This window comes from Andrographis paniculata, unplaced genomic scaffold, assembly GCF_009805555.1.
Source record: "Andrographis paniculata isolate CXL003 unplaced genomic scaffold, ASM980555v1 Contig57END, whole genome shotgun sequence".
In the NCBI taxonomy this organism is placed as follows: domain Eukaryota; kingdom Viridiplantae; phylum Streptophyta; class Magnoliopsida; order Lamiales; family Acanthaceae; genus Andrographis; species Andrographis paniculata.
Window position 1 is genome coordinate 5167504 of NW_026137592.1, and position 72089 is coordinate 5239592.

The 72089-nt window shown below is 32.5% G+C and overlaps 1 protein-coding gene across 5 annotated transcripts; it reads right to left on the reverse strand.

Annotated features, from left to right (window-relative positions):
* Positions 1-21046: 21046 nt before the first annotated feature.
* LOC127257373 (uncharacterized) lies at positions 21047-52918 on the reverse strand. 5 transcript variants are annotated; one of them, XM_051283760.1, is made up of 7 exons: positions 52799-52918; positions 52626-52713; positions 52189-52279; positions 23389-23473; positions 23052-23241; positions 21610-21776; positions 21047-21302 (listed from the first exon to the last, which is right to left on the reverse strand). In XM_051283760.1, the coding sequence occupies exons 1-6, from the start codon at positions 52838-52840 to the stop codon at positions 21661-21663; spliced, it is 612 nt and encodes a 203-aa protein (XP_051139717.1). In that variant the 5' UTR covers positions 52841-52918; the 3' UTR covers positions 21047-21302; positions 21610-21660. The 5 variants fall into 5 exon arrangements, with proteins under 5 accessions (XP_051139717.1, XP_051139720.1, XP_051139719.1 ...); XM_051283763.1 differs by having other exon boundaries at positions 23052-23208; positions 52799-52905; XM_051283762.1 differs by having other exon boundaries at positions 21047-21298; positions 52799-52905.
* Between the last annotated feature and the right edge of the window lie 19171 nt (positions 52919-72089).

Here is a 72089-nt window from a genome sequence, read left to right on the forward strand (position 1 = left end):
AGGAAAACTTGGAGATCGAATTCAATCATCTGGTCATCGCACCTTGTAGGCGATATGGTTACAATAGATGGCTATTGGTATACACAATACTTAACTGGAAAAATTCCACAAGAAATTATGAACACAATAACAATATTGCCTCCCCCAAAGTCTTCGATGGGATCTGATAAACCTTACTAGAGAGGAAAAAAAAGTGTTTTTTTTTTTTATTTTTATTAAATCAGCATACCAGATCATAAATAATGTGGACACACACACCGAATCAAGGAGTGATATAACATGGATGGCAATATGGAACTTGCCTGGACTGGAACGCATTAGGGCTTTCCTCTGGATATATGCTCATGATAAACTTCTCATTAATAACAACCGACTTCATCGTCACTCAACTCAGGATGCATCTTGCTCAGTTTACGGAGAAATAAAACAGTCATTCACATAATAAGAGACTGTCCGAATATGAAGATAGCGTGGAAAACATTTCTTGGACCGAATATCCCGTCGAATTTTTTTATTGTTGAACCAATAGCATGGTGGAAAAAATGTATCACCGGATGGGGGCACAAAGACTTTATTTTAAAAGGCCCAGTCATGGATTGGCTATGTGTGGAAGCAAGAAACCTACGTATTTTCCAAAATAAACACTTGACGACTTAAGTTCTTGTTCAGTAAGTGCATCGACAAGCATATCAAATAAAAACTGTTAAACCACAAGATCTAGAAGACAACACCACCCTTGCAAGGTAATTAAGAAAATATCCTGGAAAAGACCACCCGAAAACATTTTCAAAGGTAACACCGATGGTGCTTTTGTAGACGGAATCGCAACTGGAAAGGGAATCATTCGCGATGCAATAAGTTTGGCTTTGTGGATTCACCTTTAACCTTGGTAATGGAGCTGTATTGGGATCAGAGCTAATGGCTATACTTTATATGCTTTACCTAGCAAGAGATAAACAAATCTATCCGATCATTAGTGAAATAGATAGTCTTATAACCAAGCAAGTGATTGAACAGGGTGATCATCTGGCATGATTCTACAGAAGTATTGTCGCAGAGATTAACTCCTTCATTCGAACCGGGTGGATAGTAGAAATAAAACATACTTACAAAGAAGAAAACATGATTGCAAATCGAATGGCTAAATTAGGTCAGACGCAAGAGATAAGGATAACACGTTTTACTCATATGCCCCCACAAATTGGATATTGGTTATGGCACGATTATCTTGGCATAATGATTTGAGGCTCATGCCTCCCTTTGTGTTTTCAAAAATTATTACTACTTCCGTCCGGCTTTAAGGGTTTCATTTATTTTTTGCGTGTTGATATTTGAATATTAATTATTATATCAAAATTTAGTACAAATTAAGAAAAAATTACAAAATTACTTCTATTAGTGTCTTATAATACTAATAGAAGGACATTTGTAAAAAAAAAATATACAAATATTAAAATATTTTTAATGTTAAATACAATAGCGCAAAAAGGTAAATATGACCATTAAAGACGGATAGAAGGAGTATTATTATTATTATTATTATTATTAGGAATTAAGTATGTAAAAATAATAAAATATTAATTATTATTTGTAAATTTAAAATATTAGATATAATAAAATATAAAAGAGAATATTTTTTTGTCTTGAAAAAATAAAAAATACAATTGAAGCAAATCAAAATAGAGAAATATAATATATCTCTCTTAAAATTACGAGTGACAGACGATTTAAACAAACACAACACACCATAAGATTTTTACCTTCTCATACTATAAAAATCAAACTCAAGCTACAATACAAATTTTATTATTTTATTGTTAAATGTTAACATTTAACAACTATATTAAAAAAATGTCAATAACTCAAAAACTTATCATTTGTAGGGTAAAAAAGAAAAAAACAAAAAAAAACAACCCAAAACTAATCTAAGCAACTCATAATTAAATAATACTATGATTATAACAAAGAAAAGAAGGAAAACAGAACAAAAGAGCAAGTGATCGTGGGTGGACACGTGTGCGATTATAATTGGAGAGAAGAGAAAGTTGGGTGCATAAAGGCGCGGTGCACATGATTGCGCCAGCTGAGGTCGTGGGCACAAGACAGCGGGGACGCACGCAGACGCAGTCATTCTCAATCTCATGCATCTTAAAATGACGGTTATGCCCTCAACACCCGAACCAAATAAAATATTATATATTTATATTTATATCTACCTAGAGAATAATTGGCAGACGGGTTCAGAATTTGATTGATCGTCGTTAGTTGGGATATTCACAAAAAATAAAAATTGCATGGGTGCATGTATGTATTTCAAGTATTAATCAACTAAAATTGAGAATTAATTAGTTAAATAAATAAATAAAATACAATAATCATGGTCAAAATATTCAAACAGGTCAGGTCAGAAATGGTTTGGTCTTATGCACGTTGCACATCCATTTGCTTTGCTTGCAACTCTCCAACACTTAATAATATTATTATTTTATTTTATTTTTTAAAAAAAACAAATCATTGTATATGATATAAAATAAATACATAACTGTCAACAAATCATCAAATATAATATATATATTTATATTGATGCATCTCATCTCCTCTCCGACACTTCTAGGTGTGTTTGTTTGACGGTTTGGATTTTGAGTTGGGATTTGAATAGTAAAAATTTTGAATTTGAATAGTTGTATGATGTGATATAAATAGGTGTTGATGTGATGTTTTAAATGTAAAATTGATTTTTCGTATAATATAAAAAATAAAAATAGGTGTTTGATTTGATGTTTTTGGGGGAAAAAATAGGATGAATAGTTGAAATCTAAACAAATCCCTCAAACAAACACACCCTTATAAAACTATCAATTTAATTAATTTCTTTATATTGTTATTATTAGTATTGTTCTTAGATTTTATAACAGGGTAAATTATTTTTTATTTCCGTGTTTGATATATATATATATTTTATTATTTTAGTACTTTAATTTGATCATGTTTGAAAATAGTTAGACAAGTAAAATTTTTTCTCTAAAATGAGCCTTAGTGTCGCTAGCCCACCGTTGCTGACGCAGTGCTGATGTGATTGACGTATCATCGCCACGTAGATACCACATCAGCGACACATGAACAAATTTATTTATTTTATTTTTTTTATTTTACAAAATATCTTAGTAAACCTTTTTTAATCTCATATCTTAAACTTTAAAATGAAAGATTAAAAAAAGTCCAACAAATAAAAAAATTTCGCTAAGAGCATCCGCATCGACCGTTTCCTCGGAGAAACTCCCTCTTATCTGTAAGTGGCATTATTGAGTTAAAAAAAAAATAAAAAAAGTATTTTGGGTTGCAAGAGCAACTCATAAAAAACTCATCATTTTTTGTTATGTATCTATTTATTATAATAATTTTATTTATTTTTTATATTTTTATATTATATAAATTTTTATTTTGATATGTATATTGATATATTTTTTAAAAAAATTTACTTTTAAAAATAAATCATGTTGATATAAAAATAAATATATACAACCTTTTGTTAAGGTGAAAGAAAGAGATGATGATGCGGAAATAGAGAGAAACTTTTAATCGATTTTTTTGATGCGGATAGTCTAAAATGCTCTTCCGATATATCATAACGTGGTGATGACATATCAGCCACAATAGCGTCACATTAGCAACGGGGGGCCAGCATGACGACTCCGACAGTGAAGAACCATTTTAGCGAAATTTTTTTTATTTGCATAACTATTTTTAAACATAGTTCATTTAAAGTTTAAAATAATAAAGAGGATCAAATATGAAATTAAAACAACAATTTTGCTCACATAAAATGTTCAATTAAATACAATAACATGTAAATTACATTAGTCATAATAATTTACTCTAAAAATGTCATTATTTTAGTATTATAAGAGACTAATAAACATATTATTATCTTTTCTTTTCGATTTGTACTAAGTCTTGATATAATAATTAATATTAAAAAAGATCAACATGCAAAAAGCCAATGACAACATTGCAGCGGGACGGAGGGAGCATATGTAATAGTTGTATTAATTAGGTGACAATGAAGGGCCACAAATCTACTTCTACACCAATTCAGTCATTTGATTTACCTTTGATTTATTTCACACGGTTACTTTCAATTTTAGTTTTACTTTTATATCCTAAAGTTCATCGAAATTGGATTTTATTTACGATTTATAATTTTTTCTCTTTCTTAGTAAATAAATATATTTGTACATATATATTTAAAGTTCTTCATTTAATAAAATAAATTTATCTTAATTATATATAAACATATAATTTTTAATTTTTAATAATACTTATAAAATTTTATTTTCTATAAAATAATATTTATATCCAATATATTTTTATTGAAATATAATATTTAAAATACTTAGATACATATTTTAAATTTATTTTAATTATACATATTATATGATAAATATCAATTAAATAAATATATCTAACCAAGCTAGGTTTGTTTGGTTTTAGTTTGAAATAAGTTTTTTTTTTTTTTTTTTTAAATAATGATTTGTGATAATTAATAATATAATTTTATCAAAAACGGTATAAACCTGAATAATATTAGTTTAAATGTAAAGTAGAAATAAAATACATCCAAACTTGCTACCATTAACTAAACACACGGTGAATAGTTTAACTGCATTCAAAATATAGATATAGACTTTATTTACGCAAACATATTTTGAAATTTTGGAACCATTCTATTTTAAAATAATTATATCAAATAGTAGTATATTTTTTCTCTTACAAAATATCAAATTTAATATTAAATTTTTATTATTTCTAAATTTTAAAAATTTCAAAATTTCTAAAAATCTCTTTTCTGAAGGGAGTGTATAAATTTTGTATATGTCTAATAAACTGTGTGTAAATATATTACTCCAATTGGTTGGCCGTATCAATTATACCAAATTCAAGGTTTCTATGGACATGCAATATATGAATTGGATTTATAAATTATATCCCAAATATTAAAATGAATTAACTGATTTAATATCAATCGATATATATTTTATACATCAAAATAAGTACATTAATTTATTATCATCCCGTAGGGTCAGATTGTGGAGTCCTATGTCCTATGAACAATTGAAATTTGTCTTTTTGTTCTCAAGGAAGCACATAATTTATTGCAAAACTCAACATTTTTTATAAAAAATTTCTATAATATAATATATTATTATATATACATATAAAAATTATTTTAATTTCATCAATATAAATTGTGTATATATAAGTTACATAATATTTGGATTAACAGGATATTGGATACCATCTATATAAATTAGTTAATTATTGTTTTGGGTTAATTTTGATTTCAACAATTTTCTTGAATGAATTAGAGATCAGATATTCGATAAAACGAATTTAGTACATTATAATTTTATATTCATTAATTATATACATTACAGATTGAAGAGGTGGATGAACATTTTCACAAAAAAAACATATAAAGCTTTTTTGTTCGAAGCTTTGATTTTAACTTTTAAGAACTTCACATATGGTTTTATATTTTAATTTTTTTCACTTATACATGTTGAAACTACTTCTATTTAAGATTTAATGTGATAAGAGCATTATGATAGTGTTTCATTCTATATTTTGGCCTTAACCTTTATATATTCAAAATAAAAATTACAACTTTTTGAGTATTTATTATTAACAAAAAAAGACATTTTAAATAGTTTTTTTGGAAATTTTGATACTATTTGAAACAGTCTCGGAAAATTCGAATATAAAAAGTCTCGGATATTTTCAAAACTATTTGATAATCTCGGATATTTCGAAATTAAATTGTCTCGAAATTTCCAATACTTTCTATACTAGTCTCAGAAATTCCGAGCTATCCAAAATAGTGACGAGGTTTCTGTTACGGGGCAGATCCGAGACAATCTCCGAAACCAAGAAGAAATAGGTTCGGAATTGGTTCAATTTTTTATACAATTTTCCGAGGATGTTAACAAAAATTATGGTAGTATAATGGATCTATTGAAAGCAATTTTAATTTATTATAACCTTTCATTTTCATTTTTATTTTTTTTACTTAATCGCAGCCTTATTACAATATTGAATTTAAGACCATTTGATTACGAGTATTAAATTCTTGTTATTGGTGGGACTTACGTGATTTGTTAGCAAACCTACAAGGATTATCACAAGAATTTTCATGTATAATAAATGATTTAGCCCTAAATATTTTTAAAAAGGTGGAGGTATAATAATTCAAATATTCAATATACTTTCTTTTAGTAATATATGTACGTTATTTATATTTCCATATAAAAATTATCATAATATTTAATTTAAGACATATATTATCATTATGTATTATTTGCTATGATCCAAGAAGCCAATGTTGGAATTAACACACAAAAATCATGTAGAACGCAAAGTTAAAAATCTAAAGCAATTATCGGTCTAAGGAATAGCTCACCTAACGAATCCCTCTGTCAAATAATCTATTACCGAATATTATAGTTTATAAGGAGCAAACATGTACCGTTTGAGCAAAATCTTTAATGATCAAAACGAAGGTCGAACATCCTTGAGCAAACATCTAAACAATCATACATATCTACTTAAACTCATGGTGACAAGGATTCCGTCCTTTAGTAAAGTATTTTCCTCCGAACAAAGTTTCTATATACTTAACAAACGTCCTTTAGTAAAGTATTTTCCTCCGAACAAAGTTTCTATATACTTAACAAACAAGAGACATATTTTATAAAAGCAGAGACGCCTCAACCATGATCAAATATTATATTTATTTCATTTTATTTTATCAGAAAGTTAAATATATTTTTAGATATATTTATAGAAGCCTGGGCATGTTTTTACAGAATGAGATGCGCCCCAACCGATTAAAATATTATATTTATCTTATTAGAAGACTGAATATATTTTCAAATATATTTAAAAAGGCCTAAACGTATTTTACAGAAGATCAAATATATTTATAAAGGTCAAAGCGTACTTTACAGAAGATAGATGTCCCCAACATTAAAATAATATATTTATTTTATTTTATAAGATGTATTTTAGAAAATAGTTGCTAAATTTATAAAAATTAAAAAATAATTTAATTGTATTTATTTTTGTACATATAAGTCTCTTCGCATTGTTAATAGAGTAGAAGATTGCGTTGATTCGCACGCATCACTTAGATTTTTATAAATAGGCATTGTAATCATTTTAAAAACTCATATTCAACATCTCAATCAAAATTATTATTTCTTTTTTATTTTCTATAATTTATTTTCAATTTCTCGTATTTTCTTCTTCTTATTCCTCAATTTTTTCACTATCAAACGTTTGAGCACTGCGTTTGATACGAATTAAGAATTTAATCACTTTAATTCCTCCAGAAAAAAACCCTTTGTTATCATCCGGTTGGAAATTTTCAACCCACTGTAACAATAAGTTAAAGTTTGATTTGGATTTATTATTTGATGGTGAATATTTCCATATTTTTTGTTGTGCGCACATATTAAATTTGATTGTACATAATTGATTGAAAGATGTAAATGAAGTTTTTGAGGTAAGGTATCAAATATTGCAAAGGATCTCAATGTAGAAAACAAAGGTTTTTTCATTGTGTTCAACATGTTGGACTTGAATATGTTAGAGGTCTAAGACAAGATGCCCAACACATTGGAATTTCACTTATCAAATGTTAGATAGTGTGTTGTATTACAAGAAAACTTTATACATTTGCATAAGACTGATGCAAATTTTGTTTATTGCCTAAGTGTTGATGAGTAGGTGAGGATTGAAAAAATTTGCAAGTTTCTAAAGATGTTTAATGAAATTACTTGTGTCTTTTCGTGTTCTAAGTATCCAACAATCAATTTGTACTTTCCTAACATAGTAAATGTGAGGCCACTTTTGATCGATCAAATGAAAAGTAAATATACATTTATAAAGAATATGGTTATGAAAATATTTGGAAAGTTTTAGAAGTATTGGACCCAGTTTAGTACTATTATGAGCATTACCATTATTTTTTTATCCTTGGTATAAATTTCAAGTTATTGATTGAGCATTTAAAAAGATCTTTGAAGTGGATTATGTGAGTTGAAATTATTCAAAAATAAACTTTTCAAATTGTTCAATGTATATTCATCTTCTACCTCTTCAACTAGTGACATTCAAAACGCTCACGAGTCTCATTCCGTTGAACAAGTTGTTGATGATGGTTTTATAAAGGTAATTCTATCATATATTTTTTAGTAATTATTTTTGTAGTTATTTACTTTTAATTTCATATTATAGCTCGTCTTTTATAATAATATTTTTTATTTTTGTTGCACGCAGGATTTTGATTCTCTTTATAGCGATGAGTTCACTTCTTTGTGGTAAATCAGAGTAGGAAAAATATTTGAAAAGCCAAGATTAGCTCGTACAAGTGACATAAATGTTCTGAAATATTGGAAAACTTGTCAAATGACCTATCCAATCTTCGTTCGGATGACTAGAGACATTTTGGCTATCTTAATCTCCAATGTGGCTTTGGAATCAACTTTTAGCATTGGTGGGAGGGTACTTGATGCCAGTTCATTAAAACCATCTAAAGTGGAATCATTTATTTGTCTTAGGGATTGACCGTTCGAACAAGGTAACAATTATAAATATAATTTATATAATTAAGTAATTTGTATTTTTATTGAGATATTAAAATTTATTAATTGTTGAATAGCATCATTCGAACCTGATATGAAAGAACTGTGTGGAAAAGTACTTAAAATGAAAGTGAGATTTTGTTGATGATGATGTCTTAGATTTTTTTCGGATGGTAAAAGCAAAGTTTCTAAAATTAGCATTCGAGGTTAGTGAGTTAAGTATATATTAATTCTTCTAAATTTGTATTTTGTATTGATTCTTAGTCATAATTTAATAAAATATATGTTGCTACTTTCAATGCTCATTAATTTATATTTCTTATATTGCATTATAGGAGTTTGACATGCTTTGGGAATGATTTTGGTTTGTGTTTCTACGATAATACATATGGTGAGAATTCTATTTTATGAATTGAATTTCAGTAGCAATTTCGCATTATCGTTAGTGTTTTGTTGAATTGTGGCATATTATGTTCTTAATGTTTATTGAATTGCGGAGCATTTTTCATTGTTCATTTATATCATATTGAATTATCCTTAATTATTTGATTATTATTTTAATTTGTGTAATTTTAATTTTTTTTTAAAAAAAACTGGGTAGACAGGTCGATTTTATATTAAACGGATTAACAAATCATTTTCGGGTTATGTAAGGTCATTTGACCCATTTAGAAATTATTTACCGGGTGGGGTTCGTGTCGTGTGTTAGATCCATTCATATAAACTCCGCTTTTGGGTTGACCTAGTTAAATCGTTTAAAAAGTCGACCCGACCAGACCCATTGCCAACTCTACTGGAAGGTAACCTAGGAACTCTTCTATCTCTATCTCTAATTAATTTATAATTTTATAACTTATTTTGATTATTAATATTAAAATCAGATTTATTTTCATTTTTTTCAAAATTATTATTCTCTTTCAAAAATATTTTCTCCACTCACATTAGAATGCACACAAAAATCAACATTATCTTCTGGATTTTCAACCTCTTCCAGACTAATAATACTATGTTCCACCTCATTTGGAATATTACTAGAGTCTAGATTTTCAATATTAATTTTAGATTTATCCAAAATAGATTTTTCAATATTTAAGTTCCAGAGTATTTGAAAAATCAATTTTCCTACCAGTCAACCTAAATTCATGACAAGCACCCTTCAAAGGAATTGAAAATGATCTATTGACTATATAAGGTTCCGTCATAAAAGTTTCGCCCCAAAAATTATTAGACAAACTAGATGAATCCAAAAAGCTTCGAATCCTCTCCAAGAGGGTCTGGTTCATCTTTTCAGCCACTCTATTCTGCTGGGATGTATAAGGACAATCTTATGCCTATTTATACAATTTCTTGACAAGATTTATCAAATCAGGAGTTACAAAATTCTAAACTGTTATCAGTTCTAAAACATTTAATTTTCTTTTCAGTTTAATTTTTAAATTTAACTTTCCAATTCTTGAAATTTTCAAACATATCGGATTAATTTTTCACAAGAAATACCCAAGTTTTTCTAGAAAAATAATCAATTGTGGATAAAAAATATCTAGAACCATAATGTGTGGGCTCACTAGCTGGGTCCCACATATCAACACACAAATAATCCAAAACTAATTTAGATAAATTTTGTTTTTCACTAGGGGTGGGGACATTGAACCATATGATGTTTATCATATACACAGTTATCACATAAGGACACGAGACTATATTTTACATTACCAAAATACCCATTTTATGTAAAATTTCTAAGTCTTTATTGCTTAGGTGTCATAATCTCTTATGTCACAAGTCACTATTTTCATAAATAAAATTTACAGTATTAACAGACATATTTATCGGTTCAGCATAGGTAACATACGAATTTTCACGAATTTAAGATTTAAACAGGACTAAGGACCCCTTAGTAATTTTCATGCAATCAATTCTTCATTTTCCTCTAAACCTAGATCTGCTAGGGCAGTACAGGATAACAAATTATTTGATAAATCCAGGAACATGTCTCACATTATTTAATCTCAATATAAAACTAGTATTAAATTTTAAATTTATACTATCAATTTCAAGAACATTAGAAACACTATTATCAGCTATGGAAACGGTGCAATTTTCTAAGATTTTGTATTCACAAAAAATCGATTTTAAATTATTCATATGATAAGTACAACCAAAATCTATAAACCATTCATTCACACAAATATTATTCACATTCAAAACATCGGATTTAACAACAAAATATCACCACAATTCTGATCAATTAATGTCACATTGACTAACTTTTAATATGTTGTTTTTTACTACTACTATTACTATTATTAATATTATTATTACAGTTCTTATTATTCTTTTTGGGATCACCACATGTATAATATCTTTTACCATTTTTATTTGGAGTTTTAGATTTATTACTACCTCACTTTTAGATCTATTTTTTTTTTAATTATTATAACTATTTCTAGAATTATTTATATTATTTGATCTTAAAAGAGATCTACTCATAGTATACATGACTTCACCCTTATTAGATTTATGAAAGTAAAAAATCTAATTTTTTAGATTTTAAGATATTAATAATTACATCTAATGTAACAAAATCATGACCATATTTCATAGAAGATTTAACATCAGAATATGTGTTAGGTATGACATTCAACAAAATTATAGTACTATAATCATCAATATTTGTATCACCAAATTTTCATCTATTGATTTTGACAAATCAAATTTATAACTATTTTTTTTTTTTAACAAATACAACCCACTAGAAAGAGATGTTTAAGTGTATAGTTCATCTAATTTATTCCACTACAGATTCTTGTTGCCTATTTTTCTTGAAATCATTTTATTCAACTGAGCTGGAATCTAATTTGTATGATCAAGCTCCACAATCTTTATTAATCTTTTAGTAATTAAAATGCTTCTCATTTTTTGTTTTCAAATTGAAAAATCCATTTTACCATCAAATGGTTGAATACTGTAAACATAATGACCAACCATTTTCCAAAACAATATTTTGTTTTGGGAAAATTGCAAAATATACCCTGTATGTAGGTCCAATTATCATTTTCGAACATTTTTTTTTTCCACTTTCGCAATTTAGGACATTATGTGTACTCCAGACATTATTTTTGCCCTCCGGCGCCGGAAAAACACACGTAACCATCACGTGCACCTTCGTGGCATGACCGGCGCATACGTGGACGCCGCCGTTGCTGTGTTGTCGTCCGCGTGGTCGTCGGACAGATGACGTGGAATTATTGTTCTCTTACTTTCGCAATTTAGGACATTATGTACGTCGGGTATTATTTTTGCCCTTCGGTGCCCAAAAAATAATTTGTTCTAAGTTTTTTATTTCAATTTGGTCCAATCAGGCCAAATTAAAATTTTTAAAAGATACTCTCTCCGTCCCACCTGCCATGTCCACGTTGCCGTTTCTGTCCGTCCCACATCCCATGTCATTTTCCTTTTTTGGAAAATGATTATACACTTTAATCTCATTTTAAAATTTTTAATTTTAATTAAACTAATTAGTTATCTTAATCTTAATCTATAATTATTTATATTATAAGATAATTATTTTCACTAATACATTCTTAATTATCTACTAATTATACTTATCCTAAATTCCTATGTCTACAGTGACCCAGACATCCAATGTAGGACAGAGGGAGTATAATTTTTTTTTTTTTAAAAAATGATAATCTCACATCACCTATACAACAACCCTAGAACATATTATTTTTTCGGAACCAAAGGGCAAAAATAATACTTAGAGTACACATAATGTCCTAATTTGCGAAAGTAAAAAAAAGATAATTCTACCTCATCTGTCTGACGACCATGCGGACGACAACACAGCAACTGCGGTGTCCACGTATGTGTCAGCCACGTCACGAAGGCGCATGTGATGGTCACGTGTGTTTTTCCGGCGCCGAAGGGAAAAATAATGCCCGAAGTATACATAATGTCCTAAATAACGAAAGTAGAAAAAAAAAGTGTTCGAAAATGATAATTAGACCTACGTACAAGACATTTTTTGCAATTTTCTCTTTTGTTTTTAATTTCAGAAAATTATACTGATTAATTTTCACAAAAACAAAGACAATATTGGCAAGCTGTTCACACGAAACAAAAATAGAGCAGATTACCACACAAACGGATAACCATAGCAGACAATTAAATCACAACAATATATCACCTAACTATTACAATATACATTCATGACTATTCAACCGAAGGTACTCGATAATTACTTACGACTGTGAGGATCGGAGTTTAGTAACCTTGATTCTACAATAGTTTTTACAATTATTCGGGCGAGAAAAAAATAAACGCAGAAATTAAACCAAACACACAAAACAGTAACATAAAAGTTAGTTTGGGGTTCACCCTCATAGCACAACAATAATTATTACATTCCTAAAAAACAGTATGAAAGAAAACAAAAACAACCTATTCTCTTTAGAAAATAGGGGTTAGCCAACTATTATAATAAAGAACCGAAATAAAATATTTATTTCTCTTATAACAAAATGTTAGAATCACATACACGGAACAAACAAGAATGACCAAGCATAGATCTGATGAGAGCAAATACAAAACAGAAGAAAACTTAAAGATTTTACAATATTTCAAACGAGGAAGGTTTGAATATTTTAGATCTAAAAAGATATTTACCAAGCTTTCACGATTTCGAAAATTCTTTTAGATTTTGACTCATAAAAAAGAGATTCAAACAGATTTTTAAAGATCTATACCAAAACAGAGACAACTAACCTGATTTACACTTTATTATTAAAGGAAGTTTGAAAACAATAACAGCTTATCAAAAATAGAAATGGTTTTATAACAAACTAACCGAAATAGACTTAAATTTAACCAAACTACACGGCTTTGTAGAGTTTAAGTCTAAATCTACAAAAATGAAACTTGACCGAGGCTAAAAAGCAAAGATCGAGTACGATTTGACCGGTTTTAACACGGATCTAAAAGAAAAAGAATTGAACACTTAAAAATAGTCCGAATCAACTAGATCCTTTTAGATCTAAGATATTTCAACAAAAAACATTACAAAATAAAAAATTAAAATACAATTTCGTAAACAAAAAGTCAAACAACACTTTGATACCACTTGTCATGAAAGAATAAAAACGGATCAAAGATTTTATTAACAAAAATAGAGTAAAAACTTTGAACTAGTTTTGGTTGGTAGACTCAGCCCCAAAACCACTCGAGAACACAAAATCGACACAATACACACCTAAAACATGACGAACACAAAAGAACCGGCCAAAAACCCACAACACACAACAAAAATTACCTTCGTAAAAAGATACAAGACAAAACAGAAACAAATCAGACATTTGGGACATTGAACGAGCCTTGTGCAGCTCGAAACAACCAAAAATAAGAGAAAATCATGCTAAATGAACTCCAAAAAATTACAAGAGGAAAAACACCGCTGTGAACCACCGCCAGAGGGTGAGAAAGTGAAAAAATAAAAAATGCTAGACAAAAGGGTGAAAAATATAGAGAATGATTGAGAGTATAATAATGAGAGCGGCAGCCTTTCACTCTCTATATATATCTAGGTTAAAAGGAGATGGAGATGTGAGATCAAATTCCAAAATCGGACAGCCAACGCTTCACATCAAAGAAGAACGTGGATCTTAAATCGGGTCACGGGTTGCAGTTCGGGTTAGAGGCACAAGACGTGGATTAGGCAAGCGGGAGTGGGTCAGGCGAGCGGATCGTGGATCATGAGCCAGGGCCAAAGTTCTCTTGGGCTGCATAATTAAGTGTGTTTGTGTTTGGGATGTATCCAATTGAACAAAAATCCAACATAGTTCAATATGCAAGATGCGAAGTTATTAAATATTTTTTTAGTGAGTATAATATCATATTTAATAAAGACTCACATAATAATGATTATGAACGTACTCATATGAAAAATAACTCATATTCTTTGGACTATGTGCAATGGAGATTTTTTACCATAAAATAAAAACATCTAACAATAATGTGGCAATGCCACATAGAATATATATATATATAAATTATGCAAAAATTGTTCTCTTCATAAAACCAAGAGAAGATTTTACGAGGGAAAGAAAAAATATTTTATTTTTTAAATAGAATTCTTAATATAATTATATTAAATATTAAATATGGTTATAATTATAATTGTAGTTTATTTTTTTTATTAATAGTATTTGTATATTATAAAAAATTAATATTAAATATTATATTATAAATTAGTTATATTTTTATAAATAATTTTTTAATAAACTATATATTTATTAGTAGTTTAAAAACCAATACATTTAATTATATGAATTAAATATAAAATATTGTAATATACAAGATATATAAATTTATAATAAATAAAATAATAAATTTATTGAAGTGAAAAAAAGAAAAAATTTAAAAATTTTATTTGGGCAATATGATGAAAAAAATATTTAATAAATTTTTTATAAATTTTTAAACTGATGGGACATGATTTGAGAGAGAATATACAAGACTGATTCTTATATTACTTAGATTATACATGATTTGTAGTATCATGTGTGAAATGATATGTACGATACCAAATATTGCACATACAGTGATTTCAACATATTCATTACTAATATTGGTATGAATCATTGTTAAATTGTCTTAAATTTTAGGTTTTTATGAGATACCATGAATATGACTTTGTGCTTTAAAAAAATGGCTTGACATTAATAAAATAATTGATGTTAGCTTTGAAGAAAATAATCTTAACAAGAAGAGAAACAACTTGCTACGTACTTATCTATGTAGGTATTGCAATAGCATGAGCTTTTAAATTACATAGATTATTGTTTTGTATACTCTTGAAGCTTAGCAAGCAATAGTGATTAACACAAATTAAGTCATATTCTTTACTATTACAATTAACATAACATTTATTTGGCTAAGAATTAAACATCATATTAACTGACTATGCGTGCTGAGTTAAAATATTAGTATATATGTCAGCTCATTGAAAACATCACCTTGTAACTTATGAAAATTCAAGAATCTTCCAAAAATGATGACTAAAGATGAAATGTTACAAAAACTAAAGTTGTATATAATTTGAACTAGTTTTATATAAATAGTAAAAGGAAAAAATAAATAAAAACTTTAAAAATATCACCATTGCTATTGAAAGGTAAAAATATGTAACCAATCTTCAAATTAGAAATTAATGGGATGTCATGACTTATTTCATATTGTTGTCATAAAAAATCACTTCGGACAGTTTAACTGAAAAAGCTTGTCAGAATCGATTTGCTCTACGAGTTTTCGGCCTCTTCAAGAAAGGGCCCGAGCTATCTCGTGATATTCAAATAATTGATGTAAACACAAGGTGAAAATAAAGCTAATAAAATAAGAACGAAACTAGAAATAAAGCTGGAATTAATGAAAAGAAAACTGAAAAAATCTTAAAAGAAAAAATATAGGAAAAATAATGCAAAGAAAATTAAAAATAGAAGAGGAAGAAGATGATTCATGTCGTGTAGAATGTTGCTCCTGATCTTGAATCTCGTTGTTATATTTTGAATTTGTTTTGATAAGATCTCATCTCCAAATTCTTTCAACAACTTCAACGGCCCTTTAAACCATTTTTTTATTGGGCTTCATAGCTTTCATCGGGCTGTTTTTACAGCTTGCCCAACTTGATCACTGGATTAGTCAGGTCCGTAGGCCCACTCGCTGATTTGAACCTTTTGTTGGGCCATGAACCTCCTAGAGTGTGGACTGCACTTGTACTGAGCCTGCCATTAATTTTGGGTGTGTACCCATATCATTTTATACTAAAATCCTTTTTGTTCATATCGACAAATCTAACTTGATAGCAAGGGCGATGCAGTATTAGGCAAGGTGGGTCAATTGACCAAAAAAAAAAAATTAAAAATAATACTAATTATCACTAAATTACAAATATATCCTTAAATATTAGTTCTATTTCAATTCCATGAATCAGTTTCGGTATTCGACAAGACCCATCAAAAGAATTATTGATGTCTTGTTGTTTTTCCCTCCATTCGACTTTCCTCTTTTAATGAAAAAAAGATTGCAACTACTTGCATAATTATATTATAGAGAATTGTCAGAAGCAAAATTAATGATTGTTGAATTATTATTAGGTAATTTCATTATTGATGTTTAATGCGATGAAATATTGAGATAAAGAAAAATAGCAACGGCAAACGTGGAAAGATTATTTTCAACTATAACTATCATCAATAAAAACTTACGAAATAGCATGGAAGAGTAATTATTAAATGATTGTTTCGTTACTTTTCTAAAAAGAGATTTGTTTACGAAAGTTAGTATAGATGCTATTGTCAGCCGATACCAAAATATAAGAGATCTCATCGTGAACACTTATAATTATTTTGATGTCTAAGTGATTGTTAATTTGAAATTTCTTATTGTTCTAATGTAAATTTTTGTTAATATATTTATTAATTTTAATTTAATAATATTAATTTATCGACTCACCAAATTCAAAATTCGAGATCCGCCATTGCTGGATAGCATCCTTAGCCGTTGGATAATCAACTAGGTAATTAAGAGTTTGTTCACTTTGTTTTTGGATGGCATGATTTCTTATAAAAAAATATTTAAAAATTACAATATATACACGCATTAACACAATATATATAATTTACTACAAAAATGATACTCCTCTGTCCCACCGAAATTAAACCCTTTGATTAGGGACACGGTATTTAAGATAAAGATGTTTAATTAATTAATAATAATTCTTTTATGATATTATTTTTTATATAATTAATAATATTTATAATTTTAAAGTAAATTTAATATATATGACTAAAAAAATCAAAATATATGTTTAAATATTTAAAAATTATATAGCAATTAAAAAATATATGTAATATGTATATCATTTTGTAGAGAATAAAATTTTCTATAATACAATTAAATAAAAAAATATTTTTGTTTATTTATAATTAACATAAATTAATTTTATAAAATATGTGTAGTTTTAAATATAGATAAAATTATTTATTTTTTTGATGAGATAGATAGAAATAAAGGGGTTTTGAGTGAGTCCTACGTCATTTATGATGTTATATGTTATGTAGTTAATTAAGTTGATTTACGTTTGTTAAATATGTTTTGATTTAATAATTTTTACAAAAAATAGAAATGTGTCAATTATTATGGTACAGACAAAAAGGAAATAGTGTCAATTGTGGTGGGACGGAAGGAGTATATTACAAAAAAAAATAATATATTTATAACGGAATAAGTGAATTTAAGAACGAAATAATTTCATCGCTAATGTCATTAGTAACAAAATAAATAAATTTAAGAACGAAATAATTTTCTTACAATATTATTATTATTATTATTATTATATTAAGGCATGGTTTCTTATTCCTAATATAAAAAATACATTACCCAAAAATACAAAATAAACACACATTATTGTGTTTCTTTTTCTATTTTTATCTATTTTTTATTATTTGAATTTATATGTTTTTGAAAATAATATAATTTTTTAACAAAATTTACATAAAATTTTATTTAAATAAAAATTAAATATCCAAACTCAATAATCACGCCAAAAAGAAATACATGTAAATTGTTAATATGTCATTTCAAATTTAATGATTAATTGAAAAGAACGATATGGTTGCAAGTTAATTTATATGCTCAATAATTGAAATGTTGTTTTGTATAATATAATTATTAAATCACGTGGCATATTTTATATATAAATATAGATGATGTATTTAGTCAGTGATGTTTTAGCTTTTTTAGTTTTATTTATTTATTTATATATATATAAATATGATTTTTATAAGAAAAAATATTATTCCATCCGTACCACTTACCATGTTGATCTTTGTATTTTTATATTTCCCACTTATTTTTTATTTTTCTTAATGAATTATACACTTTAATTTAATTTTAATTTTTTTTTAATTTTTTTAAATTTTAATTAAACTAATTAGTTATCTTAATCTTAATATTTTTTTAGTATAAAATAATTATTTTTACTAATATATTCTTAATTATTTACTAATTATAACTCTCCTAAATTCTAGTGTCTACGGACATAATACCTCGGACGGAGGGAGTATATTTTTATATAAAAAATGTAAAAGAAAATGACAAAAAAAATTGCTAAATAAAAATACACACGATGTCTATAAGCAAATTAATTTACCGAGGAATATATAATATTACCTTCGTCTGGCTCTAAGAGTCTCATCTAGTTTTTGCGTTTTGATTTTTGAATATTAATTATTATATAAAAATGTAGTACAAATTAAGAAAAAATTGCAAAAATACTTCTATTAGTGTCTTATAATACTAATAGAAAAATATTTGCATAAAAAATTATACAAAAATATTTTTAAATATTAAATACAATGACACAAAAGATAAATATGACCTTCAAGGCAGGAGGAAAGAGTAATAGATATTGTCTATTATTATTGAAAAGTAGCTATTATTTTGATTATTTCAAATTGGTGGGGTTACTTCTATTATCCCAAGTCCCAGCCCTATATATATTTCTAAAAATATCCCCATGCATATGACAATATTTAATGATGTTTGGGTATGAAAACAAGGGCGAAAAGGAAGTGGGAGAATGAGGGATAGATACAAGTTAGGAGACATGTAGTAGGCTCCAAAAACAAGAACCATTATTATGTTAGGCATTGGGACAAATAAAATAATCAATAAATAATACACAAAAGCCACTTTGAACGAAACAATTAGATTTAATTAATTACTATACATGGACAAAGACCTAGACATATAGATATATAGTTGCTTTAATTTTGTGAATGTAAAAGCAAAACCTTATCAAACTATCTATTAAGTGATATGATTGGATTGGGTTCAATTGGTTATTGTGTTGCTTTTATTGTCATTTACATGTGCATGTGCATGTGCATGTGCATGTTACCTCAAAAAGTTTGGGTTTGTGAAAATGAACCAATCCCTCCTCAACATTAGTTTCTTATTGGAATTGGACCACTTCCACTCCATGGAAAAAGGGACTCACTATCTCTCTGCTTTCTTAATAATTAATTACAGGAAAATTTATGTTTTTTTAGTTTCATAGGGATCATTCTTATTATATATTTACGACCATATCTAAACCCTTTATTAGATTAGTCGGTTGAAATGATCTTCATATACTGCTCACCTGTCATCTATGTAATTTTTGGTGTTTGAGGACTATTCTTTTTATTATTATTATTTTTTTTACTCGTAGGACTAATTCAATACAAAATTTAATTATAGCTCTATAAGGATAACAGATTGTGTACAAGACTGAAAAATAATTTTCCCTTAATTATATATATATATATATTCTCTTAGTTCCGACATCATCAATATTCATTATTTTCATTTTTCTTTCATGCCTCTTGTTAAGCACATAATTATATTTCATTATTTCTTCCTAGTTTTATTTGTATTTGACATCGGAATTACAATTAGAATTAGACACTAGAGGTAAGATTACAAATGTGTGGACGAATTCATAATCATAATCATCATAAAAAACTTTTATTGAGTTGGGGAAGGAAGAGACCATCATTCGATAGTAATAGTATATATGATGAAGAACATTTCTAAAGTATACAAAGAAAATAAATAAATAAATACATTTTCACTCACAGACAACAAAAAAAAAAAAAAAAAACAGAACTTTAAGAAATAATTTTGTTGTGACTATATTGTTGCAATTTAGGACTAAGTCCATGTGGACATTTGAATGCAATACAAGGAGTATGTTGCTTCGGATTTGTGAGATTTGAATGCAATAAAAAATTGAATTTATATAATATTTGATGGTATATAAATAAATATTTTGAATGAATCATTAATTTTACAATAATATATTAAATGAACAATAAATATTTGATTTTATAATTTTGAAAGAAAATATAATAATAATGCCAAATCAAATTCAGACGTTAAAAGCAAAATCAAACTTCAACAGGATACGGATAGAAGCCATTCTAGACAACCGAATGCATGTGTTTTGATTGAAATTACCAAAACTATCGACCCATAGATTCAAATAGGTTTGTAGTATTGGGGATTCCCATGTCATTAAAAAAAAAAAATTGCACAGAGATGATTGAGTTGACGTGGTACAAGCTACGACTATAAGGTCATCAGTTCAAATTTTGCCTGATATTTTTTTGATCAAACTTACGCTTGCTTAGTGTAGCCTATTCAACTAGCATAGTTTGCTTGATATTGCGCTTTACCCAGAGGTTTATCTAGTGCTCTTTAAAAAATAATAGTTGCAGATCCCAACACATTAAAAAAAAAAGAAAAAAAAATGAAAAAAGAAGGTCCTACTTGAAATCAACCAAACCAATTGGGGTTGAGTCAAGTAGAATCAACATGTTAGAGGTCTCCTAAGTCAAGTTTCATTACTTACACATATACACTTACATTAATCGGGAACTGGAGATATCATTAGCACACAATATGTTCGATCCACATTCAAACATGTGCTACTGAAGAAACATTTGCAGGAGAAGATAGTCGAAAACTTAAAATTATTCCCAACTATCAATCAAACCAGGCTTACTTTCAATATGAGGATGAACATCTCATGTATGTAAACCCATCAGCTTCCCCGGCTACCTTTAAAAAAAACAATTATCCAGCCAAAAAATGCCAGTCAGATATGGCTTACAATGAAAAAATATAAAGTTCTTGGGACTGTGTAGCAGATTGTACTAAATAAAAGCGCATAGCATATAAGAATGAAATAGCAAGCATTCGAGCATGAATAAGCAATGGTGAATCTCTTGACGATCAAGAATTGGAGCACACTATCAAAAAGATTAAAATACAATGGTGTGTGCTTCCATGCCACATGTTTAAGATGAGTAACGGCTGTAGCTTAAAACATCAACAATCATTTGCCCCCAGGATGGATTTGAATTACCTCAACTGCAGTAAGTAGACTAGGTAGAGTATCATCTTCGGTAGGAAGGAGCTAATGATTTCGTAATGAGTCTACCAGCTCAGAGAAGATTTGCTCTCTCATTGCATCTCTGTTGTTGGTGTTGAGTGTATGGATTACAGCGCCCGGATGATTTTTCAACCTTGCGACTGCACAACAATACATTTAGCATATGTAGAACACAACTTGTGGATCAGAGAAATGACAAAACTGTAGTTTGCAGAAGAATTTAGCTTGCATGAAATATTTCAAATTCCCAGTAATGTTATACTCAATCAAATGCAACTACTTAGATCTTTGGTTTTTTAGTAATATCCATAGGTAGTAAAATTCAAAATTTAAAAAATGGATTCAGAAACTCATTCAAAATTTTGAACTCAATCCATGTTTGAATTCTTGGAATTTGTGTCATTCTGATTTAGTATATCTTTCTGAATCAAATATTTTTATTTCGAACTTCACAGGCACACAGACTTATATATATATATATATATATAGATATCATTTTATATACAAAGATGGAATATAATAATGAACTACAAATCCCACGCTCCAATATTTGATGAAACTCCACTCAAAAGATAAAAATTGCCACATAACTGTTTTGACTTGGGCAAAGTCAACGCATTAGCACCAACATTAAGCATAGTATGGAATTATGTCCCAAAATGAAGTTTATTATTCCAAAATTTCTTCAGTATGAAATAGAACTTAGAATTGAGACTAAATTCTAAAGATGGTATTAAGATGAACACAGAAATGGTAGCACTGCCTAATTCAGAAGCTTGCAGTGTGTTAGATATGGAAGTGTATTAGCATTTTGGGTTAGTTTGGAGATAGTAGAAAGTTGAATAGAAAATCGGTGTTTGATGTGATATAAATAGATATTGGTTCTGATGTTTCGAATAGTGAATAATTCTTTATATTGTATTTTTAAATGAAAATTAGGTTTTGAATACAATATTTTTTAGACTGATAAATTTGGATGAACAGTGTGAAAACAGTTTTGAAGATGTAAGTGAACAAAGTGTTTGCGTTTTCATGAGAGGAGGAAGCGTGAAAAAGTACAAAAGACACAACTGGCATCTAAAAGAAGTCTAATAAACGCTAATCCTTTCATATGCATTTAACAATGAGAAAAAAGGATTAAAAACTCAACTAGGAACATATCTATGATTAATGTAATATAAATGGTTACTGCTTGTTATTTAAAAAGTCATAACAAAAAGAACTAATCAAAATTAAAGCAATATGCAAGCTTAATAGAACATTAGACCTAAGTGGATGGAGGCACCCCACAAGATATAAATGCAAATAATTAGGCTCCCTTTTCTTATAAAAAAATAATAATAATAAAATTCTACTACTTGGTATCTAGTTAAATATATTTGTAGTAAGATCAGAACTTGGTTGGAAAAGCATACCTCCAGGTATATCTCTTCCAAATTTTGGAACAGGGACAGATGCTAAAAGAGGGATATTTGATTCCAACACTCTTAGAACAGCAGGGAGAAACAAAGAACTGAACAGCTCCATTTTACCAACTTCATCAATAATGAACAGATCAGTGTCCTCCTTAACCTGGTCATAGATAAACCCCAATCTACATTCAAACTAAAAAGCAACTTTTACCATTAAATTTTTCTTACTGATTTTATCCTAAAAGAGCAAATTTTATAGTACTTAGCTACAAGTCAACGCAAGATTCTGACAGAAATACTTAAAAAAATGATACAGGTAAGCACATCAAGGATTTCTCACCTGCAGCTCAGGTAAAGCTAATGATTCAAATGATGAGACATCTACTTTGTATCGACCCACATTGGGCCATCTTTGGGATTCCCAGCTGCCACAGATAAATTACCAACAGATGTCAAGACATAACTATGAAAATTATAAAAGCAACCAAAATAAATCGAGAGAAATATAGCTTGACATAGCCAAAACAGCCTGCAAATAAGTAGACAAACTTCCCAATATTTCTTTTATTAAGTCTCATATATACAACTGATCTGCTCTCTCCCAAATACAATTATATTCATATTAAAACATTTTTAATCCTCCCATAATTGGATGCAAATAATTTTTGATCCTACAAGGAATCTAGTTTACGAGCAATATAATCACATGTTTTATGTGTATATAACTAAGGATTATAGTGGGATACCACATGTCATCACCAGATGGTCAAGGTCTATATTTCAAGTAAGTTTAAGTTGTGTTTAATTTTTGTATTGCAGATGTTTAAGCCATGGAACCTATTTATACACCTGCTCGACTAAATTCTACAGCATCTATGTACAAAGTGACTTCATACCTCTATGTCTATGCGTGCTATTCTGTAGACTAGAGAGATACATAAGAAACAAACTATAGTTATCCTAATATCATTTTCACTAAAAATAGTTGTTCTCTTTGAATTTTTTTTGTTACTATGCAACCCTCACATTTTCCCATAAAAATCCTCATAGATTTTGAACAGAAGAAAAAACGATAAATAAATGAGAGAAACTCTATCAAAAACTGTATATTTACATACAGAGATAGGCCAGCCTTTTGTACACAAAATCTCTAGTTAAAAAAATAAAAATAAAAATAAAAGGTAAACGATCCTTTGTCATATCTCATGAATTATGGGATCTCTAGTTGTACACTTTAAAAAAACAAGAAAGACCAACAAAATATTTGATTCCTAAAAATAACTCGTTTCATGTACTTTCCCGCACTTGCCCTCAATTTGGTAAAGAGGTATTTACCATGCCATCTTGGATACAATAGTTTGAAAATTGAGTTATTCAATCCTTTTGTTAAAACATCAGCTAGTTGACCAGTTGTTGATACGTAAGGCGTGCAAATCAGTATGTTGTCCAGCTTCCCCTTGATAAAAATGTCTGTCAATCTCGATATATTTTGTTCGGTTGTGTTAGGCCGGATTGTAGGTCATGTTGAATGCACACTTGTTGTCACAGTACAGTCTCGCCCTTCCTAATTAATCTTTAGGTTTTCAAAAGTATATCTTTAACCAGAGTAACTCACAAACAATTTGAACCATTGCTCTAAACTCTGCTTCACATTGGATTGAGCACCACACTTTGTTTCTTGCTCCTCCATGTCCAAAGGTGCAATATCCTTTTTCTACCAATTGAGCCTTATATTATTCAATCATCCCGTCCGCCTCATTTTTTACTGTATACACCCATCTACAACGCACTAGCATTTTTTTCCACTAGGCAACCTTACCAACTCCCAGGTTTTGTTCTTTTTCAATGCCTTCAATTTCTATAACCATGGCTTTCTTTTTTGTTTTTCGTTTCGCATTTGTTGGTTGACTCCCATAAAATATAAATAAATAAATGATGTATATCCCTACAAACTTAAGATTTTAGACAAGACGGTCATTTACATCATCTAATATGGTATCAAAGTCGGAAAGTCCCGTGTTTGATTCCCACCATCCTTATTCGTTGTCGTCCACGTGCAAATTCATATGGTAGCATATATCCCACTTGCATGTTATGGGGCATATTGGTTGACTCCCGTAAAATATAAATAAATAAATGATGCGTATTCCTACAAACTTAATCTTTTAGGTAAGACGATTATTTACATCATCTAACAACATTAAACATAGCTTCAGACACATTAGTAGGGATATTGATAGTGTTCAAGCTAACAAGAAACGTTCTTTAAGATAGTGCAAATTTTTTAAAAATAAGTAGTAAATAGAGTATATAGTGGTTTGTTTATGCACTATCTAGGTTTTTTTTCTAAGAATAATGGGTAAATGCAATTATCACCAACTATGATGTTCCTATATTTCTTAATTCACAAGTTGATGAATCAAGTTCAAGACGACCACAATGTTCCAATTGGACAAGATACTTTTTCGATTACCAAACATTGTTGAAAGAGACAAATCATACCTCTTTCTAGATATGGATAAGATTTTGTGATGGCATATGTATTGTCTATCACAAAAAAATGGGTAATAGTGGTGTACAACCAAACTACAAGAAACTATTTATTGTGTTAAATTTTCTAAATGATCCATGGCGATAGAAGAGGAAATTCAAAATCTCTATAAAAATGAAAGATTGGATTTGTTGAGCTTCAGAAATGTAGAGGATGACAAGATTCCTAAGGCGCGCCAGCATATGGGTTCACACTCAACGATCTAAGATGGATCTAAATTACTCAGCCTAATGGTGGCCCATTATAGTATATTTTTTATTTTAATTCTAATTAGTAAGTCCAATATGTATATAAGGGCATAATAACACAAAAGGGTAGTGGATATTCTCTAATTGTTTTGAGATTATGGCTCTGATTTGGGAGATTGACTTGTTTTTCCTTAATTCTTTTTTATCTATCATTGATCCAATTTGCTGGATCTTTTACTGACCGCCTAATCATGCCGATGTCACAAATAGTGATGGCTAAAATTGTGGCACAGTTTACCGGAGTACAAGAGAACTTTTCTAATGTGGGAAGCCAATTGGAAGCACTGACGTAAACCATTAATGCCCGGACTGCTAGGATGGAAGATTTACGATAATGATGGAATAAAGTTTTGGATGTTATTGGTCAATAGCAGCCTACCCGTCCCGTTGATAACCCTATCCTGAAAACATCGGCTGCAACGGCAGCACCTGCAATCTCAATTGTTTGGGGCGAGGTTACACCTCCAATGGGACAACGCCTAGATGTTTCTCTACCCTTGTTTGATGGGCCTGACCCATTGGGATGGATCATAAGGGCTGAGAGACAATTCTATCTTCAAGGCTTTTCCAAGGAATCTTGGGTGCATCACACAATGGTAATGATGGAAGGATCCAAAGTGTATTGGTATATGATGTTGATTGATCGCCATCCCAGAACCAAATGGTTGATTTTACGCGTGTTAGGTGTAGGCTTCTTTGGAGGTAGTTAGCCATAATGGGCACCCCAAATTCAATTAACCCTAACCTAGTCTATAAATACTATTTCCCCTGCTTGTAGAAGCGTGTGCCTCCTTATATTGCAGTAATAAGAGAGATTCTTAGTTAACCCCGTAAGCATAGGTCGATAACTCTTATTAGCTGAACCATGTAATCCTTTGCGTTTTGTTTTTTTGTTTGTATTGTATGTGTGATTTAATCCTAACAACGCGGGCCTTAACGACTCATTTTTATGAACGATATAAAGAAGGGTCATATGAGAGGCTAGCCTCACTCAAACAATATAAATCAATTGACTCGTATGTTGATGAAGTTTTATAGTTAGTCAAGTGCCGAATCTTTATGATGAACATTATATTAGGTATTTCTTCAGTGGGTTGCATAATCTGATTACAAACCGATTTTGGCTGATGAACCCTTCGGATCGTTGACCTGTGGCATTGAAGTGGATTTACAAGCCACTAGATTGCTGCCGCCTACGCCAATTCCCACACAGAAGATATTAAACTCCAGATCCTTGTCAACCCCCATTCGTGTATCTACATTGTCTCGCCCTTCCATGGCCAATCAGGGAAATTACCGGCAGGGACAGCCCAGAAAGTCAACGGTCCAGCAACCCAGCTGCACAATCTACCGGTCTCAAGCCACTCCATAGCTCGTACACCTTTCTGGCGTTTATCGAAGCAAGAGTTAGATGTATTAAAGGCTAAGAGTTTATGTTTCCATTGTAAATAGATGAACCATCCATTGCACGAATTCCCCTACAAGCAGTTACATGTTATTTCCCTAATGAAATTCTTAGGGGTTGGAACTATATGACAATGAGCGTAAAAAACCTCTTCCGAATACTACGGTTGAGGTTAGACAATTTTATGACCCCGCAAGGTGCCTTGCCATTGTTTTCATTAGCTCGATTGTCAGGGCGAAAGACCATGCAATTAAGGGACAATTGTTTTAATTGACAATGAAGCTAGTCATAATTTTGTATCTCCTCGGATGGTGGAGGACATAGGGTTATCAATTGAGCCTACCGGAAAGTTTGATGTCACATTAGGTGATGGGTGACGATTGGAGTGTCAAGGCATGTCTCGAGGTGTTGGAGTCCGCCTCGGTTGTCATGAGATAAAGCTGATTGCTACTTGTTTCCATTGGGTGGTGTTGACTTGACTTTGGGAGTCCTTTGTTGGAAACATTAGGAGATGTTCAAATTAATTGGAAGACTATGACTAGGAATTTTGTGAATAACAAAGAAAAGGTGAGTCCAAGGTGACAAGTCGTTATCACGGAGTCAAGTGCGATTTTAGGCCCTTCTACGCGTTAAAGAAAAGGTTGTGGATTTTGTTAGTTTGATGAGTATTGTTATGATTAAATCACACACACAAACAAGAAAAACAGAACATAAGGGATTACATGGTTCAACCGATAAGAGTTATCAACTTACGTTTGCGAGGGCAACCAGTAATCTCTTTTATTTCTGCAATATGAGGAGACACCCTCTTTTACAAACATAGATGATAACATTTATAGCCTAGGTTAGGGTTATCAGAATTAGGTCCAAATTCCAATAAGCCCATTAGGATTAATTACCCTTAAAGAAGCCTACACTTAACAATCTCCCACTTGGAGGCTTAGAAAACATCTGCGCTCCATTGTACTACTGTAAAATTCTCAACGTCATTTGATTGCCCCAGTCTTCTCGTCATTTCTCATGATGACCAGCTGAAGTCATGCATAACTTGAGCTTGTCCAATGTCACAGTCTTTGTGGACATATCTTTTGGATTCATAACGCCAGAGATGTTCTTTAACTTCATCGTTCCTTCACTGATCAATCCTCTATTAAAATGATAACTTATCCCAGTATGCATCGTTTTCGCATGATAGACCGGATTATTTACTAGTTTAATTGCACTCTTATTGTCACATTGTAATGAATAGTTTGTTTGTTTTTTATCCAACTCTAGGAGGAAGTTTTTTTTAGTGTTCTCTCCCCAAATTTGACACGTATCGACTAACAACCCCAACTGCATAAGCAATGTCTGATCTTGTTGATAACTCTAAATAATAGCATATTTATCGCTTGATAAAACTATGTATTTCCTGAATTTTTATGTGAAAACCATCACAATACCTTGTTTATGGTATACTTTATTGATTTGTTTTGTTTGATATGATTCAAAGCCCATTTGTGGAGATTATTAATATTTTTAACCTTTTTAAGCGCCGTTCTGGCTTAGAAATGGGCACGTCCAGAAGACGAGCGAGGGTGCAGCCAACTGTGGCAAGCGAAGCTCTTTCCGCTTGCACCCGAGCTAGTCAGCCAGACATTTACCAGCAAAGATCCAAAAGTTCTCAGATTTATCCAAGTGTTAGATCTCCCAGCGGTCAACCATCACTTATCGGCGAACGACCCCGCTTGAGTTGTGCCGATGCTCTCCAGCCAAGCCAAGTCTAGTGAGGCAAGCAAGGAAGATCTGCGCCTAGCCATAACAGTCCCAAAAGTGAGCGAGCAAACTGAGAGTTAGAACAGTTCCAACCGATCAACCAACTAACCGCCTAGCTGTCAGCAGTTGCAACAACACTCAAACCGTTTTTAACTGCTGCTCTGTAACCGCTCAACTGCCGATCCAAAAACTTTATAAATATGACTATATTTTATTGGTAAAGTATATCCACTGAATTATGCAAGTTTACTTGCTTTTACTCTATTCAATTTTTGAGAGTTCCAATCCTGTAAGGGAGTTTTCTTAGTTAGAGGAGGTCGGGGAAGTGGAGATTCTCTCCTCCCCCGACCGCCCAATTTTTAGTTGCTTTTGTAGGCAAATTTACAACTTTGTTACTACATTGTTTATGCTTTCCGTAATGTAGATTTACTATTTTCATAGTTGTTAAATAAATATCATGATTTTTTCATCTGCAATCTTATTCCCAATTTCAAGTTTGTGTTTCAATGTTTAAGTCTATAACAGAAACATCATCACCTACAAAAAGGTTGTAGGAAGAGGGTCAACACCAACGGTTGAGTAAGCGCAATTAATCGAAAATAAATTAATACGGTATAAGTCATGATTCACATGTAAATGCCACAAAATCATTTGATAAAGATAATTTGAATAAAATGTCACATATCACGTAAGGATATTTCACACACACAAGTCTTTTAGTGTCTCCTTTATATCTCCTTTCCATTCTCAAATTATAATGATAAACACATCACGAAGAAAACTCCACTAGGCCTTGGGCCGGCTCTACCCAGTTTTCCAACCTTATTACTTCGTATGATACGTCACATAGCTACACATAACAAGCATAGGGTCACAACCCTCAAGAAAAAACTCCACAATACGTACATAAAGGTTTTTATTTTTTGCAAAAAACACCTCCTACTACTACAACTAATAATAATAATAATAATAGCATAGTCAAATAAATGTATTTATTACACACAAGCAAGTAGAGACAGGATGAATAAGTAAAAAGAAGCTTTGAGAGAGAGACACACAGAGATAAACAAAGACAAACTGTCCTTAGCAGGCAAGGCAGGACAGGCAGAAATAAACAATATGTACATAAGGGTTCGAAGCCCAACGTATACGTAAATCAATTTATTTATTAGTTTGCGAGGGGCGCCAAACGGTCCACAACCCTCTAGTCTCCAATATAATATACCAAGAGGGGATTGTACGCAATCCATCCCTCAATCACGGGTGATGGTCCAAAAACCTTTTCCATCGTGAATAACAGGCACCTCGGAATCACCAAAAAAGGAAACCGCCATCTCGATCCTTTGGCCTAACCCATTCGAGTTCTAGTTCGAGGTTATCTAGTTATCTTAAAATACCAGTATACCCTCACGTGTTTGCAAAGCACAAAGATGGAAGACTATGCCTTATCATCCAAACAATCGACGAGTTGATCGGACTCGACGGGTAGTTTCAATTGCCAATTTGACCCAATACTCAACATGCTATTAGACAAATTTTAGAAAGAACTTTAACCTCCAAGCCTTCAAATGTGAAACATTAAAACCCTAACAAGTTTGTTATAATCTCACTTAATTTTGCCAAATAAACATTCGAATAATATGTCTATCCCAATAGGCTTAAATCTTTTCCCAAAATACCCATAACTAGGTCACGGAAAAACTAGGGTTTCAAACTCATTCCATAAATTCCACGATTTCAATTTAAAATACTATAATAATCTTCATATAAGCCCTAGGGGACATTATAATCAACTTTCTAAAAGAAATTGGCAAATGCATTTAAAAATAATTTTGAAAAATATCAATAGAAGGGACCTAGGGATTAGTACATTTCATCTATTTAAGATTAATCCCACTTACCTTAAGAAAAACTCCAAGAGGAGAAGAGTTTTGGAGAAAAAAGCCTTCAAGGAAAGAGAGGAGGTCGCCGGGCGGCAGCTAGCTGCTGCCTCTCTATTATATTTTATTAAACATAAAAGCTTAGGCCTTTATTATTTATTTTACCTTACTTAAGGCCCAAAATGGTCCAAATTCAATTTTACTCCTAATTTTAACCAAATTCCTTAATTTTTTATACCAAAAGCCCAAAATAACTTAGGCCCTAAATAAAATTTGTCCAACTCCGGCGACTATTTTTACGGGGTATTACATCCTCCCCTTAGGACATTTCGTCATCGAAATCAATTTGTATTCACGAAGCTACCTCAAAAAACTCCGCCAATTTAAGTTTAACAAGTTTAGTAGGAAACTCTACGTCTCCAATCACGACAGACACTCCTAAAAAGACAATGACGAGGCACTAGCTCTCCTAAAGGTAGCCTAATCTCTACCGCAAACTCTACATGAGAATCTAATTCTAACTTCTTAGCACATCTACTCGATATGAAAGAAAAGGATGCACCGGAATCAAAGAGTAACTACAAGCAAAGAATTCACCGGGAACATACCGGTCATGACATCTCCCTAGTTCTCCATAGCTTGACCTCTCGGCATGACATTGATGTGACCTCTCTGGCCACTATTTCCTCCTCCTCTCGCACGCTGATGTGCCATTGGCGGCGTACGACCTTGCTGCTCGGAACCGGAGCCCTCTCAATCGCATTCGGAGCTCCAACCAACTTGGGACAAAACCTCTTGACATGTCCCGGCTCATGGAAGTAATAGCAAGTGACGGGCTGACTGTCACAACGAACTCCCGGATGAGATTTTTTACATCGGCTACAAACAGTCGGACCACCATGATTGCCACTCGAATTCACAGGAGTGAATTTAAGGCGAGATGCATATGGCATACCCGAGAACCTCTCTGATTGATCCTTTCGCTTATGGTCCTTTCAAACCTTCACTCACCTTCCCTTTTCCTCTATTTGCCCTGCGGATTCCCCCCTCCGCTCATCATACGATATCCGATTTGTCTGATAGATATTAGCCGCCTTCTCGTATGCCTCCTGAAGGGTTGACACACTAAAGCCGGCTAAGAGCCGCTGAAGGTCTCGATTCAGCTCACCAACAAATCTCGTCAATTTGCATCGATCATTCACTGCCAAATCCGGAGCGTAGGCAGCCAAGGCGCTAAACTCATTCTCATATTACCTTGCACCAAGGCACTAAACTCATCTCATTTGCTCTCTGAATGTGCCGGGATAAAAGCGCGACCTTATCATCTCTTTAAAGGCCTCCCACGGTAATCCAACCAAGTTGCTCCCGGAAGCCTTCTCATTATTCCACAACTTCCTGGCCTATCCTTCAAAGTAATACGCGACTATTATAGTCTTCTCTCATTTTGGACATCTCACCACCTCAAATATCGTCTCCAAACAATCCAACCATTCTCCCAAAATAGTCGGGTTCGATTGACCAGTGAAAGTCGGAAGACTATGACGTAATATTGCATCCAGAGCACTCCAGGGCTGCTGAGCGAACTGTCCCATAAATTGAGGAAAGATCTCCAATGTCGGGTCTGAAGGTCGAACGGGATTCTGAACTGGAGGCTCGGGGTTTTGGGATTGCCTACTCTCAACCTCTTCATCAGACTCAGGTGCCACAGGAGGCTGACGGGCACGCCTAGGGGGAATCTGCTAATCGAGACTAGATCTAATAAACCTCGCTAATCAAGACTAGGCCTAATAAGCTCTAACTAATCAAATAGCATAACCAATGCACATAAACACGCGTAATAAATATAAAATGCAATGCATGCCATGAATGCACTCAAACCCAACTAAAACCATGATCTAATTGATTTTAGAAATTTCGAAATCTTCAAGTTTTATTAATTAAGAAGCATGAGTCTTTAACCTAGGCTCTGATACCAACTGTAACACCCCAGCCGGCTCAAACCGAAGTGTCACTGCCACACCACACCGGAAGGCTCGTTAATCAACCAATGAGCCCTACGTTGTGCCGCTAAGGCTAAAATAATGAATACAAGTAAGTAATTGGAAATTTAAAATTTAAAGGACACCGACTTATCAATTAAATAAGTAAAGTTCGAGTAAAAAACATAAGTTGGAAATAGTTCAAAAGACATTAGTCCTTAAACACAATTAATGAATTTCAAAAGCATTCTAGAAGATGAAGTAGTTATGGTTCCCCCCGATGGATCATATGACGTTGATGCATCATTTAGCTATAAAAGAAGCACCATCGCCTATAAAAAGGTTGTAAGAAGAGGGTCAACACAACGGTTGAGTAAGCGCAATTAAACGAAGATAAATTAATATGGTATAAGTCATGATTCACGTGTAAATGCCATAAAATCATTTCAAGAAGATAATATGAATAAAATGTCACATATCATATAAGGATATTTCACATACACAAGTCTTTTAGAGCCTCCATCTCCTTTTCATTCTCAAATAATGGTGATGAACACATGACGAAGAAAACTCCACTAGGCCTTAATTAGGGCCAGCTCGACCCGGTTTTGCAACCTTATTACTTCGTATGACACGTCATATAGTTACACATAACAAGTATATGGTCACAACCCTCAAGAAAAACTCCACAATATGTACATAAGGGTTCGAAGTCCAAAGTACATGTAAAATCAATTTATTTATTAGTTTGCAAGGGCGCCAAACGGCCCACAACCCTCTAGTCTCCAATATAACATACCAAGAGGGGATTGTAAGCAATCCATCCCTCTATCATGAATGACGGTCCAAAGACCTTTTTCATCGTAAATGACGGGTACCTCGGAATCACCCAAAAAGGGAACCCGCTATCTCGATCACTCGGCCTAGCCCATTCGGGTTCTAATTCGAGGTTAGCTAGTTATCCTAAAATACCGGTATACCCTCACGTGTTTGCAAGACACAGGGTGGAAGGGTATGCCTTATCATCCAAACAATCGACGAGTTGATCGGACTTGACGAGTAGTTTCAGTTACCAATTTGACCCAATACTCAACATACTATTAGACAAATTTTAAAAAGTACTTTAACCTCAAAGCCTTCAAATGGTCGAACATTTAACAAACCAAAAAGTGAAATATTAAAACCCAACAAGTTCGTATTAATCTCACTTAATTTTGCCAAATAAACATTCGAATAATATGTCTATCCCAATAGGCATAAATCTTTTCCCAAAAAAAAAACCATAACTAGGTTAGGGCAAAACTAGGGTTTCAAACCCATTCCACAAATTCCACGATTTTCAATTTAAAAAACTATAGTAATCTTCACATAAGCCCTAGGGAACATTATAATCAACTTTTAGAATAAATTGCCAAAATCTAACACTTTTAGGGCAAACCAATTTGAAAATAATTTTGAAAAATATCAATATAAGGGACCTAGGGATTAGTACATATCATGTATCTAAGATTAATCCACTTACCTTATGAAAAAATCCAAGAGGAAAAGAGTTTTGGAGAAGAAAACCTCCAAGGAAGAAGGGGAGGGCGCTGGGCAGCGGCTAGCTAGCTGCTGCCTCTCTATTTTATTTCATCTTATATTTTATTAAACATAAAAGACTTGAGTCTTTATTATTTATTTTACCTTACTTGAGCCCAAAATGGTCCAAATTCAATTTTACTCCTAATATTAACCCAATTCCTTAATTTCTTACACCAAAAACCCAAAATAAAAATGTGTCCAACTCCGGCTCGGACTCCGGCAAGTTCCGGCGAACTTCTGACGATTATTTTTTCGGCTTATTACATCTTGATGGCTCCGGCCTGTAGCTCTTTGGCCAGCTAGTCTGATTGGCCGCCATCTTTTCGATTATGGCCCTGGCTTCAGAGGCGTACAAGCTCATCAGCGAGCTACCCGCTGCTGCATCTAGAGACATCTTTAGTTCAAGAGTATTCCCAGAGTAGAATATCAGGAGCTCTATGAAGTCAAGAATATCATGTGAGACCAGTTACGGATCAACTGGTTGAAGCAACTCCAAGCCTTTGGCAAGGTCTCATCAACTGCCATCTTAAAATTCAGAATTTTGTCACTTGGCTGATGGTTTTCGAAATAGGATGGTACTTGCTCACAAAGGATTGAGCCGTTTCCTTGAATGTTGAGGCAGGTGGGCTGAGAGTATCAAACCACTTCCTCGCTTTACCTGTTAAGGAAAAAGGAACAAAAGTAACTTGGCATCATCCTCCAAGATTCCATGTGCCTTTGATGTGGCAGCAATCCTGTTAAAGTTTTGAAGGTGCTCGTACGGGCTTTTATTGAGCAACCCATGGAACTCGTTATGGCTAGCCAGCCCTATCAGCGTTGGTTTCAATTTATAGTTGCTATATCCTCTGGGCGTCGTACTCATGATCAGAGTCACATTAAGCAGGGATTGATAATGAGAGTCTATGGGGACCTTTGCAGTTGGGCAATTACCAGTCCTGTACCCTCGAATTTGCCTCTATTGCAGCTTGACAATAGGCGGAGGTAGAGTGTTTGTGGGATTCGCAGCAGCGTGAGCAGTTTGAGCCGCTTGGGCAACAAGAGCGCAACCTGAGTAGCTTGAGTCTGCTCAACCTGGATGAGGTACTCTTGCAGGTCAGTCATTCCTTGTTGCATGCTAGCCAACGTCCTAACAATATGTCAGTAGTTGTCAGGACATGTGGAATAGTAGTTGTTGGGCCACAATGGGGTTGTTGTGGCAGTGTTATTGGATGTCCCAGTGGCAGTAGGGAGAACAGGGGCAGCGGGAGCATGGGCAGTAGAATTTCCGTTGGTTACCATTATCCTTTCTCTAGTAAGTTCACGAAACAGACGTCTCTGAGTGTCGGAAGATGGAGTAGGACTGGTTTCCTGCTGAAAATGTCTACCCCTGAATTAATGATTGCCACATCAAGCCAACAAGTCAGAAAGAGAATAATAAAATAAAATTGACAGAATTTAACTAAATTATGGCGCAGAGCTCAAATATTCCAGATATTTGATTTCTTAAAGTTAAAATCTCACGGCGTCAAATTATGATCTGTTCAGAATTAGCTTTTTGGCATTAATATGGATTTTTTATGAATTAATATAATATTGGATCATAGATTATGGAAAATGATCAGATATATTATTTATGAAAATGATGTGGTTGTAGACCTTAAAATGTTGTATCATAATTGATTTTATAATATTTAATTGGTGAGTTTTCAGGTCGAATACAAAGATTTTAAGTTATGAAATTAAATCAAGAAATATTAATTGAGTCTGGCTGAATCGGAAAAGCGTTAAAGTAGCTCGCTGGCGAGCAAGCCGAAAGCTATAAATTGTACAAATGTAATTAAAGGTGAGCGGGCAGCGGCAGTGAGCGGAGTGATGGTTTACGAGCGGTGAGTGCGCTTGTGAGTGGAGCGGTAGGGATGGTGATTGAGCGGTATACATATAAGTGAGAGATGGTTGGCGAGCGGCGGAAGATAATGATAGTGTGTAAATGAGCGATATTAAATCAACGATAAGAATGAACATAGATGTTTGTGCGTGATCGGTGCATTCCTTAATGAGTAGATTTTCATGGGTGAAATGAGTGAATGATGAAACAAAGTAGTGGAACATATATATATAACACGAAATGACAGAAGAAATGCATGTAATCATATTTTCATTTAAATCAGATTTTTGAATTGCTGGTACTTGACTTTAAAAGGAATTTACAATAAGACTTCAATGACTCCCAGATTCAGAATATTATAAGTAAAAAAAACTATTGTCGCTAGATATTTCCGAGACTCGATAGACAAGCGTCTATGTCCAATTAATTATTTCAAATTTTGTTTCATTAGTGGCTACCTTTATGATACATCTCTTTAATTAAAATTGAATTCAAATCAGTAATTAAGCAAGTCGACAAGGCTCTCATGTAATTAACTACATTGAGCTACCTAAAATCTGTTAATGAATACGACGCGAAATTAGACTTTGATAATTAATTCTTCTGAAGAACTTTCCACAACGAGGAGTTCCAGAGAAATACATCTACCTCGATCAAACTGTTGGAGATGCAGCTCGGGCAGATAGCTGAGGCACTAAAGCTGAAGCAGAAGGGAACCCTGGCTGGGATAGTCGAAACTATTCAGAATCAAGCAAAGGCTGTGGAAACATGGACAAGGAAACGCACCTCATCACCTCTGCTTCCTAACGGAGGTATTGATCGCTTTCATTCTCTTATTGCTTTAAATACATTACCTAGGATGAGAATAATCAAGCCCCACTTGAGAAAGTTAGTCCAGCTGAGCCACGAGCGACCAAACCCGCTCAAGTAGCAACATAGACAAGGAAGGAGTCATCACAAGAGAGAGCTAGAGCTCCCTTCCCCATGAGGCTCAGAAAGAAAGACAACTCTAAGAGTTTGAAAAGTCTGTGCACACTTCCGTAATCTCAAGACCTATTCCTTTTGTTGATGCTTTGCTACAAATGGCATATTACGCTAACTTTATCAAGGATATCATCAATAAAAGACGTACATTCTTGAAGTTGATGTAGTTGTTCAGCTTGAGGATGTGTACAACGCGATGTTCACAAAAGATCTCCAAAGAAATTAAGCGATCCTGGGAGTTTTATTATTGTTTGTACTATAGGCAATCTGAAGCCGATTAGGATAGTATGTGATTTAGGAGCTAGCATCAATCTTATGTCTTTTACTTTTCAGTAAATTAGGACTTTATGAGCTTGAGCCATGCCGTACTGTAATTCAACTTGCGGAAAAATCAATAAGACTCCCGAAAATGGATTATTTATGATGTACGGGTGCAAGTGAAAAAATTTATCTTCCCTACAGATTTCATCATAATGTAAATGAGCGAAGACCTCAGCATTCCAATTATTGGGAAGACCTTTCCTTGCCACCCTCAAGTTGTTGATATGCCTTGAAGCTAGTTTGTCACTTGTTCATCTGGCATTGTAATGATCCATTTGAAAGTAGGATTCAAATCAAGATGTAGATTTGTTGATATGCCTCTAGGGTTATGATTTGGATATTAGATATTATATCCTAGGTTCAGAGTTATGATTTGGATATCAAGTGTCTCGACTCTGTAATCTGTAACCTAGCCGTCCTCAATAAATATGTTCTCTATTTCTGCTCGTGGATGTAGCCAATATGTTGTTTGTAAATCACGTAAATCTGTGTCTTCTTTACGTTTTCTGTTTGTTATTTGATCACTAACTTTAATCCATCACAACAAACTCGTATTAGAGCCTGGTCGTTTCGATCAGGGTTTTGCTTATTTCCGCTCTGTTAGGGTTTCGTGAGTCGATCAACAATATTTGCTTTCAACGTAAAGGTTGACAAATTCACCAGGAGAAATAGTTTTTATCTTATGGCAAATTAAGATGCGATCTTTGCTAATGCAACAGGGTTTGTGGACGCCGTTATCTGGAAAACCGAGAGGTAAAGACGCAGATGAAAAATAGTGGAAAACCGCAGAGGAGAAGGCCCACTCAAAAATCATTATGTGTCTGTCTGATGATGTAATCATCGAAGTTTCCAATCAGCAAACTGTTGTTGGCCTCTGGAAGAAGTTGGAGAGTTTGTGTGATACCCTGGCCCGCAAACCACGCAAAGCCGAGCATATCAGGATTGTAGACTGCCAGTGATACCACAGCGAGTTTGAGTGACACCCCGGCCTGCAAACCATGCAAAACCGAGCATATCGGGATTGCAGACTGGCAGTGATACCACAGCGAGTTTGAGCGACACCCCGGCCTGCAAACCACGCAAAGCCGAGCATATCGCGATTGCAGACTGGCTGTGATACCCCAACTCACAAGTCACGCAAAGCCGGGTGTGTCGGGATCGTAGACTGGCCCCACAAATCAACACGAGTCCTTCTAGCGCGCTTTGTCCTCACTCATGAGGACCCTGGGAGACTTCTCAGGGGGTCACCCATCGCTCAAATTACTTTAGGGCAAGCAAACTTAACTCTAGAGTTCTTTCGGTAGGACTTCGCAGTTAGGCTTTTACTGGCCAACCCTACAGAAAGATGCAGATGTCTTTGCTAAGGCTTACGACAAATGTTAGAGATTAGGGTCTATCTCGAAGAGAGATGAGGTGCCTCAGAATGGAATCTTGTTCGTTGATATTTTCGATGTTTAGAGAATAGATTGGATGGGACCTTTTCCGAACTCTAATGGAAAGTTGTATATCCTGGTGGCTGTGGATTATGTGAGCAAATGGGTCGAAACGCAAGCGCTCCCTACTAATGATTCTCGCTCAGTCATTCGCTTCTTTAAATATACTCTCATTCCAAGGTTTGGAGTTCCTAGAACTATCATCAACGATGAAGGCAACAAGCTTGCTCTATGTTCAGTGTTAAACCCAAATCTAGAATTGCCTATATAATATTCGCCCCCAAAACTTACTGCATTCTTTATTGCTTTCTAGTTTAGTTTTTTTATTACTTTTCTAGAATAACTTACAACTTTTATAGTCTAGATTATTGCTTCATAGTTAGACCCATCGCTCTTCTACGATGATTTTATTGCTTTTCTAGATTATTTAAGTCTGTTAGAATTAGGTAGAAATCCCGCTCGCCAGCGGACACTTTCTCATTTTCCTCTAGGCTATAGATTTTAATAGATTACCGCTCTAGTAAGACCAATTTATCGCTTTCTTAAATTAGTTTATCGATTTCAATAGATAGAATTTAATCGCTTCATTAGATTAGGTTTTACTGCATTATTGCCGCTTTCGTAGAATAACTTAGTTTTTAACCTCTAAGTCTGAGTCTGACCCAAGCCATCCATCATTCCTGCTCGTTTTATTTTGATATATGCTAGAGGAGCATAGCTCGCTTGTCTAGTACCGTTGTCCATCATTTGTCTGGTCACACTTAGGATTTTTAGGACAGAGGAGTCTGTCCTTACCCGCTCGTCTCGCCCTGATAACCCACCCTTATGCTTTTATAATAATACTAGATTGTCACAAGTAGTGGCCAATCCACTCACCGCTTCAAAGCCCACCCACATAAGCGAGAACTTCTCGCCTATAAATACCCCCTCACCTAGTCATTTCCAGCTTTACCCTAGCAATAACATTCTGAAGAAGCTTTAGAAACCGCCATTTCTCCATATTTCCAAATTCAAAAATCGAAGTTTTCTCCAACAAATTTTAGGAAAATCTGAAATAAGATCTAAGTTCGCCTTGGTCTAATTGTTGTTTTTCTTCCTCGATTCACACTGGCTTCACACTCAATAGCACAAAATAAAAAATTTTATCGTGAAAACTCATTGTTCTTCGGACCTTTGAGAAATTACTAGAACTTGATTTTTTGTGAATCTAAGTATGCTACTTTTTGGATTCAGATATAATAACTGATTTCCGAGCTTTCTACGGTTTAATTTTGCAAAAATCTATGGTCAAAAAGTCGATTTGTTCTTTTCACCTTTTTTACAACGAAGCTCTCTGTGAACTTTTTCACTTTGTTGTGGGACGAGAGAATAGGGTTCTAATCAGCTAATATTAGGAATATATCATTCTGTTTTCTTAAATTGTTTGTCAATTTTGAACTAATATTGCGGGTTTGAGATTTTCTATCTGTGCTCTATTTTAAGAACCGAAGAAAACGCGCTAGGCTGTTTCAAGCACGACCATAGATCCCACAAGGAAGCTAGTGAGCGATAGTGTGACGAGGGATTTCGAAGAGATAAATAAAAAAATTGGAAGGAAAGTTCAGAGGAGGTGGACTTCCACTCAGGAGAACTGGTTGAGCTAGCGCCACCCACAGAGTATTACGAATGAGGAGGTTGTTGGAGTTGACAAGAGAATTGGGTTGAATTGAGGTGGCTGAAATCAGTAGAATTCCACAGTTATATCCCATTGTTTGCAGAGGACTGCCTAAGATTTGAGTATACAGACGAATCTCCTCAGAGGTATTCTGTGGACGACTGGTGGCTGAGCTACTCAAGGTTGAAGGAATTCTGAAAGGGAGAAATCAAAAGAGAGTTTCGAAAAGTTGAGCTCGCAGAAACAAGGATGAAGGCCTTCCTATTGTTGTAAAGAAACCGAAGAGAGAATAGACTTTGAATGAGAAAGCTGGTAGAATTGCCAACTCAAAAGCTATTTACTCAATTTTTAGGGTGCGTTTGACAATTAGCTGATAGCTTTTAGTTGTTAGCTGATTCAATTAGCAGGTTTGGCTAGTTCATTCAATTAGCAGTTTGTATTAAAGTGTTCGGTAAAACAACTGTTTTACATTAGCTGTTTATACATAAAATGACTATTAAGGATATTGATATGTTATTTTTTTAAATATTTAATTTTGCTCATTTTGGTTTAAAATTTATAAGAATTTTTGTTATTAATTATTGAAAATTATAAAAATATTATAAAATATTTATTTTTATTATTTAGATCTGATAAAATTATTTTTACTAAAAAGTAATAATTTTTTATTGAAATTATGTAAAATATAAAATAATAAATCTTTCGTATATATATTTTTATTATGTTAATTATTGTTTTAATATATATAAATAAATTAATAGCCTATGTTTTTTCTATTTGATTTAGTTTTAAAAATTTATATATTTTAAAAATAAAATAATTTATATGTAATAATTAATAATAGTAATTATTTTAAATTTACAAAAATAAAAATATAATTTAATAAATTAAATATATTAAAAATAATTAATAAATACTGCTATACAAATATATTTATATGTATAAAATAAATAATTAAGTTTTAAGGGTAAATAAAGAATAACCAAAATTAAAATGAAGAAACTCTTTCAAAACGCTGGGTAGATGAGCTTTTGAGAAATTAGCGTTTTTGGTCCAAAAAGCTCTTTGAAAAAGCTAATTTACCAAACACCTAAATAACTTTTTGATTGGTCAAACAACTAAAAGCTGTTCAATAAGCTAAAAGCTCTTCAAAACGCTCTTTCCCAAACACCTTCTTAATGTTGTGGATGAAAATCAATCGAAGTTTATATCCAACTATAAGATTGCTAAGGAAGCTTGGGAGATTTTGAAAAATTCATTCGGATGGTCAGTTCAAGTCAAAGAATCGAAGCTGAAGTGTGTTGAAGCAATGTTCGAAGAGCTGAAAATGAATGAAGATGAGACAATTGCAAAATAGTGCAATCGCTTTAAAGATATTGTCAACCAAGCTGAAGCATTGGGAATGCACGTCGAAGAAAGAAGACTGGTGAGAAAGATGTTGAGGACACTTACCAAGAACTTCAAATCAAAGGTTATTATGTTCGATGAACCCCAAAGCTGAAAGATATGGCTTTGGATGACTTGTCTGGTGCATTGGTGAGTTATGAAATGAACTATTTTGAGGATGAAACTCCTAAAAGTATGGCGTTAAGTGCTGAAGACATGGAGCTGATTGAATATGATGAGGAAATGGCTCTGTTGAGTCGAAAACTTTCAATGATGATAAGTGGGAAACGAGTAGCCAAGTTGAAGTATGGAAAGTTCTAGAACAGACCCAAGGTGTGAATACATCAAGTTCACAACGAAATACCCTGAGCAAAAACCATCAACTTACAGCAAGCCCAAAGAAAAGTTCGATGATGGATTTAAGAAGTTTATTGTGTCTGCAAAATAACAAAGAAAATGAAGGTTCTAGTACTAAAACTACTGAGTCAAGGGAACTTGATGATGATGAGTTGGTTGAAGCTTAGAGGAGATGGTAGCCGAACAAAAGAAAATTGTGGTGAAAAACAAAGAGCTATTGGACACAATCTACCGACTGGAAGATCAGAAGAAGGAAAAAAAAAATTGAGGTAAAGATTGAGAAGTTGAGAAAGGATACCAAGAAGGGGACATTTGAAAGAGAAACTTAAATATGAGAATCTAAAGCTGAACGATGAAAATGATCATCTTCGGAAAGGTTAGTGAATCCTCTCTCAAAGTAAACCAACTACATTTGTCTGTGATGGTATGGTAACTAATGTCAAACTTCCAGAGAAGAAATCAGCACCTGCTAAGAAACAGAACACAAAGAAGACCATAAACATAAATTAGAACAGAAACCGAAGAAGAACTCAGAATGACAGATCGATATTATTACGACCTACTTACTGCAAGTACTGCAAGGATTTTAGGAATGGAAGGCACATTCAATGGCCTACTGAAGGATTGAAACAAAACATCAGAGTCAGATTGGTGTGGATGCCTAAGGAAAATCATAAACAGTTGGAATGCAATGTGATCTTGTCAAATCAAGAGTCTACCCGAGCGGATTTATGGTATTTTGATAGTGGATGCTCTCAAAACATGACGAATCAAAAGGAAGTTTTGAAGAATTTGGTTGAACACATAATTGGAGATGTTATCTTTGGTGATTGTGCGAAAGGGAAGATAAGTGGCTATAGTGTTCTTGAAAATGAAGGGATTCCAAGATTGTCGAAAGTCTACTATGTTGAGGGACTTACCACAAACTTGATCAATATTAGTCAACTCATTGATGATGACTTGCATGTGAATTTACAAAAAAAAATGTGTGATGACTTGGTATCTGATCAAAGAACAACTACTACTTGCTTAAGTACCCTAGAATGAAAGCATTGATTTTGAAAGATGATGAGACTATACTTTGGCACACCAGATTGGGTCATGTTAATCTGCAGAACATGTTGAGAATCAGCAAAATTGGAGCTACAAAATCCCAGAAGAAAAAGTAGCTCGAGCCAAAGGCGACAGCGAGGCCCCCCTATCAGAGGATTACCCAGATTTTCGAAAATGCCCAGTACTATCTGTGGTGACTGTGCAAAAGGAAAACAAAAGAGAGTTGTTTATTCGTCTGTAGAACATGTTAGCAACTATTGTCTGGAGCTGTTGTAATTGATGTTTGTAGCCTTGGAGGTAAGAGGTATATTTTAGTCTGTGGTGATAACTTTTTCAGATATACATGGGTTGATTTCTTACATGAAAATAGTGATACCTTTTATGCTTTTGAAAAATTGGATACAAGGCTCATGAATGAGAAGAAATCGAAGATAGATAGGCTAAGAACTGATCATCGAAAGGAGTTCGAAAATCAGAGGTTTGCTGCATTCTTCAATGGACTTAGAATTAAGCACGAACATTCAGCCCTGAAGACTTCACAACAAAATGGAGCGATGGAGAGAAAGAATTGAACTCTACAAGAGATGGCTAGGTCGATTATACATGCCAAGGGAGTTGCTAAATTTATGTGGGCTGAAGTTGTTAACACAACTTGTTATGTGATCAATCGGGTTTATCTCAGGCCTTATACAGAAAAGACACCATATGAAATCTGGACTGGAAAGAAATCAAATGTTTCGTACTCTCATACATTTGGATGCAAGTGCTATATCATAAAGGACACGGATCAATTGCATAAGTTTGACACTCGATCAGATGAAGGTATATTCTTGGGATACTCTCTGAATTCAAGAGCTTACAGAGTCTACAACAATTGAACCAAGAAAGTGATGGAATCAGTAAATGTGATATTTGATTATGCTATTTCGGAGAAGAAATTCGTACACCCAAGTGATGATGATGATGCCACAACTACCAAAGTGATTCAAAATCCTCCAAGTGTTCAGAACATTCCTCAGATTCATAATGATCCACCTCAGACTGGTGACAATGATGCAATTGAAGTTCAATCAGATTTGACTAGTCAAAACTAGAGTGTTCAACAAATGTTACTACAACCAACTAACTGTTGAGACTGAATTTGATGCAGAAGTGAAAAGATATGGTTCGAGAGTTCCACACATTCATCCAATCGATGCAGTTATTGGTGATCCGAAAGGTGGTCGATTAACTCGAGGTAAACAGATTGACTTTAAGGGTCTGTCTAGTATGAATTGCTTTGTTTCAATAGTTGAACCAAAGACAATTGATGAGGCTCTCAAGGATGAATATTGGATTAATGAAATGCAAGACGAATTGGATCCACGGCCGAATCCTTGAAAAATGAATTTGTAAGGTTCATGGAAGCTGAATTTGGGATGAGTGTGATTGATCAACTTAATTACTTTCTGAGATTACATGCTAAGCAGCTAGATGATGGAGTTTTTCATAGTCAGACGAAGTGCGCTTAAAACATGATTGAGAAGTTTGGACTTTAGGATTCGAAGGTTGTTAGAACACCTTTGGGACAACAAGATAAACTGTAAGGATGAAGATAAGAAGCCAGTTGATCAGAAACTTTATAGAAGTATGATTGGAAGTATGCTATACTTGACTGCTAGTCGCCCGGACATCCCTTTTAGTGTTGGCGTGTGCGCGAGATTCCAATCAACACCAAAGGAATCTCATTTGAAGGCTGCAAAGAGAATTCTCAGATATATCAAAGGAACCTCAGAACTTTTGTGATATTCGAACAGGTCTAGCCTTGATCTTATTGGGTTTACAGACTCGGATTGGGTTGGATGTTGTGATGATAGGAAAAGCACAACAAGTGGATGCTTTTATATCGGAGACAATCTTGTGAGTTGGAGTTCAAAGAAACAAAACTCTATGCATTATCCACTGCTGAGGCAGAATACAGTGCGGCGGGAAGTTGTTGTGCCAAACTGTTATGGATCTGTCAAATGTTGCATGAGTATGGGATTATTCAAGATACATTCACCTTATTCAGTGTTAATTCAAGTGCCATCAATATTTCCAAAAACCCGATGCAGCATGTAAGGACAAAGCATATTGATACTAGTTACCATTTCATAAAGGATTTGGTGGAGAATGGTGTATGTGATATGCTAATATGTTAGAACGATTGAACAGAAGGCAAACATACTCACGAAGGCTTTGGATGCAGATCGATTCAAAAAGCTACAAAGAGAATTGGGTATGTATTCATGCCCTTTTTGATGTTGCATGCATGGGTAGAATAATAAATGTCTCCAATTTAGTTTGTTGTTTGATTTTATTGGTGGAAATTATAGATTAAATATTTTGGGGATAAGGAATTTCAGAAAAATGGCAAGAAAATATTTATTGGTGAAAAAGGATTTTATGCCAAAAAGGTTGGTTTGACTGGAAGTTGTCAGGGCCGTCGCAATTACCGCTGTAATCACAGCCTTTTGGGGAATTGATAGTTTTAGAGGGAGAATTTCGAATTTGAAATTCAAATTGGAAGTCATAACTTTCCTCCACTACCTTGGTTATTTATATATTGCATGAATTAGTGGAGATAACCTCCTCCATACAAATTTTCATCCGCGAATTAATATCCTCCATGTGAAAAAGTCATGGCTCGTACACATTTTGGAAGAGATCCAAGAATTGGAACAAAGGTGGTCGACGTGGTCGTGGTCGAGCTCGTGGGAGAGGTCGTAGAGGACGACGTGGTATATTAGTCCTGCCCCGGACTCCGGGATCTCCCTGGACCGGTTTTCCTTGCCGAGCCAATTACTGCAGTTACCTCTATGGAAGAAAGTAGCCAGAATGAGATGGAAGAAGTTGCTGCTGTAACCACCCTGCAATCTCTGAGTGATCAACCCAGTGGTCCAGAAGAGACTGCTCCAGTAGTTCAAGAGGAAAATCAGGAAGATGAAGCCCGTGCTGGTGAGGCTGGAGAGGTTGAGAAGTCTGGAGATACTGCCAAGGAACAACCTGTTGTTGAAGGGCAATCTGTTGAAGATGTTCCTTCCGTTGTTGTTGCTGATGAGAATGTTGACACTACAACCAGGGGTCAACAAACCACTGGTGGAAATACTAATGAGGAACAGAGGAATGAAAGTGATACCATTCCTACTGAAGCTGCAGTAGAGAAAGAAGCTACCAAGGAAACCGATGTTGTTGCTGATCAAGAAGGTACCAATCTCGATCTTAATGAATCTATTGTTGATGACAGTCTTGATGATATCATTGAAAGGGCTATGGAGAATTACCTCTTTAACATGAGGAATCTGTCTAGTCTGCAGGTCATGAGGAAGGTGGTGAGGAAATTGTGGCCACACCTGAAGCACAACAGGTGAGAGTGAGGCTGAGGATACAGAACCTACTCCTCCTTTAGTAAAGAAGGGCCACTACTCCTCCAGTAAAGAAGGGTGGTAAAAAGAAGAAGTCTTCTGCTGTTGCTCTTGGCCAATCTGGAAAGAGGCTTAAAAGCGTTGCTTTTAAGAAAGGATCGAAGCCAAGGAAATCAAAGTCCCGCAAGAAGGATGAGGGATCTCGTCCAATCTCTCATGACCAAGCGATGGACATTACTCACTTTGATGACTTTGCTGAAGCCTTTGAGTATGATGTCCTAGCAAATCGTGGATTTGTAGCTGAGAAGCAATTTACTGACAGTGAGCATGTGGAAGTCGGCTTCTCGGATTATCTTCGAAAGAAAAGCCTATTTCATTGGGTTGTAAACTTTAAAAGGTAAAGTCCAAAGCTTCTCAAATAATTTTATGCTAACTTGTCTGGATGAGGGAACCCCATGGTTCCATGATAAGGACGATTTTTTATTTAAGTACACAGAGTTAATTATGAAAATAGAGTGAAGTATGCAATATTGTGCATGGTTAGATAAGGATTAAGAAATGTAGTTGTAGACCCTGAATCGCTTATCATAATTATTTATACTATTTGATTGGTGAGCTTCCAGGTCAAACATAGGGATTTTAAGTCGAGAAATTTAATCAAGAGGCTGAACCAGTGATATGCATTGGAAAAGCGGGAAAAAGTGGCTCGCTTGCGAGGGAGCCGAATATTAACTGAGGCAAAAAGTAAAGGAAAGCAAGTAAAGCGGAGCAGTTCGAAGCGTAAGCAGTGGATGCAAAGAGCGAGCGATGGATACAACAAGAGCAGTTGTGAGCGGAGGCGAAGGGTAATAGATTATAGTTATATATAATGTATGATAATAGGTGAGCGGTAAGGGCGTTCAGATGATGTTGAGTCTGATCTGTTTGTTAAAAGATGGCTAGATTCTCATGAATGAAATGAGTGAATGAGGATTGTGAGTGAGCGAAACATATATTTATAAAACGTAACGGTAGAAGAAGTGACTATAATTGCATAAAACTATTAAAAATAGAAAACAACTTCGCTGGTACTCGACCTTAAGGGATTTACAACAAGACTTCAATGACGCCTAGAATTAGAATATTATACGCAAGAAAATCTACTGTCGCTAGAAGTTTTGTGGCCTGATAGATCCACGCCTATGCCTAGTAAATTATCCCAATCTATATCCCATTAGTGGTTTTACCCTTGTGTTACCTCTATTAATCAGAATCAAATTCAGAACAGTAGCTAAGCAGTGTCGACAAGGCTCCGCGTACTTAACTACACTGAACTAACTAGAATATGTTAATGAATACTATGCGAAACTAGGCTAAAATAGTCGATTCTTCTTTGTTCTTCCACAGTGAAATAGAATTCTAATCCAAATGTTTAAATGCAAATATGATCCTTGGATAGAGGCGATAGCGGAGAAATCTTGAGATTTCATTACATACTACATGAAACAGAAAGGTTCTACATTATGAAAACAGTAAATCAAAGCAGGAACAAAGCAGTAAAAACTAATCTAAAAAGCAATAAGAGGTGAGCGGCCAGAGGAGGAGAAAATTGAGGTGAGCGGCCAGAGGAGGAGAAAATTCAACTTCTCTGGTCATTACTAACTATAGAACTCCCTTACAGGGTTGGAGCTCTAAAAATCTGCAGAAAAACCTATACTTGAAAGTATGTATATTTTCTTTATAAAAGGTTGTTGTCCCTATTTATAGATCTGTGGAGATAGCATTTGCAAAGCAGTTAAGCGGCAGTTGAAACTGCTTAGGCAGTTAGGCAGTTTGTAGCGGTTAATCTGTTGGAGCAGTTGCACCGGCCGTAACTCCCTGAGTGCCGCTTTGCTCACTTTAGAATATAATGGTGCAAACCTTCCTCTCTTGCCTAGATGGCTTGAGGGCATCAGCTCAGCTTAAGTGATGCTATCGTCACTGGCTGGTATCGGAATGGCTAAACCGCTGAAAGATGAACACTTGGTGAATTTATGGAGTGGTTCACTCTCGCTTCGCTACGGTGGATGTCTGGTCGCTAGCGCTGGCTTGAGCAGAAGGGGCATCGCTTGTCGAGCGAAGACGCCGTCGTTTGACACTTGGCTTTCTAGACTAGAAACATCGCTTAAACAGGCCAAAAACGTTAATAATCTCAACAGACGCGCTCTAGATCATACCAAGCTAAATAATTCAATAAAGTATGTCATGAATCAGATATTGTGATGGTTTTCACATAAAAATTTAAGTAATACACAATTTTGTTAAGCGAAAAATATGCTATTATTTAGAGTTATCATTCCACAGGGCCTATGTTCGAGGAAAAGTATTTAAGTTGAGCCCTCGAGTCATCAACAAGTTGTTAAAACTGGCTCAGGACAACCTGGAGAACTCCCATCTGCATTGATGAAGGAATCAAACAGAGATGTGGCTCTCTATCTGTCTGCTAGAAAATTTGGAGATTTCGGAAGGAAATGACTTGATGCAATAGAATACACACTAAAGTTCCGGTGCCTCTTTAGGTTCTATGCTTTGAATGTGTTCCCAACAAGCAATGTTTCAAGCATTGGTTCTGGGATGGGTAAGTTGATGTACTCCGTTGACAAATTTTGTCCTAACATCAACTTTGGCTTTGTGGTGCTGTCCAAGATGATCAAGTATGCCGGGGTCAGAAGTTTGAAGCCACTAAGCTACTATACCCCGCCTTGATAACCTTTCTGCTGAAAGAGAATGGGATCGTGCTTGATCCAATTGAAGATGTAGTCTAACTCGGTGTATTCAAACTGAAGCCTAACATTTTGCGGCTTCACAATGACATTGTCGAGGACGCCCCACTGGATGTCACTAGTCAACTCTTGGAAGCTCGCCGGCTGCTGCAGGAAGTCATCCAAGAGCAGTTGGCCATCATGGTCGCCTTGGGTGATCACCGCCAAAAATGTCCCGTGCTATCAGTTTACTTCCAAATGTCGTTTTTGCCCTTGATAAGGAAGAGGAAGAGGACTCGAAGTCCTTTTAGATCATCGTGCTGTTTGTTTTTTGGCATCTGCTCCTAGAGAGGGAGAGATGTGCAGGTTAAGGGGAGCTCAGGAAGGAGCTTATGGATTCTGCTGTTGTTCTGCTGATGCTTCTTGAACTAGTGGCAAGTTGTTTTTTATTTTGTGTTTTGACTGTTGTGGTGGTTGTGTGTTGGTTGTAATCACAACCATCCTATTGGGTAAGGCTGCCTATAGCCTTTATATTGTTTTGGCCTGTAACGAAGTGATAAACTTATTTTTCCAATTATTAGATTGTTTGGTAGGGTGTGGGAGTCCTTCTCCTGCACATTGGGCGAAGTCCCATATGCCAAAAAATGGAGAATGCTGGAAGATGAAATTCCCTTGCCCGTTTTGGCATATGGGCACTTCCCTTCGTTCCTGCTGCTGTCGTCGCCAAAATCCATAAACAATAAGTTGACCCAGCCTGTTGTTGCAACTATCAGACTGGAACTCTTGTATGTTCGTGATTTTTTCTTTCTTAGGTTAGATGACACTCAAGACAAAAAGAATGAATTGGGGTGGTCAACTTGGCATCAGAATCATGTAAGAACACACCATTCCATTTATATACGAAGGGATTTAATTGGTTTCGTTTTGCATGCACAACATGGATTTTGGTTTTGTAAACCGGGAAGGGTTTTTGGTTCTTAGTAGGGTTTTGTGAGTTTTGCTTAGAGAGACAAAGAGTTGTTCGATGCTCCCTGCCCCTTCTCTTCTCTATGTTCTGAGTGAGTGTTTATCACTTTAACCCACCAGAGAGTTCACCAAAAGAAAGAGTTATTGAAGTTCCAATTAGAAGAGATGTCCAGATTCTGACCAGCCCTGCTCTATGGTAGTTGTCAATACGAGTTCGTAACAACGTAAGCTTGTAGAGGAGTTTCCAAGGTAACAATTCTAAAAGGAAGAAGTTGTGGTTTGTCTATGTTTTTTAATCAGCACTTATTAGTGGAACTACTGGATTGGTATCCCCAGAATATGGGTTGATTTATAACCGAACCGGGTTAACAAACCCTTGGCTCATTTACTGTTTGTATTTCTACATTCGAACTGTTGGTAGTAGGTTGTTGTAACCATTATATAACTACGCTTTAGGAGTTGACCTTATTTTAGGTGTTCGAAGAAGTTTTGGTGTAGCACCTATTTCTCAAAAAGATGCTTAAGAGCACTGAAGGGTATATCTTTGCTTTGCACTGGGAGGAACTGCATTTAGCTGGATGTCTAAACTTCAGAAAAGTGTGGCGCTTTCGACAACAAGCTGTGTATATGGCAGTTGCTGAGGCTAGCAAAGAGTTAATTTGGTTAAAGAACTTTCTCTTAGAGTTGGATAAAAAAGCAGACAGACTATTCATGACACTGTGACAATGAGAGTGCAATTAACTTGTCAAAAATCCGGTTTATCAAGGGAAAATGAAACATATTGAGATAAGATGTCACTTTATCAGAAGATTGATCAGTGAAGGAACAATAAAGTTAAAGAACATCTCAGGCGCTATGAATCCAACACATTTTTACAAAGATTATGCAGTGTGGGGCAGATGTTTGAAAGCCTCCAAGTGGGAGGTGTAAGCTTCTTTAGGGATAGTTAACGCTAATGGGCTTATTGGAGTTTGGGCCCAATTCAGATTAACCCTAAACATAATCTATAAATACTAACTCCTGAACTTGATTAGTGAAATGGTAATGCTGAAATTGTAAACCCCTACCTCAAACTAAGGAAAACATTATGTTGTTTAGAAACATGTGGTTACAGAAGTTTCAAAGCCTCAAATTACATGAATAATTGAAGAAGGGCATGTAAAACAATTTTCAAAGCACAATCCAAATACAATATACATATATTGTTGGAAACTAAACTTGAATTAGCATGGGATTGGCAAATCAATATATGTGTTTGGTGAATAATTAATATTGCAGTTGGTGAGTTATCAATGTTAGGGATTGGTGTGTTTTGGAAAGTAGATTAGACAACCTATAAACAGGGGACGCCTTGACGAAGATTGTAGTCACAATCAATTAGAAGTACAAGTGAGTGTGCAAGTGTAGAGTACAAGAGAGTTGTGCAGGACAATTAGCCAAATGCATTCTCATGATAAACAAAATCCATCCTTGCTCAACATAGATATATATGTATTACCGTATTCTGATGATGATTCAACACCACATATTCAAAAAGTAGAGACCATTTTAAAGAAAAAAACAGAGTGCACGTAAGCAATTAGACAACAGTGAACACTAGAATACACGAAGCAACAATACCTGGACGCATTGGTTGATGCAAGAGGGACTCTACGACCGTCAATAGTAACCACTTCAAACCCTACACGTTCCGCCCCTTCCCTCACTTCACCTACACCAAGTCAATTAAATCAAATCACACTCAATATTTCACATATAAACAGCAACCAATTTCCAATCAATGATTTTGAAGCGTTGATGGTTTTTCCCCAGACAGTTCGAAAACAATTTGACAAGAGTGTTAGAAGGGTTCCGGGGTTCTGAATATGAAATGGAGTGGAGTACCAAGTATGAAGTGCAGTAGCCCTTCACCCCGTAAGACTCCCAACATTAATTCATACTCTCAACAAACAGTATCACTAAGAATACAAACTTGCTTGCACATAAAAACGGAAATCCCTAACTAAGTATTCATCATAAATAATAATATATCAATAGGAAAATTAATGAAAGCTCACGAGTATAGAAGCCTTGAATCTTTAAGCTGGAATTTGATTGTTTGAGAGCCTCCAGCACTCGGATGATTAAAGTGGTTTTGCCCACCCCCTGCACAATGCACCAGACTCAGAGCTGCCGAAAATTATCATCAGTAAATTTGCTGACGCAAAACTTGTTAGATCGACAACGTTACCGGAGGGCCGGTGACGAGAAAGCATTTTCCGGGAGCCGCCATTCTTGCTTGTTCGAATCCTTAAATTGTGGAGTCTGGAGGTTAATCAAAGTGCGGCACGCATTCAACAGTTACTATTACAGGTTTGAAAAATTAAAAGGTGCGTTATTTTGAGATTTTTATCATTTAGTATTAAATTTTGTAAAGTGGATCAATTATTTATTTATTTTTTTATATTATATTAAAAATTAATTTTACTTCTCAAATTATACAACAAATTTTAATTCAATATATATTCAAATTTCAAACTCAATATCCAAATCTCAAACAAATACATCCAAAAGGTTTGCTTCTCATATTATATAGTGAAATATAATTTTTCATATAAAATATCAAAAATAATACGAATGTTCTTTTTGTTAAAAATACTCAACATATTTTTTTAAAAAAATAATATATTATACATTCATTATTTTTGTATTATTTATACAATTTTATATATTTTATATATAAAAAAATTCCTTCAAAATAAGAGCATAAAACAAAAACAAATTCAAAATGTTTAAACTTAAAAGAGTGATCATTATGTAATTGTAATCTCTTGAGTGTAAAAATATAATTATACAATTTAATCATATTTTAAATTTCATAATTTATAATTTTTAAATTTTAATTATATTATTTAGATATATAAATTTTAATCTATAATTAATTTTAAACAATAATTCTTTTTACTAATATATTTTTTAATTATTTATTATTTATATAGTTAAATTTTCGTATCTAAAAAAAACCAAAAAGTAGAACATAAATAGTATAATTTAAGTATAATATATAAAGAATTGAGTAAAAATTAATACATATATATATATATATAATAATAATAATAATAATTTTTAGAAAGTAAAAAATCAAGAACTTTTATTAAAAATGTATCAAATCATCTATGTCAATTTTTCCTACTCCTATAGCTCTATTACTTACTCATTTTATTTTTATAAAATATAATTTAAAATTATATTTAATCTTAGTTTGTGTTTATTTGGGGATTTGGATTTTGAGTTGAGATTTAAATAATAAAAATTTTGAATTTGAATGGTTGTATGATGTGATATAAATAGGTGTTGATGTGATGTTTTGAATGTAAAATTGATTTTTAAGATAATATAAAAATGAAAAATAAGTGTTTGATTTGATGTTTTTGGGGGAAAAATGGGATGGACAGTGAATTTAAAATCCAATCCCCCAAACAAACACACCCTCAGGGGGCGTTTGGTACAGAAAATAGAATTGCAGAGAAATTAGAGTAGATAATGGAATTTGAGAGAAATGAAATTAGTAGAGAATGAGAATTAATTCTGAATAAAGCAAAGAATTTAGTTGAGAAATATATAAAAAAAAATGCAATATATGAATGATCAAACAATAATAAATGATTAACCGGATAAAAATAGAGTTTTAACGAATGAGAATTTATGAAAAATATTTTTGGTAAATTTTTTTTAAAAAATTATAAATTATACTCCCTCCGTCCCCAATCTATCTATCCATTTTGTTTATCCACGGGATTTTAGGAATATTAATATTATAGTGTGATATAGTAGAAATAAAAATAAAATGACTAAAATGCCCTCAAGTTAAAATTTAATTGTAATGTAATCTAAACCTTAATATCTTCCATAATAATTAGACAATAAAATTAAGGCAAAATTAATTACATGTTAAAAAAAATTACATTCCTAAATAAATAAATTAATTAAGACAAAATTAATTTTACAATATTGTTCAATTTCACAAAATATGGCATAATATCCCCGTTACAATGCAACATTAATTAGTTTAGAACCTAAAAAAATGTAAAATTAAATATCTCCAAATTAAAATTACATTGAATAAAATAGGAATTAAAAATTAAATATTCTTCCAATTTCACAAACCTTATAACTAGTAAAGATAATTTTTTTAAAAAAAAAAACACACTGTAAAATAAAATAAAAAATTAGTGATAGAATAAAATGCAAAATAAAAATGAATAAAAGTATCAAATCAGTCAACTCAGCAGACAGTAAAACTTAGGAGTGAAAAAGTTTCACTTCCCTCCTAAATTTTACTTAATCTCCCTCCAAATATATATAAATTTTTTATACCTCATCAACTATAAATTCCAATCATTCATACAGTTTTTGGCCATCTAAAATAATTTTCCACTTTCAACATGACAAGAAAAAATCTTACCACCGATGAACTCAACAATATAGCCCAATTTCTTTTGCCGAACAGCAGCAACGGTCGTCCGCCACATGGAAAAATAAATGAAGCAGCTGTAAAGTTTGGAGTGTCACGCATTATAGTTAAAAAAATATGGCAACGAGCAGTGCTTCAACAACAATCACGTATGCCAATTTCACTACATAGCCAAATGATTGAAAAAGGTCAGCCAAAAAGCAAAATTTTCGACCGTTCAAGCTTGCAAAGCATACCATATAGCAAGCGTGGCTCTTACCAAAGTGTGGCTAAGGAATTGTGTGTGAGCAAAACAACTGTTGAAAGATGGGCCAAACAAGGCTTGATCAGGCCTCATAGTAATGCTATTAAACCCGCACTCACATAAATGAACCGAATTAGTAGGCTGAAGTTCAGTCTAAATTCGGTTGAAATAGGGACAGACATGAATGTCATTTGGTTTAAGAGTATGACAAATACAGTGCATATAGATGAAAAATGGTTTTATATGACACGTCAAACAAAAAGGTACTACCTCACACCGGATGAAACAGAACCTTATAGGTCATGCCAAAGTAAAAGGTTCATTACAAAAGTAATGTTCATTTGTGCGGTAAGTAGACCTATTTATGGAGATGAGGGAAAATGTTTATTTGATGGAAAAATAGGAATTTTTCCATTCACCCATAACGTTCCAGCCAAGAGAAGCAGTAAGAACCGGCCAGCAGGCACTTTCGAAACAAAACCTTTGGAATCAATCACAAAAGATGTCACAAAAACTATCATGATCAATCAGGTATACATTTTTTATATAGTAAATGTATTTTTTATTTTGAAAAGCCTATTTTCAAATTATAAAAACTTGCAGGTACTTCCAACATTAAAGAAAAAGTGGCCGAAAACAGAAAGTAGAAAGATTCTTATACAACAAGATAATGCTAAACCACGTATTGATGATAATGATCCGGACTTTAGGAAGGCTGCAAGTGCCGATGGCTTTGATATCCACCTTATTTTCCAGCCCTCAAACACCTCGGATACCAACATAAATGACTTGGGCTGGTTTCGGGCAATTCAATCCTTACAAATTACAATAGCAGCAAGTACAGTAGATGAATTGCTTGCTGTTGTTACAAAATCATTTGAAGAATTCACCCACACAACATTGAACAATGTTTTCTTAAGTTTGCAGGCATGTCTTAGGGAAATTATGGTATGCAATGGTGGAAATAACTACAAACTTCCTCATATTGGTAAAACGGCTATGGCAAAGACTAATAATTTGCCTACAAACTTGGAGATTGATCGAGAGCTAATCAAGTCAAGTATTGACATCCTTATGGAAACAAATGACACTCAAGGTTTGGAAGATCTCATTACGTATATTGAGGAAATGAGTTGAATGACTGAGAAGGTATATATTTTGCCCAACTTTCACTTTTTGTAAGTAATAGTGGAACTTAATGAAATTAATTGCAAGTAGAAGTCTTTTTGTAAATGAGTTTGATAACAACTATTGATGTGTTATTGGAAAACAATATAAAAGTAGTTGTAATACAAACTCATCATCCTTCTCACTAAATGTTTATGATTACAATTTCCATATACTATTTCATTACACATTACAAAGGATGTCACTCTCAGATTGTATTATCATCACAGAGTGCGGAAAGATACTGTATTGTTAAACATTTAGTGAGTTTTTTTTTTTGTAGGTTTGGGGCTTTTGGCTCTCAAATTATAATATCATCATTGAGCTTGAGACAAAGGACAAACACTTTCTCATTATAATGATCATCGAGTGTTAGAATTCACTAAATAACTTTACAATTTAATGAATTCACTAAGGGTCAGTGCTCACATAATGCGAGTGATGACATTATACTTAGTATAAGTCTCCAAATCTCGTATTAAAGCAAGGCACATTCAGATATAATGTAAAGGAAACATATCATCATCTTAGGCTGTCTATTCCAACTAACAACAACGATTGCCCACACATATTCCCATTGCCAGTAAATCCATATCAAGCCAGCTAAAGCATACAGTAAGCCGAAAATATACCTCAGCCGTATATATTGACTTCCCGTATTGAGGGACTCTCAATACCTAATCCGAACGGTTAGTGAGGGTGCCTACAAACAACATAATTGAGTATCAGCATTAGCACTTGAAATTTTTAAATGAAGACTTAAAATATTTAATTCTAACAAAAAATTTCTAAACTTTTGAGTATTACAAATAAGAGAACAAAATATCTGGAATAGGAATCAAGAAGATACCTCCATCACGGATCATCGGTTTATCGGCTGCGAGAGGACAAAGAATACTAAGCATACTTAGCACAACCTCGCGAGTCGAAGAGCAGCTCGAGGAAGCCACTTCCATTCGATGACGGGTCATGCAGGAGAAACGCCGGAACAATGTTTGAGGTCGACGGACAGCCGTAAAACGGAGCTCGTTCTCCGGTTCCTGCTCCGATTCCGAATCGGGAACGAAACCAAGGGGAACAACCGAAACGACGGCTAATGGTGTAGATCTGGCCACCTCTTCGACGATTTTGTCGGAATCGAGCAGTGAATCAAATAAGCCATCGGATTCGAAAACTAGAGAACTCAGATCACGGTTCGAGGGACGTCCAACCCTCTGTAAAGGGGAACGCCCTTCGGCCGGCGCCGGAGACCGAGGGGCAAGCGACATCATAGGTAGAACTTGGGAGAAAATATAAAGAACGCCGATAAATGAACGAAGAAGGCCACTGCGTGAGGAATGAGAGGATTTCAAAAACCCTAGATCGATCTGGTGGAAAACAAGGGGGGGTGGTTGGTAATAGGTATTGTAAATTAAGTTTAGTTTGATTTATTAATTAAAAATTGTAGTATTTTTAATTTTGTAATTTGGTTATAATTATTGTAGTGGCAATTTTGTAATATAGTGTAAGTTTAAGGGTAACTTTAATGGCAGGTAGGTATTAGGGTTACTAAAAAAGGAAATTGATATATTGTTTTGGGACGGACTAAAATAAAAAAATGGATAGATAGTTAAGGGACGTAGGGAGTATACGATATTTTTTAAGATTATATTTGAGTACAATTTCTTAAAATATCGTAGAAATTAAATACTTTAAAAATAAATTAAGTTTGTTTTTTGTAAAATTGAAATAATATAATTTTAAAAAAATTATAAAAATTAAATAGTACAAAAAAATTTTAAAAATTAAAAAAACATATACTACAATACCATTTCTCTCCATTTCTCTGCACGTGGAAGAGAAATGAAAACAGACCATGTAAATGATTTATTTCTCAAGTTCCATTTCTCTGACTCAAACAAACAAGAAAAATGATATCATTTTCATTTCTCTGGCCTCGTTTCTCTGTATCAAAGAGTGTGTTTTTTTAAGGCTATTTGAAAAAAATTGGGTTTGAGTTTATATTTGATTTAACTTTTAAGATGGGTTTGAATTTATTGTTTATTTTATGTGTAAGTTTGATTTGGGTTTGGGGGATTTTAATATGTATTAATTTTGATTGGTAATAAATATAATAATATAAATTTGTATTAAATTTAAATTTTTTAATTAATAATTGTTATGATTTGAGTATGAATTTATATTATATCTATATTTTTTTATTTTTTATTTATTGTATTATAAACAAAATTATTCTTTACAAAATGATATACCTATGACATATATTTTATTAGACAATAATTGTTATAATTATCAAATAATTGGTTTGTAAGAGTATCTACACGGCCGTATAGGGTGTTTTTATAAAAGTCGAATTTAAATAAAAAAATTAATTAAAAAAGGTAAAAAGTTGTGGGTTTTTTAAAATAATGTCCTAAGTCAAAACTATTTTTATAAAAATAGACCTCAAAGTAGTTTTAAAAACTACTTAATTTTGATAAATTGAGGAGTTACCGGATCTCCTTTGATTACAAAATTAAGGAGTTCTGGGAACTCCATTTTGGTGTAGATAGTTCTGGTCACCCCAACCTTAATTTAATAGCAATTTCAATTATATCCTAAAATTTAGTGATATGATTTAGATATGATTTAGATATTACAACTGGGTTACCAAATTCTTGTGTTCTTTTGTCTTTGCTTTCATAACTCCTTGAATGCCAATTTAAGAAGTTTTGGGAACTCTTTTATTCATTACACAAATATCTTCACTCTTTCTTCATTAATTGTATCACAACTTTTCACACGATAAGTTTTTTTCTCCACAACTTCTTCCTCCTCGGTAAGTTTTCTTTTTGTTTTTCTTTTCTTTTTATTTTTTTCAATATTTATTATATGTATTCATGTAATTTTATATATTATTGAAAATTTAGAATATTTTGTTAGTTTCATAAAATGTTAGAAAAATTTTCATTTATTTATACAATATTATGCATTATATATTTATCGTGTTGTATTATTTTCTGTTTATTTATTTTGATATTGATAATTTTAATATGAAATTTATATATTTTTTTAATTTTTATATAATTTTATGTGTTTGTTTATGAATGTAGTATTAATATTTTATTATTATTATTTTTTGAACAGATGTCCGGTGTCAATAGCAATATTGATATTTTATTATATTGGGGTGGAAATATTATTCGCAATTCTGGAATAATAGAATATGACTGTGATCCCCAATATATGACTTTTATTGGACGTAATAGTACACTTGAAGATTTAGAAGGTATTATTTTTAATGCAACCGGAAAAGATCGACGTCAGTATTCTATTATTTTGAAAATGCCATACAGTTGGATGCATGACCATGGTATTAAAAAATCGAGGTTAATTACCATCACTGCGGTTAATCTCGAGCATTTCTTGAATTCAACCAATGATTACAACTGTTTGGAATTATTTGTTGGATTCCAAAGAAATTCTGAAAATGCAATTGTTAATGCTCCTAGTGTGGATTACAACAGAATACATGATCCAACAAGTGATGATTTAGTAATATTAGATGTTGATTGTGAGGGAATCGGTGAAGATGAATGTAGTGAGCCAAAATCACTGTCAGAATCAGATGATGAAATAGCAGGGGAAAAAATGATGAGAGAGAAAACGCTGGTGTTGCTGAATGGCCAAATCTAGGATCATTGAGATGTCACGAAATACACACCATATCACTTTCAGGGGATGAGGTTGAACATCGCTCAACTGAATTTTTTCAGAATTTGCCTCGGGAAGAGTTTCTACAAGATACATACGATACTCCTTGTTTCAAATGGAATGTGTACACAAAAAATAATATTGTTCTGATTTCTGGGATGACATTCAATGATAAAAAGCAAATGCAAATGGCTATAAAGGATTACTCGGTGTGAGTGGTCGGGAGAGAATATACGATGACGAAGAGCACCCGTACAGTTTTTAGGGTAAAATGTAAGCATTATGGAAAAAATTGTTGTGGGTGGGGTGTGACTGCATCATATAAGCCACACTTGGAATGTTGGCAACTTATTACAATGATGCCTGATCACACGTGTATTCCGGATGATGCGTCCTTGGAGCATAGCAACTTGGATGTTAAAATGATAGCGGATTTATTGAAGGGGTTTGTTAGTAGAAATTCGGCATACGAGCTAGCGAATGTGAAAATAGCAGTGAAAATAGAATATGGTTTTGATATATCTTATTCAAAGGCATGATATGGATTAAAACGTGCAATTGAGGATGTTTATGGGACATGGGAGAGTTCGGTACAAAAATTTTCAGCTTATATGAAGACACTTCAAAAGTACATACCGAATACAATTGTCGAGTGGGCCCATGTAGAAGTAGCACATCAAGAGAAATACACATTAGGATATGTGTTTTGGGCATTCGGATCTTGTATTAAGGCATACCGTCATTGTCAGAATGTGATTAGTGTGGATAGGACTCATTTATATGCAAAATACAAGCATGTTATGTTGATTGCTGCTACTATAGATGCCAACCATCATGTGTTGCCATTAACCTTTGCTATTGTTGATGCAGAGAGTACTGAATCTTGGATGTGGTTTCTCCAGCTAGTAAGCAGGTAATTTAATTTATTAGGTTGTAAATTATATATATTTTGAAAATTCTAGTAATGATATTTATTTGATTATTGTGTATGCAGGTATATTGTGTAGGATAGATATCATACATGTCTAATTTCATATAGACATGTTGGAATCACGAATGCAGTTTATCGTATTCCTACAATTCACCCACCTCGTGGTCGGCATCGATTTTGCCTTCGGCATATATGTTCTAACTTCAACCAAAAAATTAAATATGTAAGGTTGAAATATATGTGTTGGAGGTTAGGAGCATCCATTGATCCGTCAGAGTTTAACGAAACATTAGCGGCAATCCAGCTTTTGAAGCCGACAGCTTATGATTGGCTTATGAAAATTGAGAAGAGTAAATGGACACTTGCCTACAATGAAGGGTGGCGACATGGTATATTGACAACCAATTTGTCTGAATGCATCAATGGAGTATTGAAAGAGGCTCGACGACTACCTATCACTGTTCTTGTACAATTGATGTACGATCGAGTTGTTGCTTTTTTTGTTAAACGACTTCATGATGCTCGAGATAAGCAAGACTCTGGTTATGAATGGTCCCCATGGGCACACACAGAGTATCTTTACTCGGAGCAAAAAAGCCGAAAACATATTGCATTGATGGTAAATGAAGATGAATATGAGGCAAAGGTATTTATGCTTGATAGTGTTGGCCAGGTATCAAAAGAGCATGTTGTTTCGATTAAAAAAGAGTTTTGCTCTTGTGGTCGGTGGGCATTAGATGGGGTACCATGTTTGCATGTGTTAGAGGTGTGTCGTATGTTCCATTTGAATGGAAAACGATACGTGCGTGACTATTACTCAATTGATTCATGGATAAACACATATACTGTTCAATTTCATGCATATCCTAATGAGTCATTTTGGGAATCAATTTTGTTTCAATTGGTACACAATCCTACCCAACGTAGGATTAAAAGAAGAGGTCATGATCACACTACACATATTCGAAATAAAATGGATCGGGGCCAAAAACGTGCGAGGCAACTAGCGCAATCAGAAGTGGTCGATGAAGCATCATCGAGTCGCAACCATTGACTTACATTTAGTGGATGTAAGTTTTTTTGTTGCATATAATTATTATAGGGATATATTAAAAATATAATGTTGGCCGATAATCATAATTTTTGAAATGTATATATGTATAGGTTGAAGATGGAGGAAATGCGATGAAGCAAATAACCAACTTTATAAAGAGAGATCGTTATGGCTTGCGAAAAATATCAAAGTAAAATTTCGAATTTTTTTTGTTTGAACAATAATTTGTTCGGAATATAATTTGATGTCATTTTATTATGCAGGTTTGATGAATATATGCAAGATATGTTGTTGTTGTTGATTGAACTTTGAACAAATATCCGAAAAAAAATCAAAAAATTACCATGATATTATTATTATTATTATTGTTGTTGTTGTTGTTGTTGTTGTTGTTGTTGTCGTCGTCGTCGTTATTGTCATTATTATTATTATTGTTGGCATTATTATTATTATTATTATTATTATTATTATTATTATTATTATTATTATTATTATTATTATTATTATTATTATTATTATTATTACTGTCGTCATTATTATTATTATTATCCAATATACAATACTTGTACATATTATACAAACAAACATTCATGATAATACAAACAAACATTCCAACTAAATTAAACAATATTCCAACTAGAAATATAATATAGAACTACATTAAACAAATATCCAAGCATGTCTGCATTCACATACAAAATCAAGAGACACATACAGACAAATATTTACATTCATGTCAATGTCCTTTGTGGCCTCCGGTACCACAATTTGGCGGGTGACTTGCACGAGTGCTTCTACAAAGTACTCGTTGAATTTGAGGACATGGGGATTCAACAATATTATATTCAATATGTGAGTTATCAAGTACACGTCCTTGAGATTGCACACGGTGACATTCCAAAAGTGGTGAATGATCAAAATTAGCCATATTACCTTCATGAGGTGTAGTACTGCTTTCGTGCACGCCACTACCTTCATCAGTCTCATATGTGTGAATAGAATCACTGTGAATATAAGGATCCGGACTTAGGTGGACTTGATCATCATTTATGAAAGTAGTTTCATATGACTCAAATGTCCAATTTGCTCAATCTTGTGAAACGTCAATAATGTTTTGGACTAGATTGATGTCTCCAATCTCAGTGCAATGCCTCAATTGATTAACCTACACAAAAAATTATTATTATTATTATAATTTCTTCAAAATGCAATAATTAGATTGCGTTAAATAAAGAACAAATTTACCGCAAAATGATTGTAAGATTGTAGCCCAGGTCGATAGCCAATCCGTGAACGCAATCCAGGATTATAAATAAATCTTCTGGAATGAGTTCTATACCACTGAAGATATTCTAGAGTATACGGCGTATCATGCAAGTTTGATTCACCAATCACCAAGTTAGGCTCATACCAGTGTCGAATATATATTTGATAAATTCGCAACCAATTTCTAGCATTTGAGCCTCGTGAAGAACTATGTGTGTTCCTATTCTCCACTATCGATGGATTATCCGGAATATGCTAAATTAAACCTAACTGTCGAAGTACCCTATCTAAGTGAAGATGGTCGACGCAGCGATCGTAAAATAAAGGTCCTTTGTACCGAAACAAAGTTGAAGGACAAGAATGCGGTAAGGAATTGTACAAGTTAGGTTCATAAGGCCGCCAATTAAACTGTATGGAAAATAAATACAACATTATATAGATAAATTGATTAAAATGATTATACCACAAAAAACTTTGCACTATTAATAAAAATACCTATCCATCTCCTTCATGATCAAGAATGTCCCGAATAGCAGATACACAATTATGCACGGTTAGTGCAAAATTATGTTTACCACGACTCCATCTACAAAACAAATGGATATTATACATTATATTAAGAACCCCAAATAATAAAATTTTAATATAATGATGATCATAATAAAATATAAATAATTTACGTACTTAGCTCCATAAGGAGCAGCCGGTAGTACAAGACCATTAGGAAGTATCAGAGGGTCAAGATCAATAGATTTAACGGATTTAATTCGATGAGCTAACATGTATAGTCTAGACCATGTCCAAACCTGAAATAACAAAGTATATCGTGAATAAAATATTTAACATGTTATAATAATATATTTAAACATATAGTCATAACATATTTTCTTTTTAACATATTATACCTGCAATGATGCGAGTGGACCACTAAGATTCCTTCTATCTTGTCCAATAACAATTGAACAAAGATTATGATATAAGCATGCAAGACAAGCGTTGCCCCAACTATACTTCTCAGAGAGGTCAAGTGCTCGTATATATGATAAGTAAGTTAGTTTAACCTTACTACCATCTGAAGAGGGAAGTATGCTACCCATAATCATAAGTAGCATAAACCCACGAGTCCAACACTCTATTACCTCTTAAGGACTATCATTATCAATTTGAAAATTTGTCAAATGATTATTTAAAGTATAATGTAAAATCCAAGGTCTATATTTGAAGTATTCCGGTGTAAGAGGCAAGTGTAACAACTCTATGCATAGGGCAGAAGCTTCTTCTCTAGTTTGCCTAGACGTGGCAGCACTAACAATGGGTTTACCATCAATGGGTAATTGATATATCATAGTAACATCCTCTAATGTGATTGTAGCCTCACCAAATGTAAAATAAAAAGTGTGTTTCAGGACGCCAACACTCGACTAATGCTGTAAGAAGACCAGGATCGTGCTTAACATGTCCAACTCTATATACCCCATAAAATCCAATTCGATGCAATATTGCAAGAACCCTGGGATGACATAATGAGGATATACTAGTCCAATATCTTTCGGGACAAACAAGACTAAACTTATGATCAATCAACTCACCATTCCAAATACGTTCAGAAAGATGTGTCGATTGAAGATGAAGCAATCGATCGTTAGTAGGGTTGGACAATCCATCTCGATATGAAAACATAATATGAAAATAATAACAATACACAAATTTATTATCCTTATAAAAGCATAATATTTATGCACCAAATCAAAAATAAAAATATTTATGCATAATATTATCCTTAAATCATAATATTACGCATAGCATTATCCTTAAATCATAATATTTATGCATAATATTATCCTTAAGTCTTCCTTAAAAATAGAAATAATATAGCAAATTACGAATAAAGTAATCAAATAAAAATCCATATAAAATAAAAATAAAAATTTGTATTTTCTTAACTCTGCCTCCACCACCCACCACAATATTAAAAAACCAAATTACACCAACACAGTCCAGAAATTAGAACCCTAACACAAAATTAATCAAAATCAAAGAAATTACCTCAAGTACTTTTAGGAATTGAAGGAAGAAGAAATAGGAGAAAGAAGGGGATCGATCCGCCGGTGGAATTGTAGGAGCAGCAGCGGTGGTGTTCGGGCCACGGCAGTCGTTGACGGCGGTGGCGCTTCGATGGGGAGGCATGGGAAGAGCAGTGATTCTAGTGAAGAGGAAGAGCAACGATTCTGGTGGAGAGGCACAAAATAATTTGGTTCTGTCACGGGGGATTGAGAAATAGGTTGGGGAAATAGAAAGGTTATGGGGGATTGAGAAATTGGTTGGGGAAATAGAAATTATGGTAGATTTATTTATTTAAATTATTATTAAAATAAAAAAGAAGTTTTCAGAACTCCTTGGATTTACGATCAAGGAGTTGGGAACTTCTTAATTTACCAAAATTAAGTAGTTTCCAAAACTACTTTGAGGTCTATTTTTTTTTTTTTAAAATAGTTTTGACTTAGAATATTATTTTAAAAAACCCAAAAGTTGTTGTCTGCCGCAACAGGCAATCAGGGCAGTTTCACAGGCTTTTGACTATGCACAGTAAATACACTGAAAAAATCATCGAAACCCCTCTGAAGAGACATACTTTTAATTTTTATTCAATTCAATTTTATTTTATTTTATTTTTGTTATATTATTTTATTAAGATATATTTGTTTTGTATGTATATAATTATTATTATTATATTATTATGATGTTGATAATATTACAATTCACATTATCAATATTGTGTTAAGTGAAATGTTGTAGTATGACAGTTCACATTATCAATAGTGTGTTGAACGAGTGTTGACTGTGTAAAGTTCATATTATCAGTAGTTTGAATTGAGTTGTTGGTTGTGTGAAGTTCACATTATCAATAGTGTGTTGAATTGAGTGTTGGTAGTATGACAATTCACATTATGTGTTGAACGGGTGCTAGCAGTGTAAAATTCATATTATCAATAGTGTGTTGAATTGGGTATTGATAGTATAAAGGTTCACATTATCAGCAGTGTATTGAATAAGTGCTAGCAATGTAAAATTTACATTATCAGTAGTATGTTGAACTGAGTGCTGGCAGTGTGACAGTTCACATTATCAAGCATATGTTGAACGAGCGCTAGCAGTGTAAAGTTCAGATTATCAGAGTAGTGTGTTGAATTAATGTTGTCAGTATAACAATTCAGATTATCAGAGTAGTGTGTTGAATTAATGTTGTCAGTATAACAATTCACATTATAAGTCGTGTGTTGAACGAGTGCTAGCAGTGTAAAGCTCACTCTATCAGTAGTGAGTTGAAATAAATGCTAGTAGTGTAGAGTTTACATTATCAACAATGTGTTGAACTGAGTGCTAACAAGTGTAACAATTCACATTATTAGTAGTGTGTTAAACGAGTACTGACAATGTGACAGTTCATATTACCAGTAATATGTTGAACGAGTGCTAACGGTATAACAATACAATAGTGTGTTAAATATGTATTAGATGTATTTTGTCTATTTAAATAAAAAAATAAAAAATTATAATTATATTTTATGTATATAATTATTATTATGGTGTAGTTAGAGTGTGACAACGTGATGATAAGATTTCACATCGTAAGCATGATGAGACTAAATCTTTTATTTTCAAATTCTCTTGTTTCCTCTATCTAATAAATAAAATTGTAATACAAAGATAAAAGAGTAAAAGAAAGAGGATATATGAGTGGAATTTAAAATTTATGTATTTTAAAATTATATTTCTATTATTTAATTAAAATATATAAATATATTCAAAATAATTTTTTTTCATTATAAATTAGTTTACAGTAGAATAATTTTTAAAAAATATCATATTCAAGTACTATTTAGATATAATTTCATAAATAAAACATTGTACATATTACTATTTAAAAATTTAACCTTTTATATTATATATATATTTTTTAATATCTTAGTATAATGCATTTTTTTTTAAAGAATAGTATGTTTTTACAAAAATTATAAAATAATACAACAAATAAAATAAGATAAATAAAAATTAAATTTAGTTATTTTTGTACAAATATAGTATTATTTTTTATTACTCTCAAAATTAAAAATAAATAAATACAAAAAAATAAACCCTTAAAATACTATTCACATTATTTAAATTTAATGTATTTTTGCAAAATTTGTAAAATTACATAATTTTTTTTTAAAAAAAATAATATTAATAAAATTAAATTTGAATAAAATTTTTATTTTTTATATTATTATTCTTTACAAAATATCGATTTACATAAATATTCTAAAAAATGATTTAAATATTATATAAAAATTAAATTTAAACATTAAAGACATAATATTTTATTATAAAATTAGTATATTTAAATAGTATTTAACTGTAATATTTGAAGATAAAAATATATATTTTTACACTAAAATAATATAATAATAAACTTAAAAATTAATTTGGATATAATTTTTAAATTTGAGAAAAAAAAAAGTAATAAAATTATAATTTTAAAAGATATATAAATTTTAAATCATATTCATATTCACTGTTTATTCTTCTTTTTTCTCTTTTTTTGATATGTCAACTTTATTTGTTGGAACTAAAGGGGTATATTAATTAGAATTTTAATATATTTGTTTTGAACTTAAAATCTATAAATTTGAATAGATTTGAAAATTCTATAGAATTTATCAAAAGTTTGATTGATTTTGTTTATTAATTTATATGAATATTGAGTGATTTTATTAGATTATTATTGATTTACACTTTTATCAGATTTTATAAAATTTGTAAATTAAATATTTTTTTATTAATTTTTTTAATTTCTATATATTTTGGTGTTGTAAATATATATAAAGTTGCATATATATATATATAAATCAAATAAGTAAAAAAAATATTAAAGATACATTGGTTCTTAAAAACTATTATTATTATTATTATTATTTTTATTATGGTCGTCGTTTTCATTTTCTCAATAATAATAATAATTTTAAATTTAAGAGTTTTAGTATATTAGTATTTAACGTATCAATATTTTTTATAATAATTTAATATTTAATTAACTACTACTTCAAATTTTTATATTAATTATTTTTTATCTTGTAACAATTTACTTAATAATTATTATTACACATAAAAAGGTATATTTCTAAATAAAATAACATCAAAATTGATGCTTTTTATTTGAATTTTTATTAAAAGAAATAAACGAATTAAAAATAAATAAATATAAACTCAGAATTTAAACCAAAACCGATAGTTTTTTTAATTAAAACCGGCGAAATTAAAATCAAAATTGTAAATACAAATTAAAATTATGAACTATTTAATTTCTATTTGACATTTCAAAAAATTAAAACTGATAGTTTCGATTCTAGCCGTTTAAGCAAGTCTAATTCTTTATTTTAAATATATATATAATTTTTAGTATTATTTCAAGTATATAAAATTTCAAAATATTTTAACTTTTATATTTATATATAAGTTTTTCTTATCTAATTTTTATATAAATTGATATTATTATAATAACATATTAAATACATATTAAATAATATATAGGTATTAATGATATAAAGAAAACAATTTTTTTTAGTTTTTAAAATTCATAAAAATCTTAAGTAATATTAAGAAATTTTATACAGTATAATATTAAGTAATATTAAGTAATATTAAATTCATGAATTTAATATTTTCATATTTTAAAAATCTAATAAAATTTAATAAACTCCTAATTAAATACTGTAGTGAATAGAGAAATTTAATATTTTTTAAAAATTAATCTAAATAGAGCTTAAATCCCATGTGAAAAGACTTTTGAAAGGAATTTTACTTTTGCATACATACTTTTATAGGTGCAAAGCATTTGTAAAGTTATAATAATAATAATAATAATAATAATAAATCACATAAGTTAATTAATTTATATACTCGTTTCACTTGGTTATGGACGACTTTTTTTGTCTGTCTTATAAAAGATGATTTATTTTTATTTTTAATAAATTTATTCATTTTAAATATACTTAATAGATATAAATTAATCTAATTAAATTTTTAATTTTTTACACGTATGGTCTATTCAAAATGCTTTCATTTCTAACTCCCTCCTCAATAACCAATAATTTTATCTATATTTAAAACTTCTAATTTTTTTATAAATTTAGTTTTAAGTTAATTATAAATGAATAAATATATTTTTTTGTTTATTTGTATTATATAAAATTATATTATCTACGAAATTATATTTGTATTGCATATATTTTATTGAGATATAATCCTAAAAATATTTAAAATACCAATACTATCCATATAAATATTAATAAAATAACATCATAATTTATTATTAATAACTTACTAATATGCACTACCTAAAATACCGCGTCCCTAACAAAATAGTTCATCTCTATTTGGGCGTAGGGATTATTATATTTAAAAGTAATCATTAGTAAAATTATTACTAAATGATTTGATAGGTATAATATTTTGTTGTTAATATGATTGACAGTATAATTTTTAATTAATAAATTAATGTTAGACGTGAAATTTTATGAAAGATTATTATTGTCAACAATAGTTAGGAAAAAATAGCTTTTATAATTTTTATGAAATTAGTTTTTAATTATTTATATATTATAAAATTATTATCTTTTTATATAATGAAAAATATTATTAATATGATATTATTTACCCTCTATCATGTTTTAACATTAATTTTTTTCAGTATATTTCAACATATCTAAATCATGTAAAATAATGGTGATCGACAATAGAATGCATACCGAATAATTTTTTTGTAATATTTTGATATATCTTCGAAAAGGATGAGAATATATCACCAAGTGGAGAAAATATCATCAAAATATAAATCACAATGCAAAATAGTATACGTACAAGACCATTGAATCATAATAGTAAACGTATATGATGAATTAGAGTAAACACAAAAAATAGTAAACAAGCTACGAGTAGAAAAAGAAAGCAACAAAAATCCAATAGCAATGAGTAAAATCCTTAGGGTAGAAATACTACACGTGGCCGTACGCATCGTGTCATTCGGTTGAATGGACGGTGATGCTGCAGAGGACCGATTTGGCACATGTAGAAAATCATAAAACACTGCAGCTACGAGTCAGGTTTTAAATTGTGGTGGTTTGTACACATTGCATAAGTAAAGACATCACGGAATTCATTTTGTTAATCCCGATTGTCAATGCCAGGGTTAGGCGTCGGCATATTAAAAGGCCCAACGCTCACGGCTTCCTTGTCGCTTGAACCTTTGCCACCATCATCGGAAATATCCATTACATTATCATCACCTTGTGCAATAGTGAAGTTGTCAATAATGTAACATGCCATAACCAATTCGGCCTGAACATCAAATGGGTAGTTCGGCATCGAATAGAGCAGTATCGGGAATCTCTTCTCCAGGCAAAAAGGCCTAATATACACTATTTCTAAGATGGGTATGGCGGTATTTGAACATCTTCTTTGAACCTCTAAGCCTTGGCTATCCACCTTGAAAGTACTACAGGTGATAGCGATAGCCCCTATGCTTTGTCAGAAACTATAGGCAATTTGTGTACCCTGAATATGTTATGTAAGAAACTTGCCAAACTAATATAGTACAACAACTAGAGAAAAATGATATACCCGGTACGAGAAATAGAATGTTTGTATCTGGATTGCTAATAGAATGGACGAGTAAATGACTGACATGGGCACTGCCTCAAAACCAGCATGTACGTACATATATCGAAGATCGAAATCTATAATTGCCATGGTGTTTTCCATTTTGGATTGCACCATACCTAAAACCAAAATTGAGATGTGGGTCCCGTCAATAGACCTGATTGCATCATACGAGAATATGTTAAAGGTTAAGTGATCGATGAGAGCAATTGTAACACTTCATCCCGTAAGTCACACAGACCAAACATGTCAGGATCGGAGATTTTTTAGGGAGTCACTTATCCTGAAATTAACCTAAGGAAAGCACTTATTAATTCTAAAATTCCCTTAAGTGGGCTCTAGAGAAAAAAAAAAAAAAAAAGAAATGCACATAGTTGATATAAGCCGTATAATCAATCTATTGAAATTTTTATTCACTCTCAAATAGTTTGACTCCAACTTAACTTTGGGGGTATCACAGCAATACTCTAAAACCTTTGTTCAACCGCATTGCAGGGATGAGATAAGGTGGAAATGTACCTTGAAATATGGCATTAAGCTACAATACAATGCAACTCGCATATATGTATTGGGTACTTCTATACGGCGGTACCATTTTGGCAGAAAAATTGTAAAGGGCCATTGCTCTTCTATTCATGTGGTGAGTAAACATTCCAGAAGAATATTGAAATCGCTCAGTAAGGACTTGATATCTACTAGAGTAGGTATTACTAATAGAAAATTCACAACTGACTCGTACACCCCTACCTAGCACTAGGGTTGTTCCTCGATGAACAACCGTTGTTGTAATGTTGCACATAAATTTTATGAATGTTTCTTTCGTAACTCATTGGATATGATCTTTTAGCTCAGCCATGCCTTACCGCATGGTGAGCAGAGTCTTCAATAGAATGGTATTGGTAGAAGAGAACATAATTTCAACATCAACAATAGCTTGTAGCATTTGGAGAGCATTTATGTTAAGGCTAGGAGCAACTTTAAATTCTCTTAATATTTTTGTTGAATGTGTTCGATT

Coding starts and splice junctions, on each gene's coding strand:
- LOC127257373 (XM_051283760.1), bottom strand. CDS start 52,840: ATGGCGGCTCCCGGAAAATGCTTTCTCGTCACCGGCCCTCCG. Junction 52,280..52,625: donor GATTCAAGGCTTCTATACTC/GTGAGCTTTCAT, acceptor GACTTGGTGTAG/GTGAAGTGAGGGAAGGGGCG. Junction 23,242..23,388: donor TAGCTTTACCTGAGCTGCAG/GTGAGAAATCCT, acceptor GTTGCTTTTTAG/TTTGAATGTAGATTGGGGTT.